Source organism: Moschus berezovskii, chromosome 26 (genome assembly GCF_049115385.1).
Source record: "Moschus berezovskii isolate FMDL1 chromosome 26, NW_MosBer_1.0, whole genome shotgun sequence".
Lineage (NCBI taxonomy): Eukaryota > Metazoa > Chordata > Mammalia > Artiodactyla > Moschidae > Moschus > Moschus berezovskii.
The window spans coordinates 3,508,675-3,579,673 of NC_142485.1; the positions used below are offsets into that span (position 1 = coordinate 3,508,675).

At 47.2% G+C, this 70,999-nt stretch overlaps 2 protein-coding genes across 2 annotated transcripts; one reads left to right on the top strand and one right to left on the bottom strand.

Annotated features, from left to right (window-relative positions):
- Window positions 1–8,459: 8,459 nt before the first annotated feature.
- On the top strand, window positions 8,460–35,340 carry NR1D2 (nuclear receptor subfamily 1 group D member 2). The gene is made up of 8 exons (XM_055416754.2): window positions 8,460–8,762; window positions 18,486–18,752; window positions 19,861–19,949; window positions 21,705–21,849; window positions 23,613–24,238; window positions 26,150–26,335; window positions 28,422–28,632; window positions 34,992–35,340. Exons 1-8 carry the CDS (start codon window positions 8,747–8,749, stop codon window positions 35,186–35,188), a joined length of 1,737 nt encoding a protein of 578 aa, XP_055272729.1. The 5' UTR covers window positions 8,460–8,746; the 3' UTR covers window positions 35,189–35,340.
- On the bottom strand, window positions 14,144–14,554 carry LOC148773726 (histone H3.3A-like). Its single transcript, XM_088832741.1, has one exon. It carries the CDS (start codon window positions 14,552–14,554, stop codon window positions 14,144–14,146), a length of 411 nt encoding a protein of 136 aa, XP_088688867.1.
- Window positions 35,341–70,999: the final 35,659 nt, after the last annotated feature.

Here is a 70,999-nt window from a genome sequence, read left to right on the forward strand (position 1 = left end):
CCAACTCGCACATCCATACATGACTACTGGGAAAGCCATAGCTTTGACTATATGGACCTTTGTTGGCATTATTATATAGTAATATATAAACAGTGCTATATATCATTTCACAAAAATATTTTTCTATTTTTAGAATAATTTCTCAAAGATTGTGCTCCAGAAATGGAGTTTTGTGCCAAGGCTTCTTTATTCTTTCAGTTTGGAAGAAAGAGACTGATTTCCACCAGTGGTGCCCTAACCGTAAATGGAAACAGGGAGAAAGCAACTCAAACATCTAATAATTCAGATGTCTGTATTATTTAGCTATTACCTTGGAAGATTGTGGTGTTTAAGGGGAACTGGACAGTTTTTTGTCAGTTTGTTTTAACTGAAGTGTAGTTGATTCACGGTGTTGTGTTAATTACTGCTGTACAGCAAAGTGACTCAGTCATACACACATATTTATCCTTTTTCATATTCTTCTCCATTATGGTCCATCCTAAGATACTGAACAGAGTTCCCTGTGCTGTTCAGTGGGACCTGTGGTCCACCCACTCAGTCATGTGGGTTTACATGTATATAATATACATGGAAATATTATAACAGTGTATGATAGTTTATATCTGCTAATGAAAGTTCTTGTTTTTAAAGCAACATTTATTTTCATCAAACTAATGAATTCACCTCTTTTAAGAAATCACATGGCCCTACCCGGCTTATGATAAATAACAGAAGTACCCTGCCCTATCCTCCCCATCCTTCAGTCCCCAGCTATCAGCCTCTCAGTATCTCCTTAGTATTTCTAAATGATATCCTTATCATGCTATTGCTTTTACTCACAAGTTTCAGGCATTATCTATTGACTTTCTATTGAACTGGCCAAAAAGTGTGTACAGTTTTGTTTTGTTTTGTTTTTTCTGTCAAGATGAGAATTAAACAAATAACACTTGTCTGTCACACACATTTCTTCCTCCGGTCCCTCGACACGTCTGGGTCTACTCCTCCCCCGCCACACACACAATACACTCCCCTTCATGGGTCCTCCTAATCCATGTTACGTAACCTTAGTGACCTTCTAGCGAAGATGTCTAGAAAGGGAGTGTTTGGAAAATTTATCTGTCTTAAATTATCTTTATCCTAACCTTGCACGTGACTGACGGTTCAGTTGGGTTTTGAGGTAAAGTATTTTTATTTAAAAAACTGGAAGGCATTCCTCAGGCGTTCAGTGCCACTGTTGAAAAGTCTCATGATAGTCTGATTTCTATGTGATCATATTGCATGTGATCTGATCTTTCTTTCTGGATGTTTTTTATTATTCTTTCTTTGTCCCTGATGTTTTGAAACTCCAACATGATGTGCCTTGAAGTTAGTTTTTTTTCCCCCATTAACTGTGCAGCATAATCTGAGAGTATTCTAATCTGGAAACTCTTTCATTTAATTCCAGGAAAATTATCTGGAATTATTTCTTTGATCATTTTCTTTCCAGAACTCCTACTACATCTTCTGGATTAATCTTTTTTTTTAAGATTTTTTTTTTAATTGAAGGATAATTCCTTTACAGTATTGTGTTGGTTTCTGCCAAATGATGTGGACTATTTTTAAAGTCTGCATTTAATTTATTGCAGTATTGCTCTGTTTCATGCTTTGGTTTTTTGGCTGCAAGGCATTTGGGATCTTGGCTCCCCAACCAGGGACAAAACTCTTGCACTGGAAAGTGAAGTCTCAACCACTGGACAGCCAGAGAAGTCCCTCCTGGATTAATCTTTAAGTTTTTTTAAAGTCCATTTTTTTTTTTTTTGTATTTCTGTTCTGAGTAATTGTTTCTTTGTTTTCTAATTTTTCCAATAAATTTTTATATATTGTCTTTATTACTCAGTAATTCTTGCTTTTTCTGTTTCTTTTTTGTAGCATCCTAGTTCACAGGCACTCTATTTTCTCTTATCTCTCCTGTAATAAAGAGTGCTTTTCTTGTTTCTTGTATTGTTCTTAGTTTCTATTTCCTTTCCATATGGTAGCCTCTTCCCTCAAAAGTCTAGTGATCCACTGTTCTCTGTTTGTATCTGAGTGAAGCATTAGAAAGCTGATTGGAGGGGTGTGTGCGTGTGCGTGTGTGTGTGTGTGTTGGGAAGCTCTAGGGAGCGGCACTGATTATTATAAAGCCTCACTGGAGGATGGGATCTGGGTGGGACCTACTGCTTCACTTATGCAAACATTGAGCCAATCCCATTGTTTTCAGTTTCATACTCACCGTGGACTCAAAGGCTTCCTTTGGAAATTCCCAGCAGTTGGTTCTACTGCTCACAGTGTGCGCGTTCAGTTGTGTCTGACTCTCTGTGACCTCGTGGACTGTAGCCCTCCAGGCTCCTCTGTCCATGGGATTCTCCAGGCAAGAATACTGGAGTGGGTTGCCACTTCCTTCTCTGGGGGATCTTCTCCACCCAGGGATTGGACCACAGGATCTTACGTCTCCTGGATTGGCAGGCGGGTTCTTTACCACTAGCACCACCTGGGAAGCCTGTTGGCTCTCCTGCTGCTAAGTCACTTCAGTCGTGTCCGACTCTGTGTGACCCCATAGACGAAAGCCCACCAGGCTCCCCCGTCCCTGGGATTCTCCAGGCAAGAACACTGGAGTGGGTTGCCATTTCCTTCTCCAATGTGTGAAAGTGAAAAGTGAAAGTGAAGTCGCTCAGTCGTGTCCGACCCTTAGCGACCCCACGGACTGCAGCCTACCAGGCTCCTCCATCCATGGGATTTTCTAGGCAATAGTACTGGAGTGGCTTGCCATTGCCTTCTCCGTTGGCTCTCCTAGGTGGTGTTTATTTATCTACAGGTCTGTTAGGTCCTGTGATGTTAGGGGAATTTGGACATGAATCAATTTTCAGTGTCCTGATCTGCTGATCGCCCCCTTTATTAGTCAGTCATCAACTGCTGAGTAGCCAATTACCCTAAAACTTACCAGCTTAAATGACAGCATTTATTATCTCACATTCTGTGGGTCAGACATCTGCATGCAGCTTAGCTGGGTTCTCTGAGTCAGGGTCTCCACGGGCTGCAGTCAAAGTGCTGGGTGTGGCTGAAGTCATCTCCAGGCGCGGCTGGGGGCAAGATCTGCTCTGACCTCACGTACTGCTTGTTGGCAGGATCCAGTTCCTTGCTGCTTGTTGTTCGGCCAGCAAGTTGTTGGCCACAGGAGTCTCTCCGCAGGGCAGCTCCTAACACAGCTAACCGTTGACCGGGGTGAGCAGGTAGGAAGAGCTGGAAAGAGAGTGTGAGGAAGATATGTTCAGTCTTGCACGACGGAATCTCAGCAGCGGCGTCCACCTTTGTCATGTTCTATTCTTACTTTTTACTTTGTCCTATCATTTTGGATGCTTTTGAACTGTGGTGCTGGAGAAGGCTCTTGAGAGTCCCTTGGACTGCAAGGAGATCCAACCAGTCCATTCTAAAGGAGATCAATCCTGGGTGTTCATTGGAAGGACTGATGCTAAAGCTCCAATACTTTGGCCATCTCATGTGACGAGTTGGCTCACTGGAAAAGACTCTGATGGTGGGAGGGATTGGGAGTAGGAGGAGAAGGGGACGACAGAGAATGAGATGGCTGGATGGCATCACCGACTCGATGGACATGAGTTTGAGTGAACTCCGGGAGTTGGTGATGGACAGGGAGGCCTGGCGTGCTGTGATTCTTGGGGTCGCAAAAAGTCAGACACGACCGAGCGATTGAACTGAACTGAAGTGATACCTATGTAAGTCATCATTGGTCATTAAGTTGAAATGTTTATTATTTATCTATAATATAATGAAATTATGCTTCTAGTTAAATAAGTATACAAAAATTTTTGTTTACAATAGAGGCATGATTGGGCAACAACTCTAGAAGCTAGTGCTGTAAAGAAAAAAAAAAACCCCAAGAAATTACGTCACGGCTATCATGAGGTTGAATAGCAATTGCAATTTGCTGTGAGCGGAGGAAACTGCCAAAGCTGTCGGTGACATCTGGTGATGTCACTGTCCTGTGACTTACGTGCTGTGTGTGCTTGGGTTTTAAACATTTCTCTGTTTTCATTTCTAATAGGTGGATAGGACAAATACAGTCCGTAAAAAAAGTGCTCTGTTGTTTTCCATAATTTAAGAGTGTAGAGGAAATGGCAACCCACTCCAGTGTGCTTGCCTGGAGGATCCCATGCACAAGGATCCTGGTGGGCCACAATTTATGGGTCTCAAAGAGTCAGACACAACTGAGCGACTAATACACACTAAGGATTCTGAGATAAAAATGTTTGAGAACTGCCGATCTAGGGCACAGAGAAGGCAAAGCTAAGGTGGAAAGTTACTGAGGTGCTGGGAACCAGCAGCGTTCATGAGAACAGTTGAAAATGAGGAAAAACAGTGGACATCTCTAATTGGCCTTGACTATTAGGAAGCCATCTTGTTCCCTTTCCCTGTCTCCTCACATCTCTCCTGCACCCAGGCCCTCACAGGAAGGGCCTTACCTGGCCTGCTGTCCCGAGTTTGGGATCAGAGGGCTCAAACGTTAGGCTCGTTGTTGCTGTTTAGTCAGTAAGTTGTGACTGGCTCTTTTGTGACCCCTTGGACTGTAGCCCACCAGGCTCCTCTGTCCTTGTGATTCTCTGGGCAAGAATACTGGAGGGGGGGTGCCATTTTCTCCTCCAGGGGGTCTTCCCAACCAAGGGATCGAACCTTCATCTTCAGCTTTGGCAGGTGGGTTCTTTACCACAGAGCCTCCAGGGAGGCCCGATTTAGGCTCCTTACTTCTTCATCTGCATCCAGACTGAATGGTCCTGTGTGCAGTTTCCCAGGGCCTTGGTCTCAGTGGAACATAAGGGTTGATGAGGTGATTTTGGCTGGATGACATCGCCGACTCTGTGGACATGAGTCTGAGTGAACTCCGGGAGTTGGTGATGGACAGGGAGGCCTGGCGTGCTGTGATTCATGGGGTCGCAGAGTCGGACACGACTGAGCGACTGAACTGAACTGAACTGAGGTGATTTTCTCAGGAAATCTGCGTCTTTTAACAGATGACGGTTGAAGACACAACCTTCACCTCATTGAAGAAAGTGGTTATTCTTGTCAGAGGAAAGAGGAAGGAGGAGTAGGCAGAAACCCACTCTGAATAGTCTGGGAATTCCTGTGGACTGAGTCACAGGCTCCACAGGGTTAAAAACGGAGGCTTCTTAGAAGACAGCAGCAAAAGGTGGTCTCCGCAGCAGCTCTGGAACTCTGGGGACCGTCCCCCGGGGCGCCGCTCCGCCCCTCCTCTGGCTCTGAGGAGCCCCACGCGACTCCAGGGGCCAGTGGTGTGGCTGTGACAGACCGGGGCCATCTATAGTTTTGCAGGCTCTGACAGTTAACCAGCAAGCCGCACAGGGTGGAGGCGACCTTTAAGAGATGGGAGGCTTGAAGATAACAGATTTTATTTCACAGGCATTATCGTGGAAGAGAGGGCCTATTTCCATTCTTCTTTTCCAACTTAACTGGTAGCATCTTCTCTATTGTTTTTTTTTAGTTGGAGGACAATTGCTTTACAACGTTCTGTTGATTTCTGCCTGCAACAACCCCCATCAGCCATCCTCCCTGTTGAGCCTCCCTCCCCTCCTGCGCCCCGCCCCTCTGCTCATCACAGGGCACCAGGCGGGGCTCCCTGATGCACAGCAACTTCTCACCAGGTATCTGTTCGACACATGATACTGGATGGATGTCACCGCTGCTTTCTCCATGCATCTCTCTCTCTCTCCTTAAAATATACTCTACTTTTTGGAGCAGTTGCAGGTTCACAGCAACATTGGATGGTGTGTACAGAGTTCCCATAGACGTTCTGTCCCCTGATGCACACACACATCCTCCCCCACGATCAACATCCTGCAGCACAGGGGTACATTTGTTACCACTGGGGAACCTATATTGACACATCCAAAGTCCACAGCTTATACTGGGTTCCCACTAGAGGTGAAGAATCCACCTGCCGATGCAGGAGACATAAGAGATGCGGGTTCAGTTCCTGGGTCAGGAAGATCCCCTGGAGGTGGGCATGACAACCTGCTCCAGTATTCTTGCCTGGAGAATCCCGCGGACAGAGGCGCCTGGTGGGTTGCAGTCCATGGGGTCACAGAGAGTCAGACACGACTTAGGGAAACAAAAACAACAGCAGAGGTCCTGGAACTGATGCCCTGAGAACACTGAGGAAACCACTGTGATGTCCTCTTTCTGATTTCTGCCTTCTGCACTGTTTGGGTCAGCTTAATTTTACCCATGCAAAGGCAGATGGTGGTTGATACAGAAAAGGAAAAAGCAAGCTACAAAGTGTAGCCTGGAGAAGTCTTGCTCCAGCATCACAGAGAGTGATAAAGCCTGAGGTAGGGAACGAAAGAGGACCCCCTTGTGTAGAGTGCTGGGGAGGGGGCTCAGAGTTTGTGCAGGGCTTTGCGGGGCAGCTTAAGGCACTGGGTTAAAAAAAAAAAAAAAAGCAATAGGAAGCTATTGAAGGCTTCTGAGCAGAGTACTTAGATCTCTTTTACATAAAAAAATAACACTCCAACTGGGGAGAAGTGTTTGTAGGTGGATACAGGAGTCGTTCCTATTAGGGAACTATTACAGTAGCCCAGGCAAGAGGTGATGGTGGTGTGATGCAGAGTAATATCCATGCTGATGGTAAGAAGTATTAAGACTGAAGTTAGAATACCACAGAGGGCTTCCTAGGTGGTTCACTGGTAATGAATCCGCCTGCCAAGGCAGGAGACAGGAGTTCGATCCCTGGGTAGGGAAGATCCCCTGGAGGAGGGAATGGCAACCCACTCTGGTATTCTGGTCTGGAGAATCCCATAGACAGAGGAGCCTAGTGGGCTACAGTCCATGGGGTTTCAGAGTCGGACATGATTCAGCGACATGATTTATCCACTAAACAGCAATGGGAAACAGAATAGCTCAGATTTCTTAATGGACCGAATAGAGGTATAAAAGGTGGTGAGAGAGACATAGGAACAAGGAGAGAAAAGAGAAACTTGACTTGTTGGCTTCAGGAACCGGCAAATTTATCAGAATGTGAAGATTAAGATGGGGTGGTGTGTGCGCTCATGAGGTGGTGGAGGGAGAAGGGATGTCTCACACATTACAGTTCCCTCAACACTGTACACTGAAAATTTTCAAAGGGCAACTGGGGAAGACTTTTACCAGTTGTGAATACCCACATATGACATCTACAAGGGCCATCTTACTGTATTTCTATCCACATTTTTCAGCCCATCTTACTTTAAAAACATTTTATTTTTTATTAAAAATATTTATTTAGGCTGGCCTGGGTCTTAGTTGCAGCACATGGGATCTTTAGCTGCGCCATGCCGGATTTATTTCCCTGACCAGGGATCGAACTTGGGCTCCCTACATTGGGAGCCCAGTGACTCAGCCACTGGACCATCAGGGAGTTCCCTTACTTTCCCAATTCATTTCACTTGCAGACATCAACACACTTCCCTCCTCAGCACACAGGTCATGTATTTCCAGTTTCTTCCTTTTGACGGGAAGAAAAAGGCACCTGTTTACACCTGAAAGTTCAGCTGCCAAAAGGACATCAAGGTGGCATAATCAAACGGGCTACTGGATGCAAGCGCCTGAAGCTCAGATTCAGAACACAGATGTGTCTGAGCTCTTGGACTGGGTGAAGTCACCGAGCGGTGCAGAGCAAAGAGATTCCGGCAGAGCTGTCTCTGGGAGCGCCGAACCCTGGGGCGGTCAGCAGTCTGCCCGGCCCGGATCGTGAAATGCGGGTCTGCTCCGCGCCACCACGGGGCCCTAGGTGACCATCAGAGGTGACCCGCAGAGTCACCAGGTGATGGGAAGGCGGGGTGCTAGGTCACCATGGGAGGTGACCCGCGGACTCACTAGGTGGGGGGAGGTTCTAGGTCGCCATGGGAGGTGACCCGCAGACTCACTAGGTGGGGGGGAGGGTTTGCTAGATCGCCATGGGAGGTGACCCGAGGTGTCACTAGGGGAGGGAGGGCGGCCCTAGGTCACCATCGGGGGTGCCCCGCGGAGTCACCGGGTGGCGGGGGGGTTGTCCCTAGGTCACCATCGGAGGTGACCCACGGAGTCAGTAGGTGGGGGGAGGTTCTAGGTCGCCATGGGAGGTGACCCGCAGACTCACTAGGTGGGGGGGGGTTTGCTAGGTCGCCATGGGAGGTGACCCGCGGACTCACTAGGTGGGGGGAGGTTCTAGGTCGCCATGGGAGGTGACCCGAGGTGTCACTAGGGGAGGGAGGGCGGCCCTAGGTCACCATCGGGGGTGCCCCGCGCAGTCACCGGGGGGCGGGGGCGGGGTGCAGGGCTGGGCACCCCCGGCGGCGCGGGAAGCCCGGAGGCGCGGTGGCCGCGGGCGCCGGCGGCGGGCGGGGCGGGCGGGAGGGCGGAGTCGCCGCAGCGGCCGGCCGCGGGCGGGGGAGGGTGTGTGCGCGGGTCACATGGTCGCTGCTGCCCTCCCGTCAGCCGCCCTCGCCGCCGCGGTGCGCTGGCTGCAGGAAGCCGCCGCGTCGCCGCTTTGTTGTCGCGGCCCCCGAGGAGCGCCCGCCCGCCGCCGCGCGCTCTCCCCGAGCCCGCTCTCCGGCCCCGGGGCCCGGCTGCGGCCCCCGCGCGCGCCGCCCATGAGGGCGCCCCGCGACCCCCGCCGGCGGCGGCCCGGGGCGGCGCGGCGCTGAGGCGGCGGCGGGGGCGCTGCCCGCCGAGCGGACGGGCGGCCTCGGGCCTCCCCGAGGGCACCATGGAGGTGAATGCGGGTAAGAGCCGACAGGGCGGGGGGCGCGCGGAGCCGGCGGCGGGCGGCGGGCGGGCGCGGCGGCGGGGCCCCTCTCGGGCGGCGGCGCGGGGGAGCCCGCCCGGCGCCCGGCGCCCCCCGGGCCGCGCTCCCGGCCGCCCGCAGCGCCGCAGCGCCGGCCCGGCCCCCCCTCACATGGCCCGGCCGCGCGAGCCACGTGCGCGCTGTGTTTACGTTCGGCGGCGCGCGGCCGCCGGTTGGCTGGGCGGGCGCGTGACGCGGCATTACATAATGGACGCTGGGGCGGCGGCGGCGGGCGGGGACACGTGAGGCCGCGCGGCTCCGTGACCCACATTCGCGGGCCGCGGGGGCCGCTGGGGGCGGGCGCGCGCCGGCGGGAGGCCCCGCCCCGCGCCCTCGGACTCTGACGTGGCCGCCCCGCCCCCGCGGGGTCGCTGGCTGCGGGGAGGCCGCGCGTGCGCGCCTCGGGGACCCGCGCCCGGCAGCCGGGAGGGCGCGGGCGCCGCAGTGCCTTCGGCCGGGGCGGGGCGGAGTAGGCGGGCGCCGAGGCGCGGGGTTTCCCCGACGCGGGACTGTCCGGGGTCGCCTGGGGACGGCTCCCCGGGGGTGGCGCTGCCTCATCTCCACAACAAAGAAGAACCCTCACAGTTTCGGCGACCTCCTCGGGGACGCGGGCGACCTTGTGAAACGCCTCCCGTGACGAATACGCCCGCGGGCCGGTCCCGCCCGGTGACCCCCGGTGACCCCCAGGTTGCTGATCTTTCCTGAATCCGATAACAGATTTTTTTTCCCCCACCCTGAGGGCTGGGGATCTTAGTTTCTCAACCAGGGTTGGAACCCGGGTAGTGAGAGCCCTACCCGCTGGACAGCCTGGGAATTCCCATGATAACAGATATGACCTTATTAATCCTTTTCTTGTCCCATTTCCTGTTGCTTCCCCACTACGGAGCAATATTAGGGTCCCTTCTGCCCTTTTGTCTCCCCGCCCCCACCAAGGAGAGCCCTTTGCTTGAATCCAGTGAGGCTGCAGAAGCAGCCAGTGATTAAGTTATGTTCGAAAAACCATGCCCCTGGTAACAAATCGTGAACTTTCCGCCAACAGTAAATAATAAAGTCATTTTGTCTTTTAATTACCTGTGGGCCTACATAACCTTGAGGATAGTGTAAGAATTTGAGTAACTCTTACGGAATATAACGTTTATCTGCTAGGGATTTCGAGATTACGAAATTCATCTTCTACCTTAGCTGAATGAATTCTTCTAGTTCTGAGATCGGATAAGGTTAGAAAGTTTTTCTCACATTTGAACCTTCCGGGAACATTATCACTGATCTTAATTTTGATTTTACGGTGCGATTACAAACTGTAACCATTTCTTGGGATGATTACTGACTCCCCCAACCCCCCTTCCATATCCAGTTCACATCCCTTGGTCCTTGCTCCGTTGTTTTTTTTTTTTTCCCCTCCTGATCCTCAATCTTGTTGCCCTTTGGGATGTGGCATCCAGAGGTGGAAGTTGTAGAACGGTTAATGACTGCTGTAAAGGAGTTGTCTGGCACGTTGGGCTTTTGTGGCATACTGCTTTGCTGACTCACAGTAACCTTGCCATCAACTAGACCCTTTTCATGTGAACTATTTTGGAGTTAAGTTTCATCCCTTGTGCAGATAATTGTTTGACCTGAACTGTAGGAACTTGCAATTATCTTTCTTAAATTTTCTCTTTCTCCATTTGGCTCCAAGTTCAAGCTGTTATCCCTACAGCGTTTCTGCCATCCCGCTGTCTGAGGGAACTTAAGCATTCCCTTTCATTTCCTTCACGTTTAACTTGCCCAGGGTGGGGCCAAATTCAGTGCTGATGGCAGGCCTCTGGCCCCTCCCTTTGGGTTGATATCATTTTATTAGTCAATACATATTCACCCAGTGACCATTTGGTGTAACTGCCCTATGTATCATGACTCACTGTGTGACCCTTTCTGTGACAAATACGGAGGAATAGTGAAACTGCGGAAATTGACTCGATGCGTTTTTGTCACAGATTTTGATTGAGGTTCTTTAAATACCATTCTACTTGATGTTTTTACTGTAAAGGTTAACTGCATACTACTATTCTGTTTCTCACTTGGAGAGAGAAACAGTAAGATAATGGGAAGAATTAGAAGTGAAGAAGGAAGTTGCCTGACTAGACAATGGAGTTGAGGAATTCAGAAGGTGGCCTGGAAATAAGAACTTGCAGAGAAATCTGGGTCCACATGACATATTCAGAATTAAAGAACAAAGAATGGATAGGGAGGGTTAGATTTGTTTGAACTATTGGGATCCACCTCTCCCAAGATAATGATGGTAAAATAACAATCATCAGTATCTGTGGAGCATTTATATGTTATTTATGGGCCCTGTACACGTGTTGCTACTTTGTGTCTCCCCCTAACGCTGCCAAGGAAGGTGTCACTGTCCAAGGGGAGGGTCTAAGTTCCGAGAAGCGAATAACTTACCCTTAGGGGCTGCTGCTGCTAAGTCACTTCAGTTGTGTCCAATTGTGCGACCCTGTAGACGGCAGCCCACCAGGCTCCCCCGTCCCTGGGATTCTCCAGGCAAGAACACTGGAGTGGGTTGCCATTTCCTTCTCCAATGCATGAAAGTGAAAAGTGGAAGTGGAGTCGCTCAGTCATGTCTGACTCTTCGTGACCCCATGGGCTCTAGCCTACCAGCCTCCTCTGTTCATGGGATTCTCCAGGCAAGAGTACTGGAGTGGGGTGCCATTGTCTTCTCCAACCCTTAGAGGCAGGTCCGTGAACTCCCCTTGGGGAGCACAAATGAACGACTGTGCTGTAGTCACAGTTGGGGTTGAAGCCTGTGTCACTCCTGAAGGTGTGTGCGAGGCTTGGGGGTCCTGCCTTTGGAGTGAGGGGACACTGAGTAGATGCCTGCAGTTTGCATGGTGTACGGGTCAGCAGAGCCTCCCAGTTTCAGCATTCTAATCTTGTTGCTGGTCCATAGGGTTTTCCCCCAGGCTCTAGATTATTCTTGTCCCCCTTGTCCCCTCCCCACCTTTCCAGCAATTTACTTGGAGACAGGAACTGTGTTTTTCAAAGTAAGACCTGTTTGTTTTTGTTTTCTTAAGTGGTCTCTTATGTGGTGCATCGTTTAATCACTTTCATGTTCTTTAAAACGCGTGTCGTCTGTTACCTTAGATCTTGACCCTTGGCTTCTACAGTGCCTTTGTACTCTGAGTACTGTGTGTGAAGTGTGGCTCACATGTGTTGGAACGCAGGGTTGACAGAGCTGTCTCCCCAGGTCTGTGAAGTGCTCTAGGGAGGGCACCATCTTGCTCTCCGGAGCCCTGACAGTGGGACCCAACCGGAAGTTTAGGGCTTCGTTAGGTCCACTCTGTCATACCGTGAGTAGAAGTTATTGAAAACCTGCTTTTAAAATGAGAAAACTCATAAAGCTTCTTGAGTAAACATGTTTTGTTCTAAGTCACAAGGCAAAAAAAAAAGTCCAGTCATGACTTGCTTTCAAGCGTGTATTTTCCAGGATGGTGGGCAGAGGGAGTGGGGTGGTGGTGATGATGGGCCAGCCTGGAATCCGGGTGAGAAAAGCCCAGGCTGTGTGAGGACAGCGAGTGCTTCCCAGCGGTACAGAGTTGGATGTTGACTTCGGGATTGTCTGAGACTGACCACTGGGTAAGCCCTAGCCTGGGAACCTGGCCCAACTCCAGGATCCTTTTCAACTAAAAATAGAGACAACTCAGCCTCAGCTAATTTTAGCTTGAGGCATCTGAGAAGTATATTCTGCCTGTTTTTGGAGGTGTTGGGACTTGATGGTTCAGGGATTTTACCTTTCTTGCATTTTCTTTAAAAACTCTCTCTGTAAAAAGGCACTTATTTTAATAGTTCCCTTTTATGAACGTCATTTCATTTCAATCTTATACTAACTCTGGCAGATATTCCCATTTTATATTAATAGGAGATGACTCAGGTTTAGAGAGATTGAAACTGACTTGCATGTCAAGGACTTCTCAGTAAGAGATAATAGTCTGTGCTCTGGAATTGACGTTCAACCCTGGCCCTGCCACTTGGTAGCTGTATTAACCTCTCTGAGCTCCTCTTTTGTAGAACGGAATAATGGAAGTTAATTTTATAGGGTTCTTTTGAGGATTAAACATGGTGTGAAATTGTGTCATTTTATTCTCAAGATTTTATTTACTTTTGGCCAGGCTGTGTTTTTCTTGCTTTTGCATGGACTTTTTTCCAGTTGTGGTGAGTGGGAGTTACTGTTGACTGGGGTGCTTGAACTTCTCATTGTGGTGGCTTCTCTTGTTTCGGTGCATAGGCTTAGTCATTACGGCACACGGGCTTCGTTACTCTGCGACAAGTGGATTCTCCCCAGGCTGGGGATAGAACCCGTATCCCCTGAATTGGCAGGTAGATTCTCAACTACTGGACTTCCAGGGAAGTCCTTATTTTCAGCATTCTTGCTGACTTGTAGTCTTCACTTCCCTTCTTCATTGGATTGAGGAACTGCTAGATGTACATCTTACCTTCTAAGAAATTAAATTTTAACCTTCTTGAGTTGCTAATCATCAGGTTGGTAGCATGATATCTGGTTGATGCTAAGACAACTACATCAGTGTTGAAGGTCTTGCTTAGAGAATGTGGCTGCTCCTTGATGGGTCATCTTTGGATCCATGGTTCCTGGCACAACTGCTGGTTGTAAATGATTATTGATTCCCTAAAAGACAGGAGTTGGATCTTAACTGAGTTGATAATAGCGCAGTAATTTTTCTTGGGTTTGATTTTGGAACTTTTGCAAAGGAAGGTGTGTTTTGAGTAATTAATACCTTTCATTGCCCACTCAGCTTTACTTATTTTTTTTATAGTTTAATGTATTTTAATAGCAAACTTACAGGAACAGCACAGAAGACAGACAACATTAAAAACATGTACTTGCATGTAGGACAACTCAGTTAGAAAAGTATAGTGAATGGATGGAATCTACCGTATGATAAAAATGCTACAAACACCATTTAGTTGCAGTCAGTAAGAAATTTACTTGTTTTAAAAAAATCCAAATGCTGGCATTGTCCAGAAAAATGTAACAGGTTTATTTGTAATTGTTATAAAGTTGAACTGCTGAAACTTGTTCACTGAAACCTTTCATTAGTGCTTTATGTGCCCGCATTTATATTAAAAATTCACACACAAATGAAAATGGAAAAACTGCCAATACCTGATTTCTGTCCCCTATTTTTCCACTTGCCATCATATACTTAGGTACCTTTTGACCCCATGGAAAAAAAATATCTAACGTTCGGAACTACCAATAACAGGAAGAAGAGATTTTTTTTTTTTTAAGAATGAAATGTTTCCCATCATAGCGGATTCTTAAGCACGTTCTCCACGTTTGCGGCGTGCCAGCTGGGTGTCTTTTGCCATAATTGTTACACGTTTGGCATGGATAGCACACAGGTTGGTGTCTTCAAAAAGGCCAACCAGATAGGCCTCACTTGCCTCCTGCAAAGCACCAATAGCTGCACTCTGGAAGCACAGATCTGTTTTGAAGTCCTGAGCAATTTCTCGCACCAGACGCTGGAAGGGAAGTTTGCGAATCAGAAGTTCAGTAGACTTCTGATAACGTCTAATTTCACGGAGTGCCACAGTACCAGGCCTGTAACGGTGAGGTGTCTTCACCCCTCCAGTAGAGGGTGCACTCTTGGGAGCAGCTTTTGTAGCAAGTTGCTTCCTCGGTGCTTTACCACCGGTCGATTTGCGGGCAGTCTGCTTTGTACGAGCCATGGTATAGAGGCCTCCTTACTTACGCCCCTTCTCCTTCGGCTGGAGCTCGGTGAGCTAGAGGCTGCGCTGGCGTTGGAGAGCCCCCACTCAGCCTTAAAACCCTTCTCAAGCCATCAGAATAGCTCGGATCTCCACTCAGAAGAATTTGTGGATGTAAATAGCGGACTGAAATCCTGGCCCTGGAAAGGTCTAACTTCCTAACCTTTTATCCTCTTGAGACGTTAGTGAATTTGCTACCTAAAGTCGTAGTTTAGTCTGTAAGTCATGTCTGACTCTTTTGCGACCCCAGGAACTATAACTCGCCAGGTTCCCCCGTCCATGGGATTTCCCAGGCAAGAATACTGGAGTGGGTTGCCATTTCCTTCTCTAGGGGATCTTCCTGACCCAGGGATTGAACCCATGTCTTCTGCATTGGCAGGCAGATTTCTTTACCCCTGAGCCACTGGGGAAGTCTCCCACTACCTAAAGTAGTCCTTTAGAAAAGATAAATAGCTGTGAGAGCTTCCTTTGGGGAATTGTTGAGGACTAAGGATAATCTTTTTCTTTGTATCCTATTCTCAGTGGAGATAAATATGAAAAAAATATCAGTTGCCGCCACCTGGGATTTCTAATGTGATCTTCAAATCTCTAAAATTTTATGAAAGCAGTGGTGATTTTACCCAGCAACATGACATTCAAGAGACTTCAAGGTTGAAATCATTTTTCTTTGGATTCACAGTATGTTAGGGATATTCAGGCAGTTAGTGAGAAGATCAGTCTTGAAAATTATGGGCCAATTTGTGCTTGAATTTACTAACTGTAACCATTCTTAAACTTCTGCCTGCAAAGACTTGCCTTGAGAACTTGTTCAAAATGCTCATTCCTGGACTTGCTGGGTGGTCCAGTGGTTGAGAAATTGCTTTGCCACAGAGCAACTGAGCCCATGCGCTGCAACTGCTGAGCCTGTGTTCTGAGCCCGGGCCACCGAAATGAGAAACCCACACACTGCAACCAATAGTAGACCCTGCTCACCGCAACCAGAGAAAGCTCGAGTGCAGCACCGCCAGAAGAAAGCTCGTCCCTGAGGGTGCCTCCTCCAGTCGGGGCAGGGTCTTGGAAATGCGCATCTTGAGAAATATGCTAGGGGCGGTTCTGGTGATGCGTATTTCGCATAATCTCTTTGGATAGTGAGAATAAACTCAAAGTTAGGACTCTTTCTTGTGTTTGGAGTATTGAAGAGTCTTCAGATTTTAAAATCAGTGGTTAGGTAAAATTATTGTTACTAGGATTACCCTTGGTTGCTTTTTCTCCCATTGAGCACATATGAAGTCATTGACTTGTGACAGTGACTCTCAGGCTTCACTGTGCGTCGGAAGAGTGAGGCCTGAGAGCTTGTGTTTCTAACTGAGTTCCGGGTGATGCTGAAGCCACAGGTGCAGGACCACGCTTTGAGTGACTGGTGTGTGTGGGGAGGGACCAGCTCGCAGGACAGGCATTAATCCTAAAGCTCGGGCTTCACTCTGGGCAGGTGGGAAGCGCAGGTTAAGGGCATCTGGAAGTGGGTCAGACTTTAGAAAAAGCAGATTCACACCCTCAGCTTCAGTGCCGATGTCAGGCGTATGCTTCTGAAATGGAAAAGTGGATGGAACTGTCCATGTTGTATTTTTTGTGTTTTTAAGACTCAAGTGGAGATAAACAACAATGTCCTCCTGTATAGCACAGGGAACTGCATTCAACGTCCCGGGGTAAACCATAATGGAAAAGAATTTGAAAAAGGGTGTGTGTGTGTGTGTGTGTATGTAACTGAGTCACTTTGCTGTATAGCAGAAATTAACATAACATTGTAAATCAACTATATTCAATAAAGATGTATGGACAAGATGATTACAAAGACTCAGTGCCTTTAGCTCATTGTGCATTTTAAGTTTGTGTATGACGAACACTGTTGTGTTTCTCTCGGCACAGTTGGCACCTGTTCTCACTTCCTTTCTGGGTTGTAACCAGAGCACTGTGATTGTGGCTCTACTTCCTAGGGGCTTCCGAGTCTGGATGTGTGTAATTGGTACTTAAATACATGTCTGGTTCCTAACGTCATCATGACAGACTAAAAGTGACTTATCCCTCTGCCTTTTTTTTCCTTCTCTGTAAATGGAAATGACTTTCTGTTCTTTGGAATTCATTTGGCCTTAGCATTTTGCTGTGTGTGTGCGGGTACACTTGAATGACCTATAAAGTCTGGCTGTTATTTAAAAAAAGACTGGGGCGTCTTTTCCCTTTAGCAGACAAAGTGTTTATTTCCGAGTGAGTGCTTACATTGCAGTTGTTACCTTGGGAACCTGTACAGTCCTCCACTTCAGAATAGTCACCTCACGTTGGTCTCAGAAATGTCTGTGTTACTTGTTACTGCCATGGGGTCTCAAAAGAATGAAATGCGACTTAGTGATTCAACAGCAACAGCAACAGTAATGTTTTATACTGTTTTGGATCTGCCCATGATATTAGATGTGGGCTTTACAAAGGCAGAAAAGTAGGTATTAGAAGTAATTTATGTCTTGGAACTTCCCTGGTGGTCCAGTGGTTAGGATTTCGTGCTTCCACTGCAGGGGGCACCAGTTTGATCCCTGGTCGGGGAACTGATATCCTACATGCCACATGGCACAGCCAAAAAAAGAAAAAATTTATGTCAGACTTATACCTGTAAAGCATGTATAGAGACTTAAAAGACACTCGGCACCTAGGTGCTTGTAATCTCTCTTGTTGAGAAGTAGATGGAAACAGGTAGACAGTAGGTTTAAATAAGAGTTCAAGACAGTGATGGAAGAGAGATAATTAACGTTTGTATGTGACGCACATTGAAAAAAGCCAATAAATGTTGGCTGATGATGGAGGAGAGAAGAAAAGGAACCACAGGAGGCCTTGGCAGAGAAGATGAAAATTACTTGTTTGCCCTGGGATTTGGAAAAATAATACTTGTGGCCATGAGGTTACTCTTGCAGCATTTTATCACTTTCAGGGAAGAAGTTTGAAATTATACCCTGAGAGTCATTTTAAGTGCTATTTCTTAAGCTGGAAGTTTCGCAGTCTCTTAAGAGGTCATGGCCAGTTTCAGGGAGAGTTGTGGAGTTTGTCCTAATGAAGTGGTGAAGAGTGTTCTGAAGGTAGCTCTGTGAAGGGGGAGTTAGCTTAGAGCATGCCTTCCGCCTTCCAGCCTCTCTGACACTCACTGTAAACAGTGAGTCCGGAGACCGAGCGATGCATCTGGGTTTCTCAAGGGCTGCTTGGGGAGCAGTGTGTCTGCAAGTCTGATGGCAGGAGGAGGGAGAAGGCAGGTGCGGAACTGGGGTTCAGTGGGCAGTCGTGGGGTCTTTGGGGCGCATCCGAACACAAAGACCGTGAGAGCAACAGCTGTGAAAGGCTGTGTGTTTCCAGGTAGGTTCCTTTATCCGGAGCTCCAAGTGTTACACCTGTGCTCGACTGACCTGTGTCTTAGCCAGATGCTGGGGGGCGGGGTGGGTGAGTGATGACCCGTTGTTCGGGACGGTGTCACGTAAAGGGATAGTGAAGGGAGCAGGGAGGGGACCAGAACCAGATTTCCTCACGGCCCAGGCAGCGTGATGACCGGCTTTGTTGTCACTCAGGAAGGTCTTCCATCCCCTTTTAGGAGTAGTTTGAAAAACGAAAAGCTTTTAAGTTTGGATCGGCACATGCTGAGAATAATAGAGGCAGTGAGAGCCTGCCCACTTTTTAAACCAGTGGGAATTTTATAGCTTTGAACTTTGTGGAAGCAGGAATGGTAGGAAATAGGGAAGAAAATAAGCTACTTTTCCCTTTTGTGGTAACTCTGATCATTAACCTGTTTTCCAGAGTTAGTGACTTTACCGTTGAGATTTGTGAAAATAGAAAATATGCGTTATCATGTGTCTGATTACCTGATTTCCCCGCTGTTTTCCAGGAGGTGTGATTGCCTACATCAGTTCTTCCAGCTCGGCCTCCAGCCCTGCCTCTTGTCACAGTGAGGGCTCCGAGAATAGTTTCCAGTCCGCCTCCTCTTCTGTCCCATCTTCTCCAAACAGCTCTCATTCTGAGAGCAATGGGAGCCCCCCAAATGGCGATCTCTGCAATATTGAAGGCGTCCTGAAGAATGATCGCATAGATTGTTCCATGAAGACCAGCAAATCGAGCGCCCCTGGGGTGACAAAGAGTCACAGTGGAGTGACAAGTGAGTTGTCTAGTTTTCTGACAGTTGATGCCACTAATTGCAGGTGGGGCTTACTTTATCACCTGTTCATTTGATGGGGACCATTTTATTTCTGGAGAAGGCAATGGCACCCCACTCCAGTACTCTTGCCTGGAAAAATCCCATGGACAGAGGAGCCTGGTGGGCTGCAGTCCATGGGGTCGCTAAGGGTCGGACACGACTGAGCGACTTCACTTTCACTTTTCCCTTTCACACATTGGAGAAGGAAATGGCAACCCACTCTAGTGTTCTTGCCTGAAGAATCCCAGGGACGGGGGAGCCTGGTGGGCTGCCATCTATGGGGTCGCACAGAGTCGGACACGACTGGAGTGACTTAGCAGCAGCAGCAGCATTTAATTTCTGGGTCTGTTTTCACCCCCTTCTGGGTAATTATCGTTCCGTGATCACTAAGAAGTCAGTGCCGCCTCGGGCCTGTCTCACTCGGCTGTCTGTGGTGAGGCGGCCCGTGTGCCCTTGTACCTTCCCCAGTCATCTTTCCTCTGCGCTCCTCCTGCTGAGTCTGGTTTCTAGAACGGAGCACTCACTCACGGAAAGGGGTCTGCTTTCATGAAGCTGGCGCTAGGAACGTTTGGAGGATTGGAATATCCCACAGAGCAGTGAGAGTGTGGATCCGTGAGTGAGTGCAGAGGTCACGGGCTGGTTCAGGGCGGGGTCAGGAAGGGCTGGCACCTGGCTCTGCCCGCTGGAGGGTCCACCTCTCTGCACAGAGACCCGTGGAGACCCCACTTGGCGCCTTTTGTTGGTTGACGCCCCTGGCACTGATTTCTTTACTCCTACCCTGCAGGGTTGTTTTCTTAGTTCTGGTTGCATATCTGATGTAGAATAATTCTATTTACACAATTTCAGTGTCTGTCCAGGATCTTCACCTCTCTGCGTTTTGGCATTGCCATAGGGCATGATTTCTTTTGATTCGTCAATTTGGTGTGAAGATTTTTCTCTGACGTTATAAAAGTATATTTGTATATTTTTTAAAGTATTTACAAGTTGAACAAAATACAGTACTCCATTGGAAAGAAAGCGTTTTAGCTTTTCTTCCAGCTTTTCACTTTTGTGTCTATTTGTGCTTCAGAATTCAGTGGCATGGTTCTCCTGTGTAAAGTCTGTGGAGACGTGGCCTCAGGATTCCACTATGGCGTTCATGCTTGTGAAGGCTGTAAGGTAATGCATGCTTTCATTTGTTTAAGCTGCCGATTCTGGGATTAAAGAAATTACATGGTTGATAATCCGGGAGGAGGAGAGAAGTCAGATGCTCCTTAAAGTTTTAAGCATTTTATGTAGTGTACAAACATAACTCATTTTGAAAAGTATATTTTACAACTACATTTTAAATATATTTAGTATTTCATTTTCCTTTAAGATTTTGATCAAAATAAGTTTGTTATGTCAAACTTGAGTCTAGTGTGAAGTGTTCACTCACCGACGTGTCCGCCTGTCCTGGGTGGCAGTGGACGCAGGGAGCATGCGGGTGAGGCTGTTGCCTTCTGGAGACTTAGATTAAACCAGGCTTGGAACATCTCATCAGGTCCTTTGACACTCTGACCTGTCAGGTGCTGGGAACTGGGAGCAATTCCTAGATGCTTGTAAAAATGTGATACCTTCGGAAGCGATGCCAAGTAAGTTGAAGAGTCTCAAGTATAAATTGAGCCCTAGGTAAGCTCATTTGTAAGTCGAGTGGACTATTCCTGAGTCAGGTGATTCAAAGTGAGAAGTCTGTACTTCCTACTTACATCTAGGGAATGTCTCTTCTCATCTGGTCCTTCCTGCTGAGTATCTAAAACTAACACGGCCAAGACTTGTGCTCGTGCTGTTCTCTGACTGAAAGCCAGAAGCAGGAATCCAGATTGGCGGGATATGGTGGGTGAGCAAAACAATGAATACACATGATGCAGGGGAAAATCCTTTCTCAGGTGGCTCTGAACGAGCTGTGAGTTTTGTAGCTCTTAATGGCTCGATCACACAGGACTACTGTACTTTACTCAGAAGCAGCACTTTTTCATTGTTTTAAAAATTCTGTAAATAGTTTTTCTTTTTTTTTCCTTTTTACAAAAGATAAGAAATAACTATGTTTATAACTAGAGAAATAAAAGCACAAGCGAATGAACCTAAGTGCATATTCTTGATAAATGCCACACATATTGCTCTTAAAGAGCTAGCTCAGATATCATAGTGCCCAAGTATAGCATTACAGTAACAAAGTATAAAAATGTTATACCCCACAATCACCAATACAGATCCATCCAGTAATGTGGTTAGTTATGACAGTCAGGGAAACTGCAGTTTAAAATAATTTTGGTGATTTTGATTTTCCTGAAAAAGTCAAGTGGAGGTCTTTGCATACCACTCACAGAGCATGAACTTAAATTGTTTGTGTGGTAAACACGGGCAGCTGTGTGCGGTCATCTAGCCGGGAACTGTGGGTGTGTGTGTCACATTTAACCTGTAGCTGATAAGTAACCCGGAACATCTGGAATGCGTCAGGAGGCCTTGCTGGGTTCAGCAGGTGATAATCCAGGGAAGACCAAGTCCTCCTAACATGATCCTCAGACCTAGTGAGGGAATTGCGGTATGGAACACCATTCTCTGTCATCTTGTTGAGGACGTCCTTCATATTGCAAGAGTTTGGGCATTTGTATGTGACTCCAGTATGAGCTGGACAGCGTGGCCGCAGGCCCAGCTGGTAACAGGTGAACGGAGTGTAGGACACGTGTCAGCGGCTTTGGCAGCACTGAGGCTCTCCAGAGGGAGGCGGGAAGGAGCTCCGTGTGGCCAGCAGGCGCTCGTGTTCCCCTGCTCTAAGCCAGAGTGACTTCTCGGGTCCCCGGTAGCGTGCTGGCTGATTAGGTGTGGGGGACGCTTAGAAGGGGTTCCCCTGGATGTTTTTAATCGGATCCCTACATCTTCCTTTGTTCTTAGGGTTTTTTCCGGAGAAGCATTCAGCAAAACATTCAGTACAAGAAGTGCCTGAAGAATGAGAACTGCTCTATAATGAGAATGAATAGGAACAGATGCCAGCAGTGTCGCTTCAAAAAGTGTCTGTCTGTTGGAATGTCACGAGACGGTATGTCCCCAGTTTAAAGAGTGCGTATGGGGCTTGGCTTTATTCCTCAGCGTGAATCAGGGCCGGGAGTCAATTCCGAAAGGCCCCCTTGTGCTCAGGGTGAAATGGATTTTCGAAAACACATTTTGTTATCTTACAGGATGCCAAATTGATTAAAGTCAAATTTTAGCATCATCACCTCAGAAACAGCTTTTGACTCACTTCTTTTTTTGTTTCTTGCTTGTGAAAGACCCACTTTTCCTCTGTGTGATTTGAATACTTTTTTAAAAAAAAAGGTGTAGTTTTTCTTGATATAGGAGTTCTTGGCTTTCCCCCTGATTTCTTTCTTAGTCATTCTGAGGAACCCATTTCTCCCTCTGTGAATTAGCTCTGTGACTTCTCAGTCCTGAGATGACACCGTGCTTTTCGATTGTGAGTACTTTCAAAGGTGATGCAAAATTGAAAGACACATTGCGGTCTGGTGTGGAGGTGGTAGTTAGATCCTGCCATGCTTCACTACTGTGGGAAGCAGAAGTGGTGGTGATTGGTGGGACCTTTAGTGTCGTGTGTGGACGACCTCATTGGGAGATCTGACTCTTCTGTAGTGCTTGGGGAATCATGTCTGGGTAGTCTGACTCTCTTCCAAGTAACGTAGCTGAGGGCTGTGAGGCTTTCAGAGGGGTCAGGTTAGGGGTTCATTGAGAACTGCTAAGAATGAGCCTTGTATTTATCAGGGAAGGGTGATTTAAGCAGTCCCTCATGTTACTCTAACTAGTATCTATGGACACGGAAATACAGTGTTGTAATAAGTAGGTTCTTGAATGACAGGTTTCAACAATTGATGTTCTGTGTTTTCAATTGCTTAAAAAAAATTTTTTTTATGGCTTTAGAAATACTAATCCAAACTTGATGGATATTGTGATTTCCACAAGAGTAAAAATGGCCGTCAGTCGTGCAGAGGGGAGCGAAGGTAGAGTGTGCAAAATGATGCAGTTGTTATGTCTGTGGTTGCAGCAGTGTAAGAGGCTGCAGTTAGAGCAGTGAGACTTCCTTGCTGGGTGGACATACTGAATTTTTATTACCTGTGTATAAATAGTAGAATAGAACGAAGCTTTTCTTTCCCTCAGGGATAGGAATGTTGGGACAGGACTCATCCCAAGACTGGCCTCTAAGATAGTGCAAATGAGTGCTTTTATTTTTGTTTCATTGATTTTGATTAAAATCCACCCAGTTTATTTTCCAGTAGCTCCATTTCTATCGACTGTGATTGTTTTCTTTCTTTTCAAGATTTTCTCTTAAGAAGTTGGAAAAGGTGATCACTTAATGGTTGGGTCTTGAGGATAAGGTTACAGAAGTGAACGGACAGAGGTCAGGAAGTGACTGTACCTATCCATCCAGTGTTGATGGATGTGGGTAGCTGAATGCCTTCCTGAGGACACAGCCTTCAGCCTTGTTAGTAAGGTGCTGAGTAGTAATGCTGGTTTGTTTCAAATTTATTTTCATTAGTTAATTTCAAGTTTCTTTCTTAGACTTTGCTTATAAAATACCCAAGAAGTCTTCTCTTTAGCTTTATTTTGAGAGAAAAGTGAAAAATTTATCTCGCCACTCCCGCTTCCTGTGGTACCTCAAAAACATAAGGGGCAAGTTTAGAATGATTTTTGGCCAGACTCCAGTGGGCATTCTTGTGTGATCAGAAGCTGTAGCTGTCAGAGCCAGTTCTGTGTTGCTCTTTGGAATAAACGGGTCTTTAACATGTGGATGTTGACTGTCTTTTTCTGCAATAGCTGTTCGGTTCGGGCGTATTCCCAAGCGTGAAAAGCAGCGGATGCTGATCGAAATGCAGAGTGCGATGAGGACCATGATGGACAGCCAGCTCAGCGGCCGTCTGCACAGTGACGCTCTGGCAGACCACCCCGAGCGGGTCGCGAGGCCAGCCCAGGAACAGCCGCGCCCCAAACCGCAGCTGGAGCCAGACGGCAGCAAAAGCTCTTCTCCCTCCTCCTCCGATCTTGCCAAGGAGGAGGTGATCGGCATGGTAACCCGAGCGCACAAGGACACCTTCCTGTATAATCAGGAGCCGCGCGAAAGCTCAGCGGAGAGCTCGGCGCCGCCGCCAGAGCGGCTGGCGAAGAACCTGGAGCAGTACGGCGGGGGCCGCGAGCGCTGTGTGGTCGGGCCGCGCGGCCGCTTCCCCCGCGCCGAGAGCGCGCAGCAGCTCGGCGGCCGCTACAAGGGCAGCAGCGGCGCGCACTACCCCGGCGGGCACGGCGTCTGTGTGGCGGGCGGGCACTGCGTGAGCTTCTCCGGCGCCTATGCGCAAAGAGTGTGTGATAGAGTCTCCATGGATGGGTTTTCTCAGAACGAGAACAAGAACGGTTTCCTGTGCAGTACTGCAGGGAGGATGCACCTGGTATAGTGAAGTCACGTTTTTTGCTCACTCTGTGTTTAGGAAAACTGTCAAGGCTTGCTTTTATTCTGAGGCCATTCCAACGTCAGAGGCAGGGGTTGAGGGTCAGGAAGGCTAGGAGATTCATTAGAATCCTTTTTGCATGGTATTTTAGGTCAAATATTTTGAATAAACAGCATTTGTGGAATGACCTCATTGCACACAGAGCTAGGTACACAAGCATGTTATTTGATTGACAGTGTGATCAGAATTAGGATTTTATGTAAAATATCGGTTATGAAGAATTGATCCTTTAATTCTTAGAAAACCCTTTCAAAATGTAGGCATTCAAGTCACTCTTGGCCTTACCAGCATTGGGATTTCCTCAAGGGAGTGATCCTTTAGCTTGCCACAGTTAGTAATTCCTTGATTTGGATGGAAAGTGTCTTCTTTAATCATCATGATGTAAAGAGGTCTCTGGATGTAGAGCATGGGTGTTTCATGGTTTGAAAACCTGGGAATAGTTTAAGATGATCCACTGGTTTCTAAGAATTTTCTCAGACTTCATCCTGTGGGATGAGTCAGTGTTACATCATTTAAGTGTTTCATCAAATCCAGTAGTCTGCAAGAAAGCACGTTGTTCAGCCAGACTTTCATCCAGAGCAGCAGTCCTACGGCACTGTTTACACCATGAGGTCCTTTAATAGTGCTTGGTGTTTTCTATAGCCGGGTAATTAAAATCTTCTATTTTCATTTTCAAAATAGTTGACTCTACCCCAGTCCTAATGTTAGGTGTCTTTTTTTTTTTTTTCTTCTGATCCCTTGAAGTTATTTGATCCCATGGATCTGGAAGGTAACCTTTTTTCTTTAGGCTTAGTGACTGCCGTAAGGAGGGGAAACTCTGTGAGGGTTTAGGTTCTCATGTGTGATGTTCTCCATGGTTATCGAGTCGCCCCGTTTCTGGATCTCCTGGGTTTAGTCGGCACGTGAAGGCTGACTTTATTAGCGTGCACAGGGCGTGTTTCGCATCTGCCTGGTGTGCCGGTCCCTCCTCTGGCCTCCCATCCGCGTTTAGAAGGTGCACCTTGTGTGTCCAGCCGTCGTGTCCTCACTGAACAAGTGGAGGCCAGTGGTCACGCCATTGTATATGAAATAAGTGGTCAGTGACCTCTTAAAAATGAAGCATCTCAGATCTTTTCTTCTTTGAAATTACAGCAGTGTCATTTTGCCTATTTAGGAAACAGCGAGTTTTGAAATACTAAGTGTGGGGTTGGGCTCTAGGCCTTGACTTCTAGCTATATTTGGATGAATCACTAACCTAACCCTCTTAGTCCCATTTCCTTATCTAAGAGATGGCAATTCTATGTCTGCCATAACTAAGTAATAGGACTGAGAGTCAAGGGCACGTGTGTGATTTTGCTTGACAATCATAACACCAGTGTAAGATGACAGCAGTGTTACAAAGTACACTCTCAAACCTGTGCAACAGGCAAGTGTACAGTCTCAGTACTTTTTAGTAATTTTAGTTACGCACCATTGCCATAATCCAGCGTTAAAACGTCCCCATCACCCCCCCAAAACATCCCTCGTGCCTGTTTGCAAACAGTCCCTGCCCCCGGCCCCAGCCCCGCAACCGCTCAGCTAATTGATGTTTCTGTAGATTGTGCACCAGGTTTCTGAACCAGCTTGTAATAGATGAACTTTTTGCTTAGGCTACTTCTTTTATGATAACTTAACTGCTGTTTAAATTAGTTCACTCTGAGCCTTTCTGTCACAAGGGGTGCAGCCAGTAGAGAAAGTGCTAGCTAATATCAGTAGATTCTATGGTGTCGGAGAGTATTTTCCTGTTGGGTTTTCCACTGACTGATACGCTACCTTTGAAGTTTTTTTCCGACCTCTCATAATCGAAGATTTCTTCTGTTTTGTGCATATTAGGTTTGTCCGATGAGTAAGTCTCCGTACGTAGATCCTCATAAATCGGGGCATGAAATCTGGGAAGAATTTTCCATGAGCTTCACCCCAGCAGTGAAGGAAGTGGTGGAGTTTGCAAAGCGCATTCCTGGATTCAGAGATCTCTCACAGCATGACCAGGTCAACCTTTTAAAGGCTGGGACTTTTGAGGTAGGTTTTTATTTATCTTGAAGGTCAGGGTAGTATTTTATTTTCATTCTTTTCTCAACAAGTATTTGTAGTCCAGAGGCTGAAACTACCAACAAAAGCATGATCATCCCAGGATCTTGGGGAGAGACGCGGTAAACCCTGCGTTACTCAAGACTTGAAACACCGACGTGCTGGGTTCACAGCACAGAAACTCCTGGTTCTGGAACCACCTCCAGGTGTGAACCTGACAGGTTGTCTGGAGTTAGACACCTACTGGAAGCCAGCCCAGCATTCCCTGGGTTCAGCATGGACCAGAGGGCAAACAGATCGGGGCTTTTGTCTCTTAAGAGATGGTGGAATATTTGGTCGATGTAGCAGACATTTCATATGTACTCCCACAAATCCTCTTGGCCTCGTCAGAATCCTTGGCTGCTTTTTTGACTCCAGCTTCTCTTTCTGGGATGCCATCTCCTGGGCCTGGGGCAGCTTTTGTTGCCAACTTGAGTAGGACGCAGACAGCCTCTCCCTGTGCTGGGCTCGGTGCCTCTCATCTGTTGGCCCGGGGCTTCCCTGCCACAGCCGAGGCGGGTGAAGGCACAGGACTGGCCTGGAGCTCACGTGGGTGTTGTCCTGCAGTGCAGGGGTGGGTGGGAGCTGATGTTGGGTGGCCCCAGCCTTTGATCAGCAGAGGAAGTGGGGGAGCTTCATGTCCCTGGATGGCCCCACGTGGCCCAGATCTCGCTTGTGCTGAATGTCAGGTGGTGTCCAGCTTGGTGACACGCCCTCCGCTACTGACTTTCCTTTTACCAAAAGCGTTTCCTTCTTCCTCACGCCTGTTTTCACACATGCACCCCCCACAAAACCCTTTGCCTTTGGCTCTGTTCTCTGGGCCACTTGAACTAGAACAGAGAAGATGTTTTCCTAAATAGCTGTGATGTAATTCCAAAGAAACACCTATAGGTTAGAATTTTCAGTTTAAAGAAAACATTAGACTTAAGGGTCTTTGGCTGCATTGGGCCTTTGTTGCAGCTCATGGGCTCCTCTAGTTGGGGCATGTTGGATCATAGTTCCTTGACCAGGCATCGAACCCATGTCCCCTGCATTGGAAGACAGACTCTTGACCAATGTACCTCTAGATTTAAAGTCAGAAGGGGATGTCAGAGATCAAGTTCAGTTCACCCAGTTACGAGGTTCTGTAACTATAGCCCAGAGAGGTGAAGAGACTTTTCTTTCTGGGCTACCAGTACATTCATGACAGTCAGGACTAGAACACAGATCTCATAGTCCAGGACGTGTGTTCTGTTCCCCTTGTGATCTGTCTGGAGACAGCTGGCTGCGGGGCTAGCGCTGTCTTCTTAGAATGCTCCCTCTCTCTCGGGCTGTCTTGGGTGAAGCAAGTCTTTGCTTGGGAGCTCTGCAAAGGGCAGGTGTTAGTTCAGCATTCCTCTGGTTACGCGAGAAATAAGGGACATAGTCGTTAGCATTCTCTAGGGTGGAGTGAGCCCTGCAGGTCGGCAGTGACTCTTGGTTTGGATTTCCATCATAACTTGATTTCTGGAGCACTTGCTGTAATAGTTTGTGTCTCTTTGGGTTACTGTTTTTTGAAACAGACTAACTAGAGTTCATCTTTGCTTGTCCACTTTTGGTGTTTGGATGTTTCCAAGTGTTGTTGCATTGAAATTCTGATCTTTTTACTTCGGGCTTAGAGACCATGTGATGTACTTGATAGCTTAGTAGAGCTTCTTTAATACCTTTGATCAAGGCCAAGTTTCAGACTTGATTATTGCCTGCTTTAATTTGGGTTTTTTTTGCCTGCTTTAATTTGGAATCTGCATTTCAGAATCTTTGTTAATAGTTTCAGAGCACCATAGGTGTTGACTATTTTGCCACTGGTGACTGGAATTTTTTTTTTGGTGCTCTTCCTAGAGTATTGCTTTGGTGGAGAATTTGCCTTAAGCAAATAGTTCTGGGTAAAAATAAACTCAGTTTTTCTTCTACAACTTTTTAAAATGCGTAGGATATCTCTTAACTGACCTGAATACTGAGTTATTTTCTCGTATTACGATTGAACTTCCCCGTATACATTTAAGTCTTTTTCTTTTTCCAGGTTTTAATGGTACGGTTTGCGTCACTGTTTGATGCAAAGGAACGTACTGTCACCTTTTTAAGTGGAAAGAAGTATAGTGTGGATGATTTACACTCAATGGGAGCAGGGGATCTGCTAAACTCTATGTTTGAATTTAGTGAGAAGCTAAATGCCCTCCAACTTAGTGACGAAGAGATGAGTCTGTTTACAGCAGTTGTCCTGGTCTCTGCAGGTAAGGAAGCCGGTTCACCATCGTGCCATCCCTGGAATGTAGTGAGCAGCCTGGGGACAAGGCTGCAGTTGCCTAGATTCTGGCAGGTCGTGTAGAGGGACGAAGGCCTTAGGGAAGATGCTGAACTAGGGGTCTGTTATTTTTGCATGATGAATTTATTTTTTTGCCATGACAGTAAAAGTCAAAAGTGCTGTATAGTGATAAACGGATGTTGAGATCTGGGCCTCATGTCTATCTCTCTTAATCTTTAGCTTTTGTTCATTTTTTTTTTTTTACAAGTCTTAATATCTCATGGATTTATTTTTTGCAACATTGTATATCCAGGTAGGTGGTGGTACTCCAGATCTCAGTTTTAATTAAGAACACCGTGTGGGTTAATTGAAAGTGTTGTAAGCCTCAAGATGTATGACATTACTGTCTTTTGTTACAAAAATCAGAATTGTGAGTTGTAGGCTCTCACTCAGCTTTGCTCCTGAGTTCTCTGTGTGGCTCGGTAAGTACCCGTCTCTCTCTGGGTCTCGAAGGGAAGCCATTGTGTGTGGGAGCCTCATGTGCCGTCAGCACAGGGCAGGCGCGAGCCTCTGCATGAGCTGCTGTGTCCCAGCGTTTCCTGATGCTCGTGAGGCATCGTTGGAGTTTCCCAGTTTCTCCGCCACCTGGTGTTCACTGTGGTGGTTTCTGACCAACGTGTCTCAGCTCAGATAGTGAGAGAGGGATTCACCCCAGTAAGAGGTCGGGAACTGAGACGGTGGCTTCCTTGGGAACGTGTGAAAAAGTGCCAGCCATTTTTAGGTATCCCTGACCTTGTTTTAAACCATTCGTGGAGAATTAGTATTTTGACGTGACTTACTTTAAGTTTCCCTTTGACTTCGTACTGTGTGAAAGACCTTGTGCTGAGCACAGGGAGAGTTGTGAAATGTGAGTATGGCCCCTGGTTATGGGCTGAGCTGTCAATCAGTGGCTCTTAACACCAGTAATCCCTGGAGAGGGTAAGCTCTTTGTGTATCTTGAAGGGCCCGTTGTACTTCAGTGGTGAAGACTTAGGCCATTTGCGAGCATTGTTTGGCCACCTTTTCTGACCTGCTCTACCTGCTCTTATGGGATAATATGATGGACCACGTCAGGGAGGGAGGCCTGGTTTCTCAGTAGCTTTTCAATGCCTCTTGCTCATGTGTGTGTTGTTGTGTTGGACTTGTTGTGTTGGACTCTCCTGAGACCCCGCAGACTCCTCTGTATGGGATGCTCCAGGCAGGAATACTGGAGTGGGTTGCCATTTCCTCCTCCAGGGGATCTTCCTGACCCGGAGATCAAACCTTTGTCTCTCGCGTCTCTTGCATTGGCAGGTGGGTTCTTTACCAACTCGCGCCACCTGGGAAGCCTCTTGCACATAACCCACCGTTTTGCAGAGTCTCTTGATAAGGAATCAGTAATAGTTTGAGTTGATATCAGGTTAGTAAATCTATAATCATGAAACTACAGGTGATCCATACTTGTTAACTTCTTTATCTAGTGAATGGGCCTGGAGTGTGAGGTGCTCGGGGTGACAGAACAAGTTTGAAGATACACGCTGTAGGTTTCATTTGGAGAGACAGAACCAACACAGAAAGCTTTGTATTCTAACCCGTGAGGTTCTGCCTGCGGTAGATGGGCGTCTTGGGAAGGAAGAAGGCTTTGTGGGCAGGATGGTGGTGGAGCTGACCGTGCGGGTAGAGTGTTAGGTCTCCCCAGAGGAAGGTGAGGACGGCCCGAGGCGCAGGAGGCGGGGAGCCCCAGGCTGAGTGACTGCTGTGACAGCCCCGGCAGAGTGCTCAGTGAGATCCCAGCCTGGGCGGCAGTGTGACTCCACGGTGGGGGTGCTGGGGTGTGAGTGCTGAGCTACTGTGACGTGGGTCCTGTGCTTACCCCGGGGCGCCAGACCGGTGTGCAGTCAGCTGGAGGGTCGGCTTCACAGGCTGTTCAGGTGACTTGAGGGTGAGGAGGTGGTCAGCGTGGAGGAAGTGGGGAGGAGGGGCTGCGCTCCCGGGCCAGGGCAGGGGGGACACGGCCGGGGCGCAGGGGCACTCGCCAGGCACCGTGCTCCTTCGTAGTTTCCACCAGGAATGTGATTTCTCTGTTGTTTCAGATTTTAACTTGGAGAAAACCTTGTTTTGTCTTCTGATCATAAGAATAATACAGGTTCTTTGAGAAATTAGACAGTGTCAATACTAAGATGAAAATAAGGTGATAATATCACCACCAAAAAAGAGCACCGTTAACGTTAGGGGTCTCTCTCTAGCCATTTACCCACCAACCCATTTGCCCCTTTGCCTGCTTGTGGATGTATAGTACGAAAGGAGAAAGACAAATTGTAAAAGAAGATACAGCCTTTTTATTTTTGTTATGTTTATACAGGAAGATATACAAGCAACACAAAAATACCTGCATCTTAAAATGACACATTGTTCCACTTTATGATAATGTTCATATCAGATTTAAATCTTTGTCACTTAAAAAAGGACTATTGTTATTTTTAAAGCAGGAAAATAAAATCCAGGAATGGTGAAAGGGTATAAAATGGAAAGTCTCTTTATTCTCTTGCTAGCCTATTCTCAGGCTTGTTCCAATGATTGCTGATCCAACTCGAAATACTATCCTTATGCCTTTTTATTTAGTAGATGTAACTGATAAATGATAGCTCAGCTGGTAAAGAATCCGCCTGCAATGCAGGAGACCCTGGTTTGATTCCTGGGTTGGGAAGATTCCCCTGGAGAAGGGAAAGACAACCTGCTCCAATATTCTGTATGGTTCATCGGGTTGCAAACAGTCGGACACGACTGAGCGACTTTGACTTTTCAACTGGTAAATGAAAGCACCCTCTCCTTTTTCCCCTCAGTTTTTATGTCCCCCTCCCCCGCCCCGGTTTCCTTAGTTAATCGGTGACTGTGGCATGCCCGCACTCTGCTCCTTCACTTGTCCGTAACCCTCGGGAGTTCAGCGCGCGTCCTCACTGTCCGGGGAGGCAGAAGCCCGCTTTCTCCGCAGCCTGGCTTCTTTTGCCTCGTGTTTCTTCTGTGCTGTTGAGAATGAGAACGCTTACCTTCTGCTCTAGAGATGTGACCGTCTTCCACGCTTTATCAGTTGATTCTAAAAGTTGAACAGTGAAGCGTCCGTATTTAAGTGCTGTAATTCGGGGATAGTGCTCATAGTGTCCCCTCGGTGGGGCTGAAAGGGTCAGGAGGCAACATAGACTCTCCCCTAAACCTGTGCTTCCTGACGGGAACGCTCCAGTGTCAGGTAACAGATGGATTGTCTTTCTGTATTTTCTGCTAACTGCTTAGAATTAAGCAACATTACGGTTTGGTTTATATTCAAAAAGCTTTTGTTTTTCTTGGAATCTGCCCTTGCCTTCTGGTTTTTGTTTTGTTTTGGTTGTGAGAGGACATGCTTGTTAATGATCTTGTTATGTAACTTTGTCTTCCAGACGGACCCTGCATGTGAGCTGGGGCATGCTGCCCTCAGTTACAGAGGCGAGGAGGTTGAGGAACGGCAGCGGTGGGGTCTTAAATAATTTGTCTGAGGTCACATTTTTAATAATTGGCTCATGAGGCATTTGCACTCCTACTAGTCTAGCTTCAGAAGCCTTCCCCCGTGCTGCTTGTTAACAGAGCAGCTCTAGCTGCCAAGGGAGAGAGAAGTCTCAAACTCTTACTTGCCTGAGTCATGGGGAGGATCTTGATACCGTGAGGAGAAGAGCCGTTGCACCCGGCAGATTAGTTCTTTTTCGGGTTGTGTGGAAGGGTAGAGTCCCTTCCAGGTGGAGGTCAGACAGGCCTGCGGGGTCAGGCCGGGCTCGTCGGGGTGCGGGTGTCAGTTGTCCCCCGGTTGGGGGGGCGCTGGTGGAGGGGATTTCCTGTCCATCTACGGGCAGACAGTCGAGGAGGCATTCTCGCGAAATGATGCAGGGCACGGCAAGCTGTGTCCTGACCAACAGTGCAGCTCATGGTGCGCCATCTGGAAGGTATGTCCATGTCCGTCTGTGCCTCTACCGTTGCAGTTGCGAGAGGATTGCGTACAATCAGCGGTGCTTGTAGTTGGGTCCTCTGGCCTCGAAATCATGAAACCATGGTTTTTTATGATTAATGTTCTTAGGTACAGTGAAGGGAGTTGAATAGAGAGGCAAAGGCCACTGAAAGTCAAGGTAATCACTGGAGGATCAACCACATATACAACTAACTCAAATGTCTTTTCCACTTACTGTTTGGTACTGGTACTGCTGCCATCTAGACTGGTTTGTTTTGGGGGATCATTGTCATTTTTTCCCAGCTGTTGTTATTGTAAATTACAGATGATGTATAGTGTAAACCAGTTACTTTCTTCTGTCAAAATACGAGCTCTCTAAATACGAGGACTTGCAGTTTGTCACTGCTTATTCCCTAGCACCATACCAGTAACCTGGAGAAGGCAATGGCAGCCCACTCCAGTATTCTTGCCTGGAAAATCCCCACGGACAGAGGAGCCTGGCGGGCTCTGGTCTGTGGGGTCGCAAGAGTTGGACACGACTGAGCAACTACGCATACACATACCAGTGACCACACTCATTCAAAAGTGTTCGGTGAATGAATTGCAAGGCTGTTAAAGAAAACCATTGCTTGAACATTAAAGGCAAGGGAGGGTCTTGGAAGCATTGTTACAAAGCTTTAAGTAGTTTTCCAGAGATGATCCTGTGATTGTTTGGCCAAAGTCAAGTGTCGAGAGAAGAGATCATTTGTCCATCTTACAGTGTTGTGTGAAAAGTTGGTTTCCCTCCCTGCCATCTCCAGCCAGGAGTCAACAGTCAGTTTGTTTCTGTTTCTTTAATAATTGAAGCAATAATTGATATACAGTTATACAGTAATATACAGATATAAATAATACAGTTGTAGTAATAATCCAAATTTTATTAAATGTAATACGAAACTGTTTTCATCATTTTTTTCCTGCATCGAGTTAATCAACCTCCCATCCTTTATTATTTTAGTCCTTGTTTTGAGTGTTCCCATTCCAAGTAGCCTTTTTCAGCTACCAGTCTCAATGGAAGACCTCCTTGATTTCCTTTTTAAAAAAATAATGAAACAAGGGTGTAAATGGCCAGAGAATTTTGTTTCTTCGGAGAAGTTTTTTTCTTGCTAATTGCAACCCGCTCTTCTTGGAACCATTGAATATTTCTTGTGTACAACTGTCTCCTGTTGTAAAGGGAAGAAATAGCCCTTGCTGATGAAAAAAGTCCATGGTTTGGTTCTTTTAAAGGTAGTTTCCTTTATTGCTGGTTTATATTAAATCACTAACTTACTAACATTTTTGTATGATGAATTTAATAAACACAGTATGCTAAATGAAAGTAAATGCAGCTTAATATAACTATTAATAGGGAGTTGGTGATGGACAAGGAGGCCTGGCGTGCTGCAGTCCACGGGGTCGCAAAGAGTCGGACACGACTGAGTGACTGAACTGAACTGAATAGATAATAAAGCTGTGTGCTATGTTCGGTAACTACTACTGCATAACAAGTTACCTAGAGATCCCGTGGCTTAAAAATGCATACATTTATTCTCTCTCAGTTTCTGAGGGTTGGGCTATGGGTGCCTCTGGCTCGGGGTTTCTGAGGAGGTTATGTTCAGACTGTTGGCCGTCCATATGAAGGTTTCACTCGGGCGAGATTGACCTCCAGGCTTATTCACGTGGTCACTGGCAGGAGTCGGTTCTTTGCGGGTTGTCCCAGTGGGTGTGTTGGTCGCTGGCTGCTGTCAGCTGGAGACAGCCCTCAGTTCCTGAGCACTTGGGCCACGTCTTAGGGCACCTCACATGGCATCTGGCTTTCCTCACAGCGAGCAGGGAGAGACTGAGGTGGAAGCATGGTTTTTCCTGTGATACTTCGTTCAGTAGTGAGTCTGGCCCACTCACGGGGAGAGGGGTCCACGCGTGGGTCCCGGGTGCCTGCCGCCCCTGGTAACATGCAGATGTGGAATGTTCCGTATTGAGGTGAAAATGCACTTCCAAACCACATGACTCATCTCGTTTTGCTCGTTAGAAGCAATTGAAATTAGGTGGCATCTTATTTAAAAGATCAGAACCTCTAGATTTTTGTGAGCAAAGATACCTAAGCAGTATAAAGAATTTTAACTTATCAGGTGTACTGTGTGGTACATATTTTATAATATGATTAATAACTACAAACATTTGCCATTGGGATTTAACAATTTCTGTCAGATGTCTTTTGCCTTTGTCCCACGTGTAAAACTTTTGTTTGAGCTCATTAGTGAGGCTGACAAGTACGAGGTGTGGCTGCTCCTCGTTAGTAACGTTGTCTCTCCTGCTCTCCCTCTGCTCCTCGCTCTCCGCAGATCGATCGGGGATAGAAAACGTCAACTCCGTGGAGGCTTTGCAGGAAACGCTCATCCGCGCGCTAAGGACCTTAATCATGAAAAACCACCCAAACGAGGCCTCTATTTTTACGAAACTCCTCCTCAAGTTGCCGGATCTTCGCTCTCTAAACAACATGCACTCTGAGGAGCTCCTGGCCTTTAAAGTTCACCCCTGAGGCCTTCGTCGGCTCGGACACGCGGCGGCGCAGGCGAGCGCTGCGTTTCGTGCTGAAACGCGCGTGTGTCTGCGTGCCGCCCGCGGAGCCAGGGGACCCCGGGCGCGGGCCGGTTCCCTCACGCCGGCTGGAGGCTCCTCGGGAGGCCCGGCGGCCGCGCGGGCAGCGACAGCCACGGCCACACTGAGCGTCGGACCGCCTCGTCCGCGAGACCAAACCCGTTCTGAGCTCCCTGCGGCAGGCACGGCGCGCGGAGCCGCAGGGCTCCGAGGCCCTGGGGTCGGACGGAAGCCTGACCCCCGCAGGACGCGGGTCCGCCGGCCGAGGCCCCGCGGGGCAGCAGCCCTCGGTGCGGGCGCCCGTCGCCGCGCCCGGCCCGAGGCTGCCCGCTCGTGGGGAGGAGCGCCGGCCCTTCCCGCAGGCCCGCAGGCCCGCCGCGCGGCCCATCCGACGTCTGTAAAGCAGCTGTACCTCTTGGGAGATAGGCACTATGTAAATACGGTAAAGTGTTTGTTATAATTATTCAAAATAATTATCTTTTTTTTTTTAACTTCTACTCTTTTCTGAGAAATCATTTCAGTCCACACCAATCTGCTATTCAGGGTTCCTGCATAGGTGTGGGGTATCCTCTGGCACACACATATTCAAAGATTATGGGTACATTAAATACATAGTATGTGTACATAATATCTATGTGAATATAGTTATACATAAATATATCTCTTCACAATATTTTAAACTGTGAAGAACTTTATCATACAATAAACTTAAAACAAGAGGTGTCAAAAGACCCAAATTAGGTGCATTTTACCTGTTGATAACATAACCATTGCTTTAAATGTTTAGAGAGTAGAGTGCTGATTTGATGCTCTATTTTTGTTTATTTAAGCAACACTTAATGTAAAAGTGCAACAGGCAGTTGAGTCCAGATTTTCAAAAAATAGGTATTTTAGAGTTCACCTTTAGTAAAATTTTTGGTTCAGGTACTGGTCATTTAAAAGTTCATTCAGATTCTTACCTTGTGCTAAAAAGATTTTTTTTGCTGCCCCTTCATACACATGCTGCAGCTTGATGATAAACATTTTGGTTCTTTCTGGAGAACCAGTGTTTAAGAAAACAGTTTCACATGTTGGTGTGTGCCTGTGTGTGTGAATGTAGGTGTGCAAGTGTGTTCTGAAGCCACTTGTTTTGTTTTTTTTTCCCCTAAATAACACTACATGGATTTTGTCAAGTTAGATTTAACCTATAATTTGAAAAATCATTTAGTGTGTGACCTACAGGCTTAGGAATAGTATAGTCAAAGACATTTCATCCTTGTTTCTGTTCTTGGGCTTTATTAAATAGGTAAGATTGGCCTTTTCATGGCAGTTGGAGAAAATCACCAGAAAGTTGAGGATTTTATGTTTGTTTTTCTGTTGCCCTGGAAGATAGCAGCTAATTGGATTTTTTGGGGTGAAGATTGCCTTCTGTATACTTTTTAGATCGTATAAAATTACAAAAATGAAAAGGTCCCCTTTACTGTCTCAGCCTGTTACTTTAATGACATGTGAGCAGAATGCCTTATTTTGTAACCTTGTTTAACTTGTTGCTACTAGGACTTGAATTTCTGTGGCACTAGTTAAGTAAGTTAAAAAAGAATTAAACCCTCTCTTTATTAAAGAGGAAAGGTGATGGTGATGTCTGTAGTACAGTGTAAACCATAATTGTGATTTACCTTAAATAGGTATGACTTTTATGGGATATACAGTATAGTTTTTGTGAATTCTTTACATGATAGCATTATCTTTTTATAATTTTTTTCCGAAGATAAATGCATAGTTTTCTTCTATGGGAAATAGAAACAACTTTTTGGCATAATACTGAAAACCTCAAAGATCATGTTGTTTCTTAATTTTTGCCTTTTGCATAAGCCTCTTTGTAACATATATCTTTAAAGCAGTTACTAAGTCTTTAGGAATGTGTAACCAGAACTATGTTAGTATTGCTTATAAAACTTTAGTTAGGTTCAATATATACATGTATACATCTATATATAGGTATAGAGATTTGCATTTTGTCTTGTAAAATTTTATTTGAACAAATTCTTCCTGTAGGTAATGGGAAACAAATTTAATAGTTCATATGCCACTCTTAGTGTTTCTATATCTGAGAATAGCCCACGATTGAAACTTGTAATTCTAAAGTTAAACCAGCAGCCTACTACAAGCACATTCTTTGAGTCATTGGTTATAAACTTACTATTGATAAAAGCGGAGAAGACAACGAGTTTGGGGAACTTCTGAGTTGGTGGGACACTGTCGATTAACAATGTACTGTATGAATTAAGTGATGCTTTAACTCTGATTTTACATTTTAAAGTTAAGACATGGGCATTACGTCAGCAAACTTAAGGGCATTATGTCAGCAAGCTAGAACATTTTTTTTCCTGTGCTTTTAACGTATCTCCTTACGTGATCTGAGAGACGATTCAAGCCTTTAGAGAGAAATAGCTGAGGAAAAGGGGAAACATCTTCTTGGGATGAAGCTTTTCCTTATGGTGATGGTTTAATTGCCGATTCAAAAATCAGAAGGAAATTTCAGTGGATTAAGTGTATAGCTTCCGTAAACACATTTCAAGAAATTACCATTGTAACTTGATAAGATACGATTTATTTTATATGAACATCATTGCAAAGCAAGGAGTAGAAGCTCAGCTAGATTTATTACTGTGCACGAGAGTAAGTACCTATCTCAGTTATTCTTTTTCTTTCCCAATATAAAGTTTGCTGAATGTACAAGAAGAGTTTATCACTTAGGGTATAGAATTTTTTAGGGGTTGGGGGGGGGGCGGGCTCTGTCAGGCAATTGCCTAGAAACAAAGATTGTCTTGGTTTGATCTGAAATGTAAAACTTGAAGCTATTCTTGAACTAACATGGAAAAATAAAATGGCTATTGTTTAAAAAAAAAACAAACTATATTGCTGACAAGATATGAATTAAGTTTATTTTCTACAAACTGTTATTGATGAAGACATGGATAATACGTTCATGTTTCTGAAAAGTAATCTGTTCATGGTGGGAGGGAGTAATAAATATTATTTCTAACCAGGTGTGGTATTTGGTATTTTCCTCCTGTCAGGCGTGTATGTTTCTCGGTTCTTGTCTCGTCACAACAATGATTTGGGGCGATGGACATTAAAGCCCTCGGCGTGTCACAGCTCTCGGGTGTTGAACAAACCGCGTCATCAGTTCAGTTCAGTCGCTCAGTCGTGTCCGACTCTTTGCGACCCCATGAACCACAGCATGCCAGTAGCTCTTAGACAAATCAGTGTTACAGCTCTATTTTATTTAGAAGATAGCAGGAGAATCCATCCTCGGAGAAGAGAAGAAAGTGGAGGAGTGAGCCAGTGCGCGTAGGGGGCGGGGTGTAGAGAGAGAAAGAGCCTAGGCACCGGGGCGGGGCGGAGAGAGCACGTCTTGGCTTCTCCTCTTATATGTTTTTTACCCCTGGGCCTGCTCTATGCAAATTGGGCCCAGCCAGGAGTGCTCTTCTACCTGAAGTCCTCACTCTGGTCCTTGGGCCTTCCGTTGACCTTCCTTTGTTCTATTTTCTTGGGCTTTTCCCTTCCTTGTCTTTTAGCCACCGCCATTTTGGACTCCTGTTCCCTAGTCTAACTACTTAACACTATCCTGAGTTTTTCAGCAGTGGCCACAGGACTGGAAGAGGTCAGTCTTCATTCCAATCCCAAAGAAAGGAAATGCCAAAGAATGCTCAAACTACCGCACAATTGCACTCATCTCACACGCTAGTAAAGTCATGCTCAAAATTCTCCAAGCCAGGCTTCAGCAATATGTGAACCGTGAAATCCCAGATGTTCAAGCAGGTTTTAGAAAAGGCAGAGGCACCAGAGATCAAATTGCCAACATCCGCTGGATCATGGAGAAAGCAAGAGAGTTTCAGAAAAACATCTATTTCTGCTTCATTGACTATGCCAAAGCCTTTGACTGTGTGGATCACAATAAACTATGGAACATTCTGAAAGAGATGGGAATACCAGACCACCTGACCTGCCTCTTGAGAAACCTGTATGCAGGTCAGGAAGCAACAGTTAGAACTGGACATGAAACAACAGACTGGTTCCAAATAGGAAAAGGTATCCGTCAAGGTTGTATATTGTCACCTTGCTTATTTAATTTATATGCAGAGTACATCATGAGGAACGCTGGGCTGGAAGAAGCACAAGCTGGAATCAAGATTGCCGGGAGAAATATCAATAACCTCAGATATGCAGATGACACTACCCTTATGGCAGAGAGTGAAGAGGAACTCAAAAGCCTCTTGATGAAAGTGAAAGAGGAGAGTGAAAAGGTTGGCTTGAAGCTCAACATTCAGAAAACAAAGATCATGGCATCTGGTCCCATCACTTCATGGGAAATAGATGGAAAAACAGTGGAAACAGTGTCAGACTTTATTTTTTTGGGCTCCAGAATCACTGCGGATGCTGATTGCAGCCATGAAATTAAAAGACGCTTGCTCCTTGGAAGGAAAGTTATGACCAACCTTGATAGTATATTAAAAAGCAGAGACATTACTTTGCCAACCAAGGTGCATCTAGTCAAGGCAATGGTTTTTCCCGTGGTCATGTATGGATGTGAGAGTTGGACTGTGAAGAAGGCTGATCACCGAAGAATCTATGCTTTTGAACTGTGGTGTTGGAGAAGACTCTTGAGAGTCCCTTATGCTGCAAGGAGATCCAACCAGTCCATTCTAAAGGAGATCAATCCTGGGTGTTCATTGGAAGGACTGATGCTGAAGCTGAAACTGCAATACTTTGGCCACCTCATGCGACGGGTTGACTCACTGGAAAAGACTCTGATGCTGGGAAGGGTTGGGGGTGGGAGGAGAAGGGGACGACGGAGAATGAGATGGCTGGATGGCATCACCGACTCTGTGGACATGGGTTTGAGTGTACTACGGGAGTTGGTGATGGACAGGGAGGCCTGGCGTGCTGTGATTCATGGGGTCGCGGAGAGTCGGACACGACTGAGCGACTGAACTGAACTGAACTGAACTGATAATTACCTTGGGATTCCCGGGTGGCTCAGAGGTTAATGCATCTGCCTCCAGTGCGGGAGACACGGATTCGATCCCTGGGTCGGGAAGATCCCCTGGAGAAGGAAACGGTAACCCACTCTGGTATTCTTGCCTGGAGAATCCCATGGAGGGAGGAGCTTGGTGGGCTACAGTCCACCGGGTCGCAAAGAGTCGGACACGACTGAGCGACGGAACGATAATTACCTTATCGCATTCCCTGGAGCAGAGCAGTGTCTCTTATGTAGATCTCTGATTCAGCATGGCGGGTGGTATAAATATGTAGGACTTTTTAAAAAAGGAGACTTCAGAGTTTGTTTAGAGATTTCAGCAAAGACTGTTTTCTGTGATGCCAGCTGAATTGAGGTTTGCTGTGTGAGATGAGGTGGTCTTCCTGGTTAGGGGATGGGGAGAGGCGGGGTGGGGGACCTGGTGTAGACAGGGCTCGGCCATGACCATGAACAGGGTCGGGAGCCTCCACACAACCACTGCCTGCTCTGGCCTTAATGAGGGGGTGTGGCCATGTGGGCCACTTAAACCAGAGTTTCCCGCTGTTGTTTCCAAGACTGGTAATATCCCCTACTTTCCTGTGAATGTTAGTTGATGTCAGGTGGGAGACATGGGCTTCTTGATGAAATGAATGTGGAAATTCTGGGTTAGCCAAAGTTACCGAGATGTCTCTACGGCATTCCGGTTCTCTGATGAGCAAATGTGCCTGTGTCCTTTAAGGAAGGGTTGGGGGGGATGCAGATTTTTTCCCAAACGTTCTCCACCAGATAAAGAACACCCCCCACCCCATTTTTTTTCTGTGCTGAGCTCTTCTAAGGGTCTTTGGAAAGTGTACTTTCAGGAGAAAAATCCCTGGTAACCCACTTCAAGTTTTGATCAGGATGTTGATCATATTCTGTTGAGTATTGTATAGATTTGCACCAGGTTTTGCCCCTTTTTTGCACAGGATGAGAAACAATGAACTTGAAATAAACGTGTGGTTGCTGCTGCTGCTGCTGCTGCTAAGTCACTTCAGTCGTGTCCAACTCTGTGTGACCCCATAGACGGAAACCCACCAGGCTCCCCCGTCCCTGGGATTCTCCAGGCAAGAACACTGGAGTGGGTTCCCATTTCCTTCTCCAATGTGTGAAAGTGAAAAGTGAAAGTGAAGTCGCTCAGTCATGTCCGACCCTTAGCGACCCCCACGGACTGCAGCCTACCAGGCTGCTCCATCCATGGGATTTTTTAGGCAAGAGTACTGGAGTGGCTTGCCATTGCCTTCTCCGAAACGTGTGGTTGATGGAAAGCAAAACAGATGGAAATCTAAGTTTTGGAAATACTGCTGCTGAGTAACAGTAAAAACAGCCAGTTCGTGGGTCTGGTGTTAGTTTTAACACTCGCTCAGGCCTATTAAAACTTGTTACATTTGCTTTTATTAATTCTTAGTCTGGGGGCTTCCCTGGTGGCTCAGACAGTAAAGAGTCTGCCTGCAATGCAGGAGACCCGGGTTCAATCCCTGAGTCAGGAAGAGCCCTGGAGAAGGAAATGGCCACCCACTCCAATGTTCTTGCCTGGAGAATCCCGTGGACAGAGGAGCCTGGCAGGATACAGTCCATGGGGTTGCAAAGAGTCAACACGGCTGAGTGACTTCTTTTCTTTCTGGAAGTTGAGGAATAGCTACGGCCCGTGTTCTAGGAGCCTTGTCTGTGTTGCCCTTCACAGTGTGAAAGTTGCTGGCCTTGGGGTGATTTTCAGACACCAGAGTAGTAGATTCACTTAGAATAGCACTTTGAATCGAACGTGTGTAGGAGCCATGAGTGCAGGCTGGGAGGAAGCTCAGAACCTCTCCAGAGCCCTTTATGTGGGGCGCATTCCCCAGAAGGTGATCATGCTCTCAGGATGAGCACTGCCCCTGCATATTAACACAGATAACCAAAGAGAGTGGGCCCAGTGTTAAAGACTCCAGTACAAACCCAGGATGACCGTGTTCTTAGTCGCTTGGCTGTGTCCGACTCTGCTACCCCGTGGACTGTAGCCTGCCAGGCTCCTCTGTCCATACGATTCTCCAGGCAAGAAGACTGGAGTGGGTTGCCATGCCCTCCTCCAGGGGCTCTCCCCGACCCAGGGATTGAACCTGCAGGAGCATTGCAGGCCGATTCTTCACTGCCTGAACCGCCAGTGAAGCTGGCACATAGAACTGAATATGACCTTCTCAGGGCTCTTAGGGAAACTTTTCTCATCCGTTGCTTCATTCTCTGAACTCTTCTTATCGTTCACCTCAGCGGTTCCCTGCCACCGCGCCCCCCCTCCCCCGGTTACTTTGTTGCTTTGCTTGTACATTTTCATCTGTTTTTCCCTCCTACAAGAGATATTTCATTTCCTGTGCAAATTCTGCAGTTAAACACAAGTAGGGTAGTTTCCAAACTGGAAAGCACCCGCACTTGTGTTCTGTCTTGATCATCTTTCTGTGTCCCTCCCCGGCCCCCTGCCCCCACCATTGCAGTGGCTTCCCTTTATTCAAAGCTATTTTGTCAGGATTTTTGAGGAATAACCTGATGGCTTACTTCTTCATTACTTACATTTACTGAACACCTGTGTCTCAGGATTTTTTATTTTTTAATGCAAAGTGAGGTTCCATGAAAATCCAGAGCGCCAATCCAGAAGGTGTTGTAAAGGCGTGTGCCTGTGAAACAAGTGGTCGCCAGTCACAGCGGCCGAGTTCTGCAGCTGCTGCCCTTGCCCTGCTGTGTGGGGGCCAGCTCGGGGGCTCCTGAGGTCTGGTGTGACCTGGTCAGGGATTTAGCGACCTGGTTGGTAGAAACAACCATTATTAAAAATTAAGTTATGTAAGTTTTATGTAAGTTGAGTTATATTTGAAGGGATAATGCTCAAGGCTCATCTCTCCCTAATTATTTTAAATTTATTATTAATGCTTTATGTGTGTGTATGGTGGGAATCCTTTATGTCAGCGTGTGTCTGCACACCTTCCCATCTCCCTGCCAAGGGATTATCTATACCATGAAAATGTGCACACGCTCTGAATCAGGGCTTGATTTATTGTTTCGTTGATTTTCTAGGCTTGAGAAAGTGATGGAGAAAATGTTAAGGATACAGATTAAACTTAGAAGTGTCTCACGTCTGCTGCCGGTAACCATTGCGAATAGCATAGAGAAAAGGAAGAAACTGACCACTAGTTGAAAAGTATTACCTGGTTCAGCAAAGAAATTTCTCACATCATTGATGAACAAGTCAAGTTCTGATGTCATTTTTATTGTTTTATTTTATTATATTGGAGGAGAGCATGGCAACCCACTCCAGTATTCTTGCCTGGAGAATCCCGGCAAGGGATTCCCGGAGAGGCGCCTGGTGGGCTACAGTCCATGGGGTCGCAAAGGGACGGAGCGTGCACACCATTATTAATATATTTAAAATATCAGTCAGCATGCCAGAACTATGTCAGTTGCAACTTTGGCAAAAATAAAGGCATGCGTTCTGTGCGAATTGTGTATGTGGAGTTAACAGTAAAGAGGATCACACGCTTTATATACCGTGTGCTGTATAGCCTTTCCGCAAGAACAACAGATGCACAGTCATACGTACGATGCTCCTCCTCAGGGAGCCAGCTGTTAAACACCATCAATGCACCACTGTTACTTAACCCAAGAGGTAATTCTGTTTTTCTAGATGAAGAAACCTAGGCTCAGAGTTTAAGTAACTTATTCACGTTTGCACAGCTACTGAGTGGAGAGTTGGATTGCAAAACCCGGACGTCTGGGCCTTGGAGTCTACTCTCTGGCCCTGGGGTCCCCTCCTTGCAGAGTGGTTTTTAGTAAGTCCGCTTGGCTCTGTGCAGATGTGGGCGCTTGAGAGGGGCTAAAGGGGAAGCTCTTAGGCAAGAAGTCAACACCATATAGTCTAATGTTATCCCCCCAACCCTTCAGTAAAACATTCTCTCTTATGTAAAAGGATGGAGTGGCTGTGAGACTAAATGAGAGGTAGTAAAATCTTTGCGAACAGTGGAACCTATTCAGACATGAGGTCACTGCCCGTAAGCAGCAGGAGGAGAGAGGGGTGGGCCCCCGGGGAGGAGGCCTGGGGCTCTCTCGGGGCTCAGCCCAAGGGGCGGGTTTCTCACAAGCTCCCGGGGAGGAGGCCTGGGGGGCTCTCTTGGGGCTCAGCCCTGGGGGCTGGTCTCTCACAAGCCCGCGGGCTGGAGTGAGGAGAAGGGCGCTGAGCAGGTGGCTCCTGGTTTATGCCTCCTCAGCTGGAAACTCGGAGAAGGCAATGGCACTCCACTCCAGTTCTCTTGCCTGGAGAATCCCATGGGCGGAGGAGCCTGGTGGGCTGCAGTCCATGGGGTCGCGAAGAGTCGCACATGACTGAGCGACTTCACTTTCACTTTTCCCTTTCATGCACTGGAGAAGGACATGGCAACCCACTCCAGTGTTCTTGCCTGGAGAATCCCAGGGACGGGGGAGCCTGGTGGGCTGCTGTCTGTGGGGTCGCACAGAGTCGGACATGACTGAAGCGACTTAGCAGCAGCAGCAGCAGCTGGAAACTGCTCTGTCAGGAAGGACTGACCCAGTGGGGACCTCCGCCTTCGCACGCGGCCGATTCCAGTAACTTCCTCAGGAGCATCTGAAACAAGGGACAGAGGATGACCAGGTCCGTGTCTTGTCACCTGCCCCTCAGGGAGGGTCCTCGGTCTTCCGGTCGGTGCTGGCCTTGCCCAGGGTGGACTTCTACCTCAGAGGCTGCGATCGTCGGCTTCTTGACGGTAGACAACTTCCGTGTCCTGAAAGGGAAGCATTCCATGTCTTTTCGTTTCGAATGTTCTCAACGTTTGCTGAGGTTGGAGGACACCTTTCTCCGTGGAGCCCTGTGCCCTCCAGCATCGCTTGCAGGGCTGACCTGCGTGACGCCATAGTCTGGAGGCGACACAGAAGAGCCGTGGGAGTGGAGACGGTGCTGGGGCGGCTGGGCAGAGGCTGACGCTGCGGGGCGCCCCCCGGGCTGACGCTGCGCCCCGCCGGCCGCCTGTCCGCTGCCTGTCGCTCCAAGGCACCTCTCGCTCGGGGACAGAAGTGTGCAGGGCCTGGGGGTTGTGTCAAGAAGTTTCATTCCCCCAAGGTTCCAGTGAAGCCGGAGGAGGGCCCCGGGTGGGAGAGATGTCAGGCGCGCCCGGTGAAGGGCGCCGGGCTCGCCTGTCGGCTCAGGGGCTCCCCGAGTTCTCGGTGAACCCCAGGCGCTCCCTCTCAGACTTTCCTGCACAGCAAGCAGCGCTTGCGGCTTCGATCCTAACCAAAGAGTAAGTGTTTGCAGTAGAAGTGTAAAAGAGTGTAAAATGTTTGCTGTTGATTCTCTCATCGCCTCACCTACAACCTTTTTACTCCAGCCCTCAAGGAATTCAGAGAAATTTTTTACCCTGTAAAACGAAAACTTCCAGCTACTGTCATTTTCCAACACTCTTAGCTGGTGGTGTCAGAAGAATCTTACAGGGAACACCCAGAAGCCTACAACCCGTATCTCACCATTCTGTACTTCTTAGATGTCTGTCCACCCTTCCATCCACCCATCGCTCTTGATTTTTTAAAGATCATTTTATTTATTTTTGGTGGTGCTGGCTCTCGATTGCAGAGTGCAGGGGCTCCTCTCCAGTTGCAGTGCGTGGGCTTCTCGGTGCCGTGGCCTGCCTCGCTGAGGAGCACAGGCTCTGGGGCTCGGGGGCTTCAGTAGTTGCGGCCCCCAGGCTCTAGAACACTGGCTCGGTGGTTAGGACGCCGGGCTTAGCTGCTCCACGGCATGTGGGATCTTCCTGGATCAGGATTGTGACCCTGTGTCTCCTACATTCTTTACCCACTGAGTCACCAGGGAAGCCTCATCTGTTAAAAAAATACTTTAATAAAGTAAACTGCAGTCATCAGGAAACTGCCCTAAGGTTTTCAGCTTGCATGCAGTTTGCTAGAGTTGAATATTGATTCACAGTTTGTTCCTCTGACGGAAAGTTTACAAGGAAATGCACACATCTTTGGGTACAGTCTCCACTCTGCGTGACAGGCATTCTGCCCCTGCAACCCCAAACCCAGCTGAGACAGAACGCTACCGTCACCCCCAAAGTCTCCTTGTACCCCTTTGCAGATAATCCCCACAGCTAAGGAGACAGTAGCTACTGCTCTGATTTGTGTGTTGCTGCATAGTATCCCTTTGTACGGGTGTACCGGTTTATTTTTCCTATTGATGAATACCTGGGCTGTTTCCAGTTTGCGTTATTATGGATAAAGCTGGTTATGAGCACTCCTTTGTATTTGCATAGCTCTACAGGATGACTTGATCCTGGGGTAGAATTCGAGTTAGGGTCCAAGAATGCAGGCAGCAGCACATAGTGGAAAATACAGTAAGCCTACGTACAAACGAGCTCCATTCTGAGAGCACATCCATGAGTCCAACTTGTTCCCAAGGCCAACAGAGTTAACAGGTACCCAGCTACCACAGTCAGCTATATACTGCTGCTTTTACTTTGCTTCCAGACATCCCGGGCTTGAAATAAAGACACTGTGCTGTTCTATTCTGGACAACACTGTGCAGCAAAGCACATAAAAGCACAGCCCCCTGTAGCAGAGGCACACCAGATGCAAGAACTAAGCCAGCACTGGACACGAGAATGTAATTTCACATCTCTGAAGACTCAAAACTCGAAGGTTCGTATCTAAAGGACTTCCTATATGAGAGACAGGTTTAAGTCCTGAATTAGTCCTTTCTGTTTGCGGTCTCATGGAAAGAGCAGTGCATCAATTAGAAGATTCTTAAGACTTACCTAAATGGGATGAAAGCAATAAGGATATTTGTTACTTATTTCCCTAGAGGGGAAAGATCCCTAGAGGCAGGGCAATTCCAGGCTGGTTCAGTGACTCCAAGTGCCATTAAGAACTCAAGAGTACCCCTCACACCCATTAGATGGTTGCTGTTCATCAAACAGAAAAAGAGAAAAAGAAAATGCGTGTTGGTGAAGATGTGAAGCCTCGGAACCACTGAGCACTGTGGGTGTTAGTGTTAAGTGGTGCAGCTGCCGTGGAAATGGTATGGCAGTCCTTCAAACTTTTAAAACAGAATTACCGTATGATCCAGCAATGCTAGTTCTGGGACTCAACCCCCGAAGAATTGAAAGCAGCGTCTTGAAAAAGTATTTGTACATTCAGATTATAGCAGCCTTATTCATGGTAGCCAAAGGGTGGAAGCAGCCTGTGTTCACTGACGTCTGAACAGATGTACAGCACATGGTTCATGTGTATGTGATGGGAATACGAAACAATTATAATTTTATATAATTTTATTATAGTATAATTTTATATGATTTTTACATTATAAAACACATTATATGTATGTGATGGGAATACTATTCAGTCGTAAAAAAGAAAAATTCTGGCACACCCCACAACTAGGATGAACCTATGCCACGTGAAATAAGCCAGTTATAAAAGGACAAATACTAAATAATTCCACTTTATATGAAGTACTTGGAGTGGTCACATTCATAGAGAGAAAGTAGGAAGTAGAATGGTGTTGGCCTGGGGATGAAGGGTCAGGGTGGGGCAGGATGGTGAGGTATTTCAGAGCTTCATTTTTCAAGATGAAAAAAGTTCTGGAGACAAAATCATAATTGAGAAAGATACATGCATCCCTATGTTCATAGCAGCACTGTTCACAGTAAACATGGAAATCACCTAAATGTCCACTGGCAGATGAGTGGATAAAGAAGATGCGGTACATGTGGACGATGGAATATTACTCATCCAAAAACCAGGATGAAACGATGCCACACGCAGCACCACGGATGGACCTCGAGATTATCATCCTAAGTGAAGTCAGACAGAGAGAGACAAACACGATCACTTATATGTAGATTCTAAAATGTGACACAAATGAGCCTATCTACAACGCAGAAATAGACTCGCAGATGTAGAGAACAGACTGCTGTTGCCAAAGGGGGGCGGGGGCGGGGTGGAGTGGGAGGCTGGGTCAGCAGATGTGAGCTTCTTACACAGGAGGACAGGGCACTATATTCAGTGACCTGTGCTAAACCACAGTGGAGAGGAATATGAAGAAGAGCGTATATATCTTTACAACTGAGTCACTCTGCTGTACAGCAGAAATTAACACACCATTGTGAAGCATGGACACTTCAAAAAATGGATAAGAAAACAATTCTGGAGACTGGTCACACAATGATGTGATTGTACTTAACACTACTGAACTATATACTTGAAAATGGTTAATTCTATGATATGTGTATTTTATCACAATTAATAAAAACAAAACAACAAAAAAGTTTGTCATCTTGTGCGTATTTGTAACATTGCAAGCGGGCACCTTGTCAGGCATCATGGCAGAATTACTATGCCTGGAGAAGAGCAGAAGCCTTCCTCTTGTGTATGAGGGGAAATTTCTTTCTGAAGGAGGTCCCCACAGCCTATGTGTCTCAGCTGCCACTGGCCAGTTGGGTCTCATTTGGCAAGAGAACCTGGAAAACAAACATATGTACAGTGTCTTTGACTCTCTGTAGAGAGCAGCAGGCTCTCCTGGAAAGAACAAGGGGCTGGAGGACAGCCGTGAGGTGGGAAGCCAACAGTACTGTCTTCTGCATGGAGGCCTGTTATGGGGAAGGCCCTCCTTTGTGAGCTCGTCAATGATGGCCACGGTCGGTGGCCACCAGACCAGCCTCCCTGTGGATGCAGGAATGATGCTCTTTTGCTGTTGTTGTTCAGTTGCTAAGTCGTGTCCAACTTTTATGACCTCATGGATTGCAGCACGCCAGGCTCTCCTGTCCTTCACTATCTCCTGGAGTTTGCTCAGATTCATGTCCATTGAGTCGATGACGCTATCCAACCATCTCATCCTCTGCTGCCCCTTGTTCAGTCTTTCCCGGCATCAGGGTCTTTCCCAGTGCCTCTGCTCTTCGCATCAGGTGGCCGAAGTATTGGAGTTTCAGCTTCAGCATCAGTCCTTCCAGTGATTATTCGGGACTGGTTTCCTTTAGGATGGACTTGTTTGATCTCGCAGTCCAAGGGACTCTCCAGAGTCTTTCCAGCACCACAGTTCAAAAGCATCAGTTCTTCAGCACTCAGTTTTCTTTATGGCCCGATTCTCACATCCATACTTGACTATTAGAAAAACCACAGCTGTGACTATACGGACCTTTGTCAGCAAAGTGATGTCTCTGCTTTTCCTATCTGTCTAGAATGGGGCTCTTGCCTTACTGCTAATAAACACAGGACTGAAGCGAAAGTACAAATGAAGGCCACTAGCCTGTTCCCTGTTTTCCGCACTCCTGCTTTTATTCCATAGCAAGAGAAGCTTTTTAAAGGAATTTTGTGACCCTGCTGACTTCACACTGGTGTCTTGAAATTGTGGAAATCAGTAATACTACAGATTAGGGCTCCTTTCACCCCAGGTAGCAATGTGCTGCTGAGCTTTGGATACTGGCCATGCGGTTTGATATGACAGCCAAGGAAAGAGGCTTGTGCAGGCCCTGGAAGCAGTCCAAGCCACTCGGGCAGGGGCTCAGATCTGGAGCTGATCTAGAAGTGGGCGCCCTTGGCGGGGGAGGGGCCAGAGGAGGGACAGGCTTGGGCCTTGTGAAGTATGACTCAGGGGCAGGGCCCAGAGTCACCTGGGCTGTAGGTCAAGAGAGGGCGATCCTTCTGTTTCCTCCTTCCAGTTCACTGTCTCTGGTTGGATGGGGCAACACCTCCTGATGACCTTCTCAAGCTGGTGTAATAATAGGGAGGAACAACTCTGAGTCCACATGAGCTCTGCTTCTTTCTTTTTTATTGGAGTATAATTTGCTTTACGATGTTGTGTTAGTTTCTGCTGTACAACGAAGGGAATCAGCCATATGTACACATAAACCCTCTCCCTCTTGAGCCTTCCCCCTCCCCTTCCCCACCCCTCCGGGTCATCACAGAGCACCAAGCTGAGCTTGCTCTGCTTTACAGCAGGTTCCCACTAGCTATTTTACATACAGCTGTATACATGTCACTTTCAATCTCCCAATTCCTCTGCCCCCTCCCTGTGTCCACATATCTATTCTCTACATCCACATCTACTCCTGCCCTGAAAATAGGTTCATCTGTACCATTTTTCCAGATTCCACATATATGTGTTAATATACAGTATTTGTTTGTCTCTTTCTGACTTCACTCTGTATGACAGACTCTAGGTCCATCCATGTCTCCACAGATGGCACAATTTCATCCCTTTTTATGGTTCAGTAACATTCCTTTATATGTGTGTGTATGTGTGTACCACACCTTTATCCATTTATCTAACCTTTGTATTCTATTGTTTTTGCTTTAGGTTAAGAATGTTGCCTAGAGCCCGAAAGAGACAGGACAACCCATTCTCAAGTCTCTGACCTTTAAGGGGATAACACTTTTCCATTTGTATAGCAATAAAAAGTTGCAGAATGGAGAATAACATTAGTCTTGGTGGAGGTTTACAGGAACATCATGGCCAGCCCTACATGGACAGCTGCAAGAACAAAGGAGTACTACACAAAGAAATTTGCAGAAACCAACCGCGCCCCTTCCTCACCTTGCCTTTAAAAATGCTTTGCTGAAACCCTTTGGGGAGTTCAGGGTTTTGGGGGGCACGAGCTCTCTGTCTGCTTGCATGTTCCTGTGGTAAACCTTTCTGTGCTCCGAACTCCGTCGTTTGGGTTAGTTTGGCCTCGCTGTGTGTTGGGCACATGAGCTGGGGTTCAGTGGCACGGGAGGACTGAGCTCAGCCCCCGTCTGCCCCGCCCCGATGACCTTGTCAATGCAGGGAGGACTGCTGGTCTTACTGCTCAGAACCAAGACTCGCTCATGGCTGGGTTGTAGGAATGGACGTGGCTGCCGTGTCCTCAGGATTGAGACGCTGGAATTTTGTGACTGTGACCGCCCCTGGGACGAACACACCCGGGCAGCCCACCTCCTGTTCCTGCACCCGAGTGACGCTTAGGTTTGAAAACTTCCCATTTTAGACTCGGGGGGAGGGAGCAAGAGGCCTCCTATCTCGATCCTGCCTGACTAGAGAGAGCCTTCATCTTGACTTTGTACCCCTAGGACAGTGGTTCTTTGGGCGCAGCCCTCAGACTGGCAGCGCCAGCATTGCCTGAGAGCGTGTTGGAAACGCAGAGGGCAGGGCCTCCCTCGGCAGCCCAGTGGCTGGGGCTCGGCACGCTCGCTGCCCAGGGCTCGGGTTCCACCCCTGGTTGGGGAACTAAAACCCCGCATAGTACGGCCAAAAAAGAAAAAAAGAAAGGTAGGTTCCAGGGTCTCCCCTAGATCTCCTGGACCAGAAACTCTAGCTGGGACCTACCAGTCTGCGTTAAGAAATCCTCCGGGCAACTCTGCAGCAGTTGAACGTTTGAGCACTGCTGCTCGGCAGCCCACTCCAGTCTTCCTGCCTGGAGAACCCCCTGGGCGGAGGAGCCTGGCCGGCTATAGTCCTTGGGGTCACATGGAGCCGGACACCACTGAACGACTTAGCACAGCACGGCTCCAGAATACAGTCTGTGCATTAGTTTGCAGGGCCGCTGAAACAGAGTGTGACAGACTGGGCAGTAACCTGTAGAAGCTGCCTTCCGGTTCCCGAGGCGAGTCCAAGATCCCAGTGTCTGCAGGCTTGGTTCCTTCCATGGGCCTCTCCTGTGGACTCGAGACAGCTGTCCTCTCCCTGTGTCTTCATGCCAGCTTCCCTCTGTACTTGGTTGTATCTGAAGTTTCTCCTTCATGTAAACATAGCAGTCAGATTAGATTAGGCTCTACCCTAATGACTTTGCTTTCATTTGATTTCGTCTTTAAGGATTTTATCTTCAAATACAGTTACATTCAGAGGTACTGGGGATTAAGATGGAATGGATGGATTTTTGGGGGGACATGATTCATCCCATAGCACTTGGGAAACCTTGTCATATAATTTATGTATCTATCCCCCCCAACCCCCCATTTCCCAAATGTGAGCTTGTAGAGGTCAGAGGGCTTTCCAGGTGATGCTAGTGGTAAGGAATCCGCCTGCCAATGCAGAAGACACAAGAGATGCAGGTTTGATCCCTGGGTCTGAAAGACCTCCTGGAGGAGGAAATGGCAACCCCCTCCAGCATTCTTGCCTGGAGAATTCCATGGACAGAGAAGCCTGGCGGGCTACAGTCCAGGGAGCCACAAAGAGCTGGACTGAGCGACTGAACACACACAGCACACAGAGGTCAGAGACGGTCTTTGTTTTTTGTTTTTACTTTTTGGCCCCACCACGTGGTATACAGGATCTTAGTTCCCCAACCAGGGATCAAACCCACATCCTGTCCAGAGGAAGTGCAGCATCTTAACCACCAGACCACCATGGAAGTCCTTCCCTGTTCTTACAGTTCTGTGCTGTGCTGTGCTGAGTTACTCAGTCGTGTCTGACTCTTTGCAACCCCATGGACTGCAGTATGCCAGGCTCCTCTGTCCTTGGGGATTCTCCAGACAAGAGTACTGGATTCCCTCCTCCAGGGGTTCTTCCCGACCCAAGAATCGAACTGGGGTCTCCTGCATGGCAGTCAGATTCTTTACCAACTGAGCCACCAGGGAAGCCCTCTTACAGCTATAGTGTCTTACAAAATGCCCCAATCGTCTTTAAATAAAGGTTGTTTAAATTGGTGGAGGAGCTTTTTGATGTTTTATTGGGATTATAATCTTAAAAAAACACTTCTTGGTGTGCAGAGCACACATGTTGAAGCTTCGCTGGGTCTTAGACTTTTTCAAGGCGGTCTCCTGAAGGCATTTGGGTGAGGTCTGACCTCTTCCTGTGGACATGGATCCCTGAATTGCCTCATCCCACTCGCTTTAGTGCAGTGTGTGTGTGTGTATATACGTGGGCGCCTTCTTCTGGGGCCATCACAGAGGCGTGACAGCTAAACTCTCTGGGAAACTTGTTTGTTTTCTTCTTTTCTGAGAGCTTTTGAAAGAAAAAAGAAAAACGATAGCCCTGCTTCATTCACACATGGCAAAGCATTCCAGATGATTCTGTTTCTCAGCACTCAGTCAGTTGGTGATAAACAGAAAATTGTCACTGAGAGGTAACGCACTTTATTTGCTAGGGATTTTCTATTGTTGCTTTCCATTTAGTTGACAGCAGAATTACAGGTTGCCATGGTAACCTAGCCGTTGCCCAAACTGCCCGGGTCTTAAAGACATAGACACTGCATTTGGTTTTATTCCGTGGAGTGGACATTGTTGTAAAACGGAGCAGAGCCAGGCCAATGTGGAATTAGGGCAGCCATCCTATCCTGTTCCCGCCTCTTTCTCTACCTTCCCTCTCGTGGTTTCCGTGTTTACCAGGCCCCTGAATAGCCCAGTGTTAGAAATTGTATAATTTGGTTTCTGGAGTTCTTTCAAGAAAACAACCAGTTTGCTGTCTCCAGGCAGGGCTGTTACCCTCTGTTGGTAGATACTACGTGGGAGTTAAGGAGTTTTGGGGGTGGCTGTTGTGGATGTATTAAACTCCAGCTCCAGTCCAAGGCTGGACACATTATAAACTTCTGTAACCACACTTCTTTCATTCAGGTAGGACATAAAAGAAGGATCCAGAGAAGTGAAAGAAGAGTTCTTGAAACATTTTCACACTCAGGGGAGCCAGAACAGCCTGGTGGGTCTGGGGATCCGTTCTTGGCTATGCCAAGAAACTGAATTAGCCAGCGAGGCTTGAGAAAACACAGGGACTGCTGGCAACTGCTCTAAATAGATTTTTCACTCTTCTGAGCTTTGCCCGCCGTCACATGTGTCGTGTCACAAAGCTACTTGTAAGAGATCCTGAGAGCCAAGGGGAGACTGAATCATCTGATAAGCTAATTCCAGGAGGGAAGGATGAAGAATGAAACAATAAAACAACATCCATTCCTAAATCCTACCCTTCTCTGTAGAAATTGTAATTGCCCGATGGTTGCTGGCTATGGAAGTTTAGATTTTACTGGGATCTTTCTGCTTTCAGTCCTGCTTAATTTCTTTTCAGGCTTCAGACTATTGTTTAGTGCTGACTTTTATGGCTGCTTTCTGGGAGGAGGGGGTTTGGGGTGCAAGCAGTGCTTTTTATTTCATGGGGAAAGTGGGAGCCACTAAGGGAACCTTGACTGTCCCCCCGCCACCCACTGCAATGGGGAAATTTTGGCTTTCCCCGTGATTTCTTTGAGAATGCAGGGTGATCTCAGACCTTCTCAGCTGGCCCCATTCATGAGATGTATGATGACCATAGCAGGAATTCAGGCTGGGAAAGGCTTTCAGACCCCCTGCTGCAACAGTGCTCTGGGCTTTCTCTTGCCAGGACATGTCCAATGGGTGAGTTTGAATCCTCCTAAAAGCTGAGGACGGGCTTCCCAGGTGGCTCAGTGGTAAAGAATCCGCCTGCCAATGCAGGAGACATGGATTCGATCCCTGGGTCAGGAGGATTGCCTGGAGGAGGAAATGGCAGCCCACTCCAGTATTCTTGCCTGGAGAATCCCATGGACAGAGAGGCCTCGAGGGCTACAGTCCATGGGGTCACGTAAGAGTTAGACAGGACTCAGAGACTAGACCAAAAGCTGAGGACCGGACGTTGGGTGCTGGGAAGGGATGTCAGGAAGCAGAAGTGAGGAGTAAGAGCCGAGAGGCTGTGCTCAGGAGCTGGCCGCCCCCAGGCCAGCCGCCCCACCATGGCCGCACCACCTGACACGGCTATAGCACTGTCCCCACGAGGGGTGGGAAGTTGGGGACTTACCCCCTGACGCCATTTCTTCTTGGTTGGGGGTTGCCCCTTAGGACTGCGCTCCTTCCCCCAGCCCAGGGAAAGGCCTCAGGTGGTGAGACAGAGCGGCCTGAGCCCCCACGGAGGGCCATGGCCAGTAACCCCTGGAACCGCCCACCCTCTGGAGCCAGAAGGGGCCGCAGGAAGAGCAGCAGCAGCGTCCGCCTCCAGGGTGACTTTTAGCTACAGAGCAGACTGGTATCCGGAGTTCTTGGGGTGCTTTTAGTCTCCTTTGCAAATTCTTGGCATCCCTTCCATCAAGAGGTGGGGGCTCAAAGGATTCTTCCCTCAGAATCCAGGCAGGCTCGTGACTGCTTTCATCAGGAGACTAGAACAAAGTGAACTTGTTGCCGAAACTTGGCCTCTGTTCACCGGGGCCAAATAGAAACAGTTTGGGGTGAAGTAGGAAGAAACATTCTGAAAGAGATGGGAATCCCAGACCACCTGACCTGCCTCTTGAGAAACCTGTATGCAGATCAGGAAGCAACAGTTAGAACTGGACATGGAACAACAGACTGGTTCCAAACAGGAAAAGGAGTACGTCAAGTCTGTATATTGTCACCCCGCTTATTTAACTTCTATGCAGAGTACATCATGAGGAACGCTGGGCTGGAAGAAGCACAAGCTGGAATCAAGATTGCCGGGAGAAATATCAATAACCTCAGATATGCAGATGACACCACCCTTATGGCAGAAAGTGAAGAGGAACTCAAAGGCCTCTTGATGAAAGTGAAAGAGGAGAGTGAAAAGTTTGGCTTGAAGCTCAACATTCAGAAAACGAAGATCATGGCATCTGGTCCCATCACTTCATGGGAAATAGATGGGGAAACAGTGGAAACAGTGTCAGACTTTATTTTTTTGGCTCCAAAATCACTGCAGATGCTGATTGTAGCCAGGAAACTTTAAAAGACGCTTACTCCTTGGAAGAAAGTTATGACCAACCTAGATAGCATATTAAAAAGCAGAGACATTACTTTGCCAACCAAGGTCCGTCTAGTCAAGGCTATGGTTTTTCCCGTGGTCATGTATGGATGTGAGAGTTGGACTGTGAAGAAAGCTGATCGCCGAAGAATTGATTCTTTTGAACTGTGATGCTGGAGAAGACTCTTGAGAGTCCCTTGGACTGCAAGGAGATCCAACCAGTCCATTCTAAAGGAGATCAATCCTGGGTGTTCATTGGAAGGACTGATGCTAAAGCTGAAACTCCAATACTTTGGCCACCTCATGCAACGAATTGACTCACTGGAAAAGAGTCTGATGCTGGGCGGGATTGGGGGTGGGAGGAGACGGGGACGACAGAGAATGAGATGGCTGGATGGCATCACCGACTCGATGGACATGAGTTTGAGTGAACTCCGGGAGTTGGTGATGGACAGAGAGGCCTGGCATGCTGTGATTCATGGGGTCGCAAAGAGTCGGACACGACTGAGCGACTGAACTGAACTGAGGAAGAAACAGCTTTATCGTTTTGTCAGGCAGTGGGGGCCACAGCAGGCCAACACCCTCAAAACTAAGTGTCCCAACCCTCCAGTGGGTAGTGGAGAGTCATGGCATTTGAGGAGCAGGGTGAGGTCATCTCGAGGATGCTCTTCGGATTGGCTGGTGATGATGCCATTGGGGGTCAGCATCGTCAGCGTTCCAGTTCCAACCCGTCCCGGGTCTCCGTGCTTGTGAGCAGCACACTGAATTTCTGCACCTGGTGTGTCTGCAGAACAGCTCAAAGGATACGGCTCGGAATATTATCTGTAGCTCTCGGGGAAGAGCTAAAGCTCCTCGACTTTAGTCAATGGTTAAAGTATTATTGATTTGTCTTGCTTGACTGTTTTCCTTTCTTTTTGCATTTGCTCACATCTCTGGTTGTTCTTTGAAGCTTTCCTGCAGACGAAAGGCAGATGGAGGACTCGGGTGGAGTGAGGGGAAGTCCCCATAGGGCCCCGCTTGGTCACAATCTCTGTCACTTCCAGGATTACATCATCCAAAGCCATGCCGCCTCCGCCTTGGCTGCGAGGATGCTTGCACTTGGGGCGGTGACAGCCCAGCTGTCCTGGGACTGCCGCGGGGGAGGGGCTATGGGGAAGCTCTTCGGTCAGCAGTCCCCACTGAGTGCCCCTCTGATCTGATGGCTACGGTCAGCTGCTGGCTGTGTGGGTGGTCCACCTTGGCCGTGTAGCCCTGGTGTACCTGCAGATATCTGCAGTTTCAGCCAGTATCTGACTGCAGCCTCTTGTGGGACCCCCAGTAGAAACGTCCCCATCAAGCTCTGCCTGAATTCCTGACCTATAGAAGCTGGGAGCAAAATAAAAAGATTATCTTTTTATATGCTGACATTTGAAGTACTTTGTGATGCCGTAATAGTAAGTGGAGTAACGCTTACACGGCCCCTTTTGGGGCACTGCCTGTCCTTTTCCGGAGAAGGCTGTGGAAGCCAGGGGTGCACACCATCAGGCGTGTCCAGTAGCACCATTAGCAGTCCCCAGCTGCCTTCTGAAGGGGCTGCAATAATGCGAGGCGATATTTCGAAAGGGGCTTTGTGAAGAGTCCAGCGGCGCCTTGCACTCACATGGCGCCTTTTCTCTCCTTCCTGTGGGGCTCTCCAGAGTCATCCTGTCCCACCCAGTCGCGGAGAGGGTTGGAAGACTGTACACCCCACTGTCTTGTAAAGAAGCCATTTCACTCTCTGTCCAAAGCAGCCAGAGGCAAGGACAAGGAGAGAGGGGGACGGACTGGTTTCACTCGTTAGGAAACCCTTCCGTCAGATGACTGTCAAACTTGGACAGAATTTAAGAGCTGGAAGTTCCTTCTGGTTGCCAAGGGGGAGGGGGCTGGGGAAGGAATGGATCCAGAGTTGGGATTAGCAGATGCAAATTATTAGACTGAAAAACAGCAAGGTCCTACTATATAGCACAGGGAGATATATTCAATGTTGTGGGATAATCATGAAGGAAAATAATATAAAAAAGAATGTACATATATGTACAACTGAATCACTCTGCTGTACAGCAGAAATTAGCACAACATTGTAAATCAACTATATTTCAATAATAAAAGTAACAAAAGAACCTGATGTGCAGTAAGGAGTCAAGAGTATGGTTTACCAATTCTGGGACTCTTTGAGGGACCAGGAGAAGAAAGTTCTCTAACATTTGAGCCTCAGAATCACTTGAGCTTGAAATAACTCCTATAGAAGAGAATGTCAGTGTCATACAATGCAATACCTGTAACAAGTTTAAATACATTCAACAGCATGTGGGTTCCATACTGCTTGATAAGGCACTTGGATTTAGAAATAAAGGAGAAAACCCCTAAGAAAATATGTTCGCATTTTAAAAAAATGTATAACATTAGTTAAAAAGAATTTTAAAGGCTCTCAACAACTCCTGACATCAGATTAACCCAGACTCTGGTCATATTTATCCATTTCTAGTTCAGACCCCTAAGGCTGATTCATTGTCTGCTTCTTGAACAAGTTGATAATAAATCCTTCCTTATGTCAATGAGAATAAAAACTTGAGATGAAAATTGGTCAGTTTAATGGTATTCCCTGACTCTGTGTGAGTCGCAGACCCTGTACATCTGGGCTTCAGAAACTGTTAAAATGGTCCTAACAAAGACTTAACTGAGACATAATCAATTCAGAGACTGTATATAGATGAACCTCTGTCACAGCTTCTAAAGTGGCTAGAGGTCAACGTTCCTTAGGATCCCTGAAATGCAGATTTCTTGTCTACAGAACACTATAAACAGTGCTGCTGAGACACTTAAAATTTTTTTTTTTTACTTTTTTTTAACACCCAAAACATTTTGTATCGGGGTATAGCCCATTAACAATGTTGTGACAGTTTCGGGTGGACAGCAAAGGGACTCAGCCATACATATACATGTGCCCCCTCTCCTATTCAGGCTGGCACATAACATTGATCAGAGGTCCCCGTGCTATACAGTAGGTCTTTGCTGGTCACCCACTTTAAATGTAGCAGTATGAGACACGGGTTTGATCTCTTGTTTTAAAGGACTGCTTAGGTTTTAGGCACAAGCAAGGAGACGTGCGGGGAATCCCCCAAACGTTCTTAGGGTGCTCTCTAACTTAACCGCTGCAGCAAGAACGTATAATGATGTGTGTGCGGAGGGCTCACGTGAGTGTTAACGCAGACCTGCCTCATTCCCAGACATAAGTTAGCTTGTTCATTTATCCTGTATTTTTCCTGTAAGTTGGAAATTGGATCTCAAGACTTGATTAGATGCAAGTTAACTATTTATGTCTACAACACACGGAAGGTGATGTTACAGCTTCAGACAGCATCATAGCTAGTTATGTAACCCATGATCCTGAAGTTAGTCTTCGATTTGGGCTGAGTGCCACTGGGAAGATCTGGTCTTGGCTGCTTGTGGCTGTGTTCCCTCATGCATCTCTGGTCAGCTGGCGGTTTGGCTGGGCTGCCTGGCTTATGATGAGTTCGGCTGGGGCACTCTGATGACTGTGATCCACGTGATGCTGGTGTGGGCTCACTCACCCACAGCCAGGGTCCCAAGAGCAGGAACAAAAGCCCACAAAGCCTCCGGTTCTGAACTAGGACAACAGCACTCGGTCAAAGCACATCTCAAGGACAGCTCAGAGTGGAGAAAAAGACTCTGCTTCCTGATGGAAGGAGCCACCGTGTCACCTTGCCAGGGCACAGGTGCAAGGAAGGAAAGCGTGGCCAGTGTTCCAGTCTGCCACGCTGGGTTCGGAATTTTGGGCAGTGCATGTTTGGACAGTGCCCATAGCTTGTATACAGGCACCAGCAGGGAGATGTCCCAGATACTACTGAAAATGTAACGTGTCACAGTGACAGAGAAGCCCTGAAAATGAGGATTTCGAGTTCAGTTGAGATGGCAAGTCAGCAGTTGGTGACTTGCCATCTCAATGGTTTCAAAAACCATTCCGGGACTTCCCTGGTGGCACAGTGGATAGGAAGCCACCTGCCAATGCAGGGGACACGGGTTCAATCCCTGGTCTGGGAAGACTGCACATGCTCTGGAGCAACTAAGCCTGGCAACTATCAGGCTCAGGGCACAGCTACTGAGCCACATGCCTAGAGCCAGTGCTCCATGAGAGAAGCCACCGCCTTGAGAAGCCTGCATAGGGCAACAGGGCAATGAAGAGGAGCCCTCAGTTGCTGCAATCAGACAAAGCCTGAGCAAGCAATGAAGACCCAGTGTAGCCAAAAAACAAAACAACAACAACAAAAAAACCCACATTACGGCAAATACTTGCTAGGGCACGTGCCTTAGTGAGATTATAGACAAACAGATCATTTGCTTTGTGAGATGATACATCTTCAGCATCTCAGCTGTGGGATAGGAATGTCTGGTTAGCTTACTTGGAAATATAACTACCAGGAAGCAAAACCTGTATAGAATATACTATGGACGATTGCACTAACACAGCAGAACTCTGTAGAGGAGCTTCACTTTATAACAAAATACCATAGTCCGGCTTGAAAACTGAAAGTGAAAGTTAGTCCCTCAGTCATGTCTGACTCTGTGACCCCGTGGGCTATAGACCTCCAGGCTCCTCTGTCCACGGAATTCTCCAGGCAAGAATCCTGGAGTGGGTTGCCATTTCCTTGTCCAGGGGATCTTGCTGACCCAGGGATTGAACCTGGGTCTCCTGCAGTGCAGGCAGATTCTTTACTGTTTGCATCAGCAGGGAAGCACTATACACTGGCCTAAACAACAGAATTTTATTTCCCACAGTCCCGAGGCTGGGAGGTCTGAGATCAGAGAGTGCGCATAGTTGGGTTCTGGTGAGCACCTCACTATCTGGCCTGCAGACACTGGTTTATATTAATTGGGAAGTGAGAAGTATTTTGAATGTTAAGGGGGACATGGTAGCACATTTCAAATATTTAGATGGTGAAGAACAGGGAAGCGTGGTGGGTTGCAGTTCATGGGGTCGCAAAGAGCCACACACAGCTGAGTGACTGAGCAACAATGCTTGTGGAAAAGTAAAGGGCTCCCCAGTGGCTCAACGGGTAAAGAGTCTGCCTGCAATCCAGCAGACAAGGGAGACGCAGGTTCGATCCCTGGGTCGGGAAGGTCCCCTGGAGGAGGAAGTGGCAGCCCCCTCCAGGATTCTTGCCGGGGAAAGCCCATGACAAAGGAGCCTGGCGGGCTGCAGTCCATGGGGCTGCAAAGAGCCGGAAATGACTGAGCAGCTGAGCACACAGAACACAGTGGGAAAGTAAGAAAACCCTGTGGCGTCTCGGAAGAGGAACAGACAATTATAGATGAAAGCTTAGAAAACTACAGAAAGCTCTGTGCCTGCGTGCTAAGTCGCTTCAGTCGCGGCTGACTCTTTGTGAGCCTGTGGACTGTAGCCCACCAGGCTTCTCTGTTCATGGGATTCTCCAGGCAAAAATACTGGAGAGGGTTGCCACGCCCTCCTCCAGGGGAGCGTCCAGACTCAGGGATCGAATCCGTGGGTTTCTTAACTGTCCTGCATTGGCAGGCCGGTTCTTGACCACTAGCACTACCTGGGAAGCCCCATAAAAAGCTGAGTTCAGTTTATTATAAGAAGGACCTTTGGAATCATCTGGGCTCCCTGCCTTATGAGGTCATAGGTTCCATATCATTAGCTGGTTCCGAGGGAAGGGCCCCACCCCGCTTGGTGGTCATTCTCTTCTATGTGGGGCAATTACTACTGCGACAGACATTCTACCAAGTGCTGAGTAGGCCGTGGTGAAAACTATACTTTTATCAACTGTGGCATGGTAGCTGGAGATCTGCTGGCGATCATGTGACGTCTGCAGATGAGAGGAGGGATTACATCAAGAACATCACACTGAATATTATTCTGACGAATCTGCACCTAGGATGAGAGCATGGCCACCCAGATTCAAGTTTCTCATTCTCTGGGGCACAAAAGGCAGGACTACAAAAGGCAGGCTAGTTCCCACTTATGCAGCAGGGGGCGCTCCAGCACCAGGGATTGCATAGAAAGGGTCACTCGTGAAACAAGGACTTTTTGGTTAATGTTTGTTTTTCAGGCAAAAAACGAAAGCTGTTAGGAAAAATAAACAGTTTATCAGGCAATGCGACAAAGACACTCGAGAGGAAAGACAAGCTGTCACTTCAAGGATAGGAAGAAAAATACCGTCATTTGTAGAGGCGTCACATGCTGTGTGAGTGCCTTGTAAGGAAAAAAAAAGAAATGAGGAAGCAAAGAAAAACGGCAGAGATAAAAGATTAAGAAAATGGAAAACAATAGAAATCATCGTCAAGAAAAAAATGCATGAGTACAGTCTGGGGAGGGGGATGTGGAGGAGGACTGTACAATTGGAAAAAATGAAATCTACTATAATTGAGAATCATTCCAAGTATTCAGATGTACCGTTTACTTCAGATGCCAAATTTCTTGCATAATTGGTTTCAGCTGCCCAGCCCGCATCAGTTTTTGTTTTGTAGCTTTCAATATTTTGAGGTCTTTCAGCACAGAAACTTCTGCACCTAAGGACAAGTGCCTAATTTCTGGATTGCTTCACTGTTTCCCATATCTTCAGGTTAGGAAAACAAAACAGCTGAATTAGGAAATAAGTTTTTGTTAAAAGGATTGGAGGCAGGAATAGCTAAATTAAAACAGTATTCACTGTGAAAATGGTAGAATTTTTGAAGTGTCATTTGTGCTAAAGTCTCACTGGGATTAGGGAAGAGGCTCCCAATTTAGTCACTTTCCCCCCTGTGCCATTAAAATGACTTTTCTCAAGGAGAACTCTCCGTTTCTCTTTTTGTATCAAATCAATAGCTTCGTGAACCTCTTTTTGGAATATTTTTAATGCAACATCATTTCACCTGGCTTCACTCTTTCCTGTGGAGAGCTTGAATCAGCAGAAAACGTTAAACAATCTGAAAACAATCGATGAAAGACACAAGGACGAGCAAGCGTTAGATTGGTTCTTAGGATCCACACCCAGTCTATGCAGTTCGGTAAACTCATGCAAAGGGAGAACGACTGTACTCGTGGTTCTGAAACCTTCAGCGTGTATCAGACTCACCAGGAGCGCCCGAAAGTACAGATTGCTGGGCTCATTCCCAGCATTTCTGACTCAGGATCTGTGGGGTGGGCTCAGAAACTGTGCGTTTCTAACACATTCCAGGTGATGCCGACGCTCCCGGTCCAGGGGCCGTGCTGTGAGAAGCAGTGACACATGCACTTGCTGAGAAGCCTTCTGTGAGATTCACCTATGGCTCTACTATTCACCCTGCTACCCAAGACAGAAGAGCCACCAGAGGAGGAGGAGGACAGAGGCGTTACTGAACACCTACTGTGTGCCTGGCTCGCTTCTGGGTTCTTTACAGTCTTCATCTTCTCACTTAATCTTCCCTATTGATTTCCTCTTTGCACTCAACATGCGTAGAACCCAAGTTTTCAAGAGATGGGGAATTTCCCAAAGGCAAACACCCGGCAAGTTGCTGAACTGGATTTGGACATAGGTGTGCCTGACCGCAAAGACAGCTTGCCTCAAGAGGACGTCAAAACACTTGACACAGCTATATCAAATTTTCACAGATTTCACTTCTAACCGACCACAAGCAAACTCCTTAATTTCTGGATGTAAGTGCTTCCATTTCTAAGGAGAATAAGTATCTGTCTCTCAGGCTAGCAGAAGAATCGGGTGAAACAATGTATGTCAGAGTGCCTGTAGAATGCCTGGCACATAGGAGGTGCTCATTAAAGCTTAACTCTCTTTTCTTTTCTTAGAAATGCAAGTATTTAATCCAGGTTCATCTGAGACATAAGTGAGAAGCTACAGTGAAAATAGAGACACTCACATTCTGATTTGTCCCAGGGAACTTTGTAATTCAGTGGGAAGGAAAGCAGCCATTCTGTCAGTTGACAAGACCTACACAAGTCTTCGACATTTTTTTCTAGTGGAATGCCCACTATATATGCCACATGTCACCCAGCCTCTCTGATAATAGTGGCTGTCTGTCCTGAATAACCTATTCTCACCAGTGCCACCAAAAGGAACTGGATACTCTCCAGACGAGCTGTCCAGAAACCCCATGTATTCCGCTACTCTCTTGGCTTGGCTTCCATCTCCTTCCTACACACCTTCGCTTGGTAATTCCATTTCTGTTATTTCTAAGTCTGGGTTTTCTTTTTGTTTTTTCTTTCGACTAATCTTTCTCCTGGATGTGCCTCACATTCTCCTGCTTCTTTGCACCCCTAGCAAATTTTTAGATGTTGACCATATAAGTGATACTTTGTTGTGTGTTTGGATTCTGTTGTCTAAGCAGAATGTTGATGTTTGTTTTGGTAGGCAGTAAACTTACTTCGCAGATCAGCTTGATCCTTTCTAGGTTTGTTTTTAAGCTTTGTTGCATCTGGTCTACCTCCCACTAAGGCATGACAATTCTGAGGTCACTCTGAAGGCCCTTGAACAATGAGTTCTCTCCATTCTCGCTGGGGGAACTCACAACATCTCCCAGCCCTAAACTGGCTCGGAGAATTGTTCAGCTTTTACCTACTTGGCAGTCATCTTGTTTGTGGAGCTTTGCCTGGTGGCTCAGTGTTAAAGAATCCGCCTGCAATTTAGGAGGCACAGGTTCGATTTCTGGGAAAACGTTTCCGGTTCCAGTAGTTTGACTTAAGGGCTGCACTGTCATCTGCTCATTTAAGCTAATTTGTGCTCCTTTATGGGGCTTCCCTGGTCTCTCACAAGGTAAGGAATCCGCCTGCAGTGCAGGAGACCGAATTCCATCCCACGGTTGGGGTGATCCCCAGGAGTAGAGGATGACCACCCACTCCATATCCTTGCCTGGAAAATTCCATGGACAGAGAAGCCTGGCGAGCTACATCCACAGGGTCGCAAAGAGAAGCGACTGAAGAAGCAATGCGGCACTGCCTGTAAGCTCCTTTTACTCACTCCGCACCCCCACCAGAACTACGAGGACCTTAGGGAGTGACGGCAAGAGCCCAGCGCCTCCGGGCCTAGGAAGGCACCGAGGAGACAGCGGGTGCTCAATAAACGCTCACTGACAGACAGGCGACAGCATGGAACTGCGACCTTTGCCCTGAAGGTTCGCCAACAATGCTCCTCATCAGCCTTCCTCACGTTAGGCTCCTTCCCCCTGGGCTCTCGTACCTGAGAACAAATCCCTGGAAACCGGGCCCCTCCCCCACGACCTTCACCAGCAGGGGCAGTCTGCGGCGCCCCCTCCCTGCAACGTGACTACCCGAGTGCGGCGCGTGATGCGTCACTTCCGGCTGGAGCGTTCGGGGGTGTGTTCTGCACCCTCTCCCTCCGCTTCCGCTTCCGCTTCCGCCTGGACTCGCAGGCCCTTGATGCACGTGGCCCTGAGGTGCTCGCAGGGGTCGCCATCGAGGCCCGACGAGGGCCAAACCCCCTTCCAGGGTGTCGTCAGCACAGCCGAGGGGGTGCTTGTGCGAGCAGCTGGTATTGCTGCATCTCATGCCCTGTTGGAAAAGTGAGGCGTAGTTTCCATGAGGTCCTACACCGCCCCCTTGGTAGCTCCAGTGGGCATCTCGGGATGCCCCGGACCCTGCCTGTCTGAGCCTGAGCTCGCGGTACATCCCCAGCACGAACCTGGTCCTGTGCGTCTCATCTCAGCCACGAGGGGACCCGTCCAGCCATTCCTGGCACTGCTCTTTCTTTCAGCCTCAGCGTCCAGTCCACTGTCAACTCAGGTCCATTTACCTTCCAAGTGTGCCTCTCGTCCGCCTTCCCCCGTGTCTATTTTCTGCACCCGAACACTCTAGGCCTAGCGTCTGAGAGGACCGCACTGCCACTGTCCACCTTCTGTTTATCCTGACCCAGGACTGCCTCTGAACCAACCCATTTTTCTGCCTTGCAGCCACACTTGATCTTTTCAAAGCCAACGTCCCCTCCAAAGTCAGTGCCCATTCTCTGGAATTCTCAGAACAGAAATAGCACTTTTTAGCAGCTCTGGTCACAGTAGTCGCTTTTATTTATCTGTGTGATTCTTAGATTTGGTATCTGTTGTCTCACCTGTTAGCTCTGTGAGAACAGGAGCGATGCATGCGTGCTCAGTCCTGTTGGACACTTTGGGACCCCGTGGACTGTAGCCCTCCAGACTCCTCCTTCCATGTGTTTTCCAGGCAAGAATACTGGAGTAGGGTGCCATTTCCTACTGCAGGGGATCTTCCCAACCTGGGGATAGAACCTGAGTCTCTTGCACTTTCTGCATTGGCAGGCGTGTTCACTATGCCACGTGATTCTTAGATTTAATATCTGTTTGTCCACCTGTTAGCCCTGTGACAATGGGAAAATGCCTCCTTTTTTGGTGCTTACCACTAGAGCTTCTGTAAGTATTTCTGTCCAACTTAAATGTTTTCTGAATGAGTGTCCAGTTGTTCCTCAAATATTTCTTGAACAATCTTTTCTTTCTCTATTGACTTTAAATGATTTTTTCCCTCAGGCAGAGGATTATAATCAGTCTGTCAACTTTCACTGAAAAATATTGGGACTCTGGGTGAATTTGCATTGAGAGTTTATGGACGAATTTGCAAAGAAAATGTCTTTTACAAAAATGATTCAGGGATTTCCCTGGTGGTCTAGTGGTTACCACTCTGCACTCCCAAAGCAGGGGGCACAGGTTTGATCCCTGGTCAGGGAACTTGATCCCACATGTCACAACTAAAGATCCTACATGCTGCAGCTAAGACCTGGCACTGCCAAATCAATAAACATATTTCAAAAAAATGATTCACATTTAGGAGCATGGAATGTATTTCTCTTTATTCATGGTACATTTTAAATTCTAAAGTAGTTTTTCATAGTTTTATTCACATAAGTCATATATTTCTTTTTAAGTATATTCTTAGACATTTACCAATTTCCTTTGCTACAGTGAACGGAATTTTTTAAAATTATAATTTCTAATTGCTTATTGCTGGTATATAAGAATGTGTCTTTTTAAAATTTATTTTTTTGTTTATAATTGATTTACAGTGTTTTGTTAATTTCTGCTCTACAGAAAAATGACTCAGTTATACATACATATGCATTCTTTTTCATATGCTTTTCCATTCTGGTTTTTATAGGGCGCTGGATATAGTTCCCTGTGCTGTACAGCAGGACCTGGTTGCTTATCCGTTCTATATGGAAGAGCTTGTATCTGCCACTTCCACTCTCTCTCTTTCCCTCCCCACCCCACCTTGTTAGCCACAAGTCTGTTCTCCGTGTCTGTGAGTCTGTTTCGCAGATAAGTTCGTTTGTGTCATATTTTAGGTTCCACATATACGTGATATCACATGATATTTGTCTTTCTCATTCTGATTTACTTTAGTTAGAATGAAAATCTCTGGGTCCATCTATATTGCTGCAAACGGCATTATTTCCTTGTATTTTATGACTGAGTAGTAGTCCATCGTATACATATACTGCATCTTGATCCATTCATCTGTCGAAGGACATTTAGTTTGCTCCCAGGTCTTGGCTTTTGTAAACAGTGCTGCGGTGAACATAGGGGTGCATGTATCTTTTCAAATTATGGTTTTCTCTGGGTATATGCCCAGGAGTGGGATTGCTGGCTTATTACAGCAACTCTATTTTTAGTTTTTTGTGGAGCCTTCTTACTGTTTTCCATTGTGTTGGCACCAGTTTACATTCCCATCAGCAGTGTAGGAGCATTCCCTTTTTTCCAAGAACATGTTTGTTTTTTATATATTGTTTATTTTACTGGCTTAATTACTGACTTCTGTTTTCATAGTTTTTCAGTTGCTGTGTTTGGGTTTTCTCGGTTGCTATCTGGAGTATTTTCTTCTAGATTCTCTCTTAGTGCCTCTTTATTTCCACTGTTCATACGTTTTGTGTTATTTCTCCTCTTATTTAAAATGGCCACCACCTCCATCCATACAGTGTTTAAAAACAGTGGAGTTAAGCGGAGCCAACTATAGCCTGGCAGGTATTTCTTGATGTAGTGAAGCTTATAGCACAGACAATGGAAGGACACTGTCCCTTCTTCACCAGTTTCCTCTTTGCAACTTTTTCTCTGGTATCTCTTCCTTTTCAGTGTCTTACTAGTGTGAGTTCATCCTGGTTTGCCAGGGGTTTCCCCAGTTTTAGCACTAGAAGTTCTATGATCTGAGAAATCCCTCAGTTCAGTTCAGTTCAGTCGCTCAGTCGTGTCCGACTCTGTGAAATTTGAGGATTGAGAAATCCCTCAGTTGCAGCCAAACTGGGACATTTGATCTTCCCAGCTTTTGGCTTGTGTCGTTGCTAAAGCTTAGCCTGAGACCAAGAGTTGGTGCAGGTAGTTTATTTGGAAGATGCAGCCAAGGAGCAGAAGTGAGGGGCCTGGGTGAGCAAGGGAAGCAGGGAAAAGGTGCATTAATGAGGTCTGCACTGAGAGTACCTGGGACGTGGTCCCGCCTGGAACATTCTGGTGCGTGCGTGCTAAGTCGCTTCAGTCATGTCCAACTCTTTGTGACTGTAGGCTGGCAGGCTCGTCCATGGGATTCTACAGGTGAGAATACTGGAGTGGGTTGCCATTTCCTTCTGCAGGGGATCTTCCTGACCCAGGGATCGAACCCACATTCTGGGTAGTGTTTCAAATGTCTCTCAGAAGGATTTGCCTGAGGAGTGACTGGGAGAGAGTCTATCCATCAGTTCCCCCCATTAGTTAACACTTGCCTGGGGGTTGATAAGAGCCCCATGTGGGGGCTTGATGAATCCTCTGGGGTTTGGAATGCTGGAGCCCCAGAGCTTGCCTGAGGCCAGACACTCTGTGTGAAGTGGAGAGAAGCTCACAGAGGTCTGAAATGAAAGGGAGGCCGAGCAGTGTGAGCTGGGGGTGTGTGTGTCTGTACACGCAGCACTCGAGTGTGTCTGGAACCTGGTCGTTTACAGTTCTGTCTCTGGTATCAGCTCTTCTTGTGTGTGCATGCGTGTGTGTGAGACAGGCCCCAGGACGTCCCCTGAAAGTGGAGCACAGAAGAGCAGTCAGCTGACTTGCCCGCTCCAGCCTGTTGGCTTTCTGTTAGTCCAAGTGTGATTTTGATAGATGAGGTGCTCACCTTGAGGCTTCTCATCAGCTGATACATTGCTTCCTTTCCTCTTCTTTGCAGGGTGGCAGTAAATGCGTACCGAAGAGTAAATGTTTGTCTGGAGAAGGCAAGCTAAGTGATTGAGAAAGACAAGACGTGTGAAGTTCAAGTGCAGTAGACAGTGTCTTTAATTAACTTGAACCTGGAGGAACCACATGAAAGCAAGTGTGTGCTAGCAGCTGTTGACTGGATGATGGGGTTGTTTTTTTCCTTACTTCTAAATCTCTAAAAGTAATTCATTGATTTTTGGTCGCACTGTGTCTTGGTTGCTGCGTGCGGGCTTTCTCCAGTTACAGCGGGTGGGCTGCTCTCTGGCTGCGGTGCACCTGCTTCTCCCTGCGGTGACTCCTGCTCTTGCAGAGCATGGGCTCTAGAGTGCGGGCTTCAGGTGCTGTGACTCGCGGGCTCGGGTGCTCTGTGGCTCATGTGATCTTCCCAGACCAGGGATCGAATCCTTGTCCCTTGCTCCGGCAGGCAGATCCTTAACTGCTGGGTCACCGGGAAGTCCCTGGGTTTGTTTTAAAGGGAAGGTGTTGATCCAGTCAGCCCTGAAGAGCAGTCCATGATTAGGTTCCCTTGATGCTGCCCCCCTAACCCCCAACCCTTCCCACCTTCAGACTCTTTGGGGTTGAGAAAAATGGCAGTGGTGCCTTTTTTCCTTATAAAGAACTCTTTCTTTATTCCATTCATTATTAAAAATTACACTTACTTCATTAACAAAGTCAAGAAAGTCAAATAGGACACACGAGCTTAAAAATGATTCTTTGTCTTAACCAACGCCCTGCCGCTGCTTCTGGGAGGGAGCCACTTTCTATGGTTGCTCCTGGAATTCCTAAATATTCATATTCCTAAGTTCTATCTTGGTTCATTTCAGTTGTGGCCATTCACTTATTGACTTACTGATTTCCTCTTAGGATAGATAAGCTTTTAGCTCTGGGAGCTAATTACTCCTATCCTGTCCTGTCATCCAGCTACTCTGCTTTCCTGTTCAGACAGTCTAGTCAGCGTCTCTGCTTATAGGAACGTCAGTGTTTACGTGTTTGCGTGTGTGTTTGCGATGCGTGCTCAGTTGCTTCAGTCGTGCCTGACTCTTTGCAACCCTGTGGACTGTAACCCCCCAGGCTCCTCTGCCCATGAGATTCTCCAGGCAAGAATACTGGAGTGCGTTGCCATGCCCTCCTCCAGGGGATCTTTCCCACCCAGGGATTGAACCCACGTCCCTTATGTCTCCTACATTGGCAGGCAGGTTCTTTACCACTAGCAGCCACCTGGCAAACCCCAGTACAAATATTGTTTACATGTACATATTGTTTACTGCTACACCAAGTACTGCACTAAGATTACAATCCCTTTCATTTTACTTTTTCCAGAGTTGTTAATTGCATCAATTTATTTTGCTTAGTTTTTTCTGTACCTAATGCTAATCTGTCTTACACCCCGGAGAAGATAACCCACTAAACCCAGACCTCCCTCTTGGTGCCCTTCACCTTTCTACTGGAGTCTGAACTCTATTCTCCTGGGGTTTCTTTTTGTTCTAGAAGCTTCTCTCCTCTCCTCTCTGTTGGGTCCTCTGTTTCCTGGGTTCTGTGCCTTCCTCTGTCTTGACTGTTTTCCATTTCTCTCTGGAAACTTTTACAATCTCTTTGTTATACCTGGTGTTCTGAAATTCCATGGTGATATATTGTGGGGTGTATTTTTTTTTCATGTATTGGTTTGGGTTATAAATGGCTGTTTTCTATCAAAACAGTCACATCTTCCAGTTCTGGAAGCTTTCTTCTTCTGTTTTAATTTCTCTCCCTCATTTTTTTCCTTGTCTTCCTTTCTGGAACTCCACATAGTTGGAGAGTGGGCCTCTCAGATTAACCCTTAATCCTTTTACGCCTTT

What these genes read in the sequence shown, in the direction of transcription:
- NR1D2 (XM_055416754.2), top strand. An exon ending in ATGCTTGTGAAGGCTGTAAG is followed by an intron (nt 19,950 to 21,704) that starts GTAATGCATGCT and finishes CTTTGTTCTTAG; the next exon opens with GGTTTTTTCCGGAGAAGCAT. An exon ending in CTGCAGGGAGGATGCACCTG is followed by an intron (nt 24,239 to 26,149) that starts GTATAGTGAAGT and finishes TGTGCATATTAG; the next exon opens with GTTTGTCCGATGAGTAAGTC.
- LOC148773726 (XM_088832741.1), bottom strand. Translation starts at nt 14,554, where the DNA reads ATGGCTCGTACAAAGCAGACTGCCCGCAAATCGACCGGTGGTAAAGCA.